This window comes from Durio zibethinus, chromosome 28, assembly GCF_047325235.1.
Source record: "Durio zibethinus cultivar Kanyao isolate XHJ-2024 chromosome 28, ASM4732523v1, whole genome shotgun sequence".
Lineage (NCBI taxonomy): Eukaryota > Viridiplantae > Streptophyta > Magnoliopsida > Malvales > Malvaceae > Durio > Durio zibethinus.
In genome coordinates, this window is record NC_143189.1 from 11,667,120 (window position 1) to 11,730,595 (window position 63,476).

Consider the following 63,476-nt stretch of genomic DNA (forward strand, 5'->3'; position numbering starts at 1 on the left):
TGTTGCAAACCAATAAATTACAAAAGAAACTTAATAGAAAATAAAAATTGATATAATTTTGGACAAACACTGAAGCCAAGTATTGTTTAGAGAATTTACATAAATATAAAATGATTATCTTGATATATTTACACCATAAAAAATATTAATTACTACAAAAAAAATTTTATAGCATTGATGTTAATTCACCAAAGGAAATGAAATTCACATGTTTATAAAATGATGAATTAGACAAAAGGATGTGTATGGAATAACCTTTTTCAAGAGAAGATTATAAAAGCATGTAAATTAATTAAGTTCTTAATTAAACTTAATAAACTCCTAAAAAAATTAAAATTTGATGAGAATTTTGACTTATAATATCATGTAATGAATTATACAATTAAATATATTTATAATAAGTTCAAAAAATTATCATCATTTGACTATATAAAAGATTATATGTTTAGTATGGATCAAGCATAAGTTAAAAATATAAAATTCTTGTGAAGCTGAAGGGTACTTACGAATCTGAACCTTTGATTTTCTAACTCAAATTATGAATATTTGAGTTTCCATTACAAATTTCATCAAATCTGATCTATGACTCTTCTAGACGTGATTGTCAATGAGTGTTTTGTTAGGAAAACGGGGTCCAGCCCCATGTAAGTGGTTTTGGACCAAGTAAAGGCCATAGGCCTTGATCTTTCATTTTACACAGAGCCCTAACTATTTAATAAAAAAGAGGTGGGGTTGTTTTAAGAGAGTGTCGAAAACCAAGTAGAAAAAGAAGAAAAGCCAGAAAAAGCAGAAAGATAAAGGAGAAGGGAGAGTTAGTTGAACGGAAGTCAATTCGTGGTCCGACTGAGTTGAAACCTTGTCAGGAGGCTTATGATTAAGAGTTCTACATTTTGAACAGTGAAGATTGGGTTTGAAGCTCTCTAGGAACAAATCCATAGTGTATTTGTTGAGTCACTTATTTGGTGAGATTTTTTCAATTGTTTTCTAGTTGTTGTTTAGCTCTAGTTTTAGCTAGAGAAGAACTTTGTATACCTATTATTTGATAGTGAAGAATTTTCTGGTGATCTGTGATTTTTTTCCTCTACACTAGAGGGTTTTCCATGTAAATCTTGGTGTGCTTTATTTTTTTTATGTTTTTTTATTATTGATTGTTGTCTATTGTTTCTGTATTGTTGTGATTATTACTTCAGGCGCAACAAGTGGTATCAGAGCGAGGGTTATTTTAAGACATCGATACAGAAGCAACCCAGGATATAAGTAAATTCTGTTTAAGATCATAAAGGGTGATACAGGTTCCATGATAAAATTGACAGCATTGAATTATTCAATTTGGACACCTATGATGGAAGATTATCTATACTGCAAAGATTTGTATAAGCCAGTATTGGGTGATTCGACTAAACCAGTAGATATGAAAGATGAAAGCTGAAATAAGCTAGGTAGAAAAACGCTGGCTACAATAAAAAATGGGTTGATATCAGCGTGTTCCATCATGTAGCACAGGAGTCAGATACTCACATTGTTTGAGAAAAATTGACAGCATTGTATGAGAGAAAAACAGGTATGAATAAAGTTATGCTTGTTAAAAAGCTTGTAACTTTACAGTACAGGGATGGACGATCTGTTACAGAGCATTTGAGTGATTTTCAAGATATATTTAATCAGATGACTACTATGGAGCTTAAGATGGATGATGAAATGAAGGCGTTTTGTTTTTTTGGTTCATAACCAAACAGCTGGAATACTCTAATTATGACTGTTCTTAATTCAGCTCTTGATTATAAAGTGACATTGGAGATGGTAAAGGACAGTATGCTTAATGAAGAAGCAAGGCAAAAAGATGTAGACCTTGGGAATCAAGCTCTGGTCACAGAGAACAGAGGTAGAAACATCGACAGAGGTTAGGACTCAAAATGTTTTGGTAAGTCTAAACATAGATCCAAGTCTAGAGGTATAGTGAAGCATTTCTATTGTGGTAAGGCAGGTCATATAAAATGAAACTGTAAAATCTTGATGTCATAACGTCTAGATTCAAGGATCTATCGCTAGACATTGACTTTTAGGAGTCGCCACCAATCATTTTTATCTAGGTGTGATTGGCCACCTAAAGAATCTGTCTTTTCAGGGAACACCTATGTTCAAGGATCCCTAAAAGAATAAGTTCAGGTCTACTAACTAGAACAGGGTTCGGGAGTTCGGTTACGTATGAGGAAGGTTATAGCACCCTCACCACACCCATCAAAAGATGGTACCAACTTAAATTTGTGTTATCCAAAAGCCTTAAAATTTTACCAAGTAATTAATTATTGGAATTATTCTCAATTGACTCTAATACTTTTAGCAGAAAATTGAGAAAATTCTCTCACCTCAAGAGTATACAAGAAAAACTACTGTTTCACTTGCAGAGGCTCCGTCGTCAGATTAATTAAAGAAAAATCAAAATCAAAATCAAAATAGAAGGGAAAGAAGGGATGATTGTTCTTGTGTAGGGAAAATTGATACTTTCAACTTTTCCTTAAAAATATTTTTTTGAAAACTTTGATTTTCAAGGAAAATTGATACTTTCAACTTTTTCTCAAAATATTTTTTTTGAAATTTTGTTTTTAAGGAAAATTGACACTTTCAACTTTTCCCTAAAAATATTTTTTGGAAATTTTGATTTTTAAAGAAAATTGATACTTTCAACTTTTCCTCAAAAATATTTTTTTGTAATTTTATTTTTAAAGGAAAAAAATAAAACAAAATAAAAGTGAAAAGAAAAAAAAATAAAATAAAGGAAAGTAAAAATAAAAATAAAATAAAAATAAAAAAATATTAAATAAACCTAATCTAATAAATAAAAAACAAATAAAATAAATAAATAAATTCAAAAAAAAAACTGGAGCGGCTCGGCTCGACTTAAGGAAGGAAAAACGGCTCGAAAAAACGGCTTTGGAGCTCGGCTCGGCTCGAAGGGGGGGCAGACACGTGCGGGTCAGATAGCGGGTCGATGCTCGAGTCGGGTCGAATCTCGATAAAACGCACGGATCCTCTAGGTCATTTAAGGTCAAAACGACATCATTTTGGGAGGGTATATAAGGTCATTCCCTCTATTTTTTGACAGAAAGCTCTTCCCTTCTCTCTCTCTTTTTCCTTTTTCTCTCGCCTCTCTCTAAACTGCTGAAGAACTCCGATTGAATATTCATCGAATTCTAGGTTTTTTGCCAAAAGTTAGTCAATTTCTGAGATTCTTCACCGGAAACTGGGCAGCTCATCAAAAACTTCAAATTTGGTCGAAATCTTCGTCGAAAAATTCAAACTTCGTCGGAAAATTCAATTGAAATCTAAAATTTTCCAAAAATTCTCAGAAAAAAAAATCGCCAAAAATCTTCAAAAAATTTCTGCTAACTCCCAAAACACTCCTAAACCTTTTCTTAGCTTCATATACGTCTCCTTTTCTCTCAAATCAGTAGCTTTGCTCACTATTTTTTCTGTCTTTTGCATCTGTTCCAGGAGGTCCCTTTTATAGGGATTGATCAGGAGTTTCTGATCAATCCCAATTCTTCTTTGGACGGGGATTCAATCTTTGAATCCAATATGGACTCTTCTGATTGAATCCCCATTCACAGTAGGATTCTTCAGCCTTCAATCTCAACCTTCCAAAATAAAAATCAAAAATAAAAAAATAATAGATAATTAGAAAAGATAAATCAAAAAAATATTATAGGATAAATAAATAAAATAATAATAATAATAATAATAACAGATAAATAAATATATAATTAGATAGATAAATACATATAAAATAAAATAAATAAAATAAAAATATATATTAATAAATAGTAATAGTAAATAATAAATACATAGAATATAAAGGAAAATATATACATAAAATATAAAATAAAAATAACAAAAATAAAATTGGACTTACCCATTTGGACTAGGCCCAATTGATCCGGGCCTGGACCAAATTGGGTGTTTACAGCTGCCCCTCTTTGCACATTTTTCGTGGAACAGAAATTACGCAAAGACGTAGACACCCAATCAAGACTCAACTCAACATTGTCATTTTTTTTTTGTGTTTTTTTTTTTTACCAAAGCTCCTCTAAACAGAGGCTCAACGACTTTGAGAAACATAAATTGCTCCTCTAAACAGAGGCACCACGACTTTGAAAGGTAAATTGCTCCTCTAAACAGAGGCACCATGACTTTGGAAAGTAAATTGCTCCTCTAAACAAAGGCACCACGACTTTGGAAAGTAAATTGCTCCTCTAAACAGAGGCAACGGACTTTGAAATTAAATTGCTCCTCGACAATCATGTCCAAAGGAGTTGAAAGTTGTGTTTGAAGAAATTTCAGGAGATTATGCCCAAAGGTCTTATAAATCAATCCTGATACCAAAAGACATCCTATTTCAAGGATTAGGAACTTACCTAACAAGTTTTTTCTCAAACTTGCAAAATATCTTCATATTTGTCTTCTCTATGTGGGATATTGGAACACCCCTGCTTCTTGAATTTATACACTATACTTTCTTGAAAGTAGTGTATGCTATGCAAATGCATATGAATTTCAATGCATGCTATGCAAATGTTGGCCAAATAATTCCTGTTCAATGTATGGTACTTAAGTTCCTTAAGCTTTTTCTTGGGCATCAAGCCTTTTGGTTCTTAGAGATCCAATTACACTGCTCTTTTAAGATCGAGCCAGTGCAGCTCTTAATTGTCTCTTCCACTCACATTCTTCCTGTAACAAAAAAATCTCTTCCCAGATTCAATGTCCTAATCAGGAACTGAACATCCCTATTCTGCCTTCATCACTCTTGATTTATTCAATGTAATGTAAAGATCTTTTTATATTGTTATTCATTCATCAATCATTATTTCAAACTCAAAAAGTAAGAATGCATTTGCACATTTCTTCCATGATGGGGTATTGAGAAGAAAAGAATATGAATGGTTGGGAAACAGTCATCAGAAAAAGGCACAAAGAATGAAATAAAACGTTTCTTATTAGCAAAATGTTGGCAAACTTTGGCCAAGAGAGAATTACAAGGATAGGTATGGGGACAAAGCCCAAAATGAACAATCAGATAATCATGATAACACATCTCAAAGTTTTTTCTGAAAACTCAACCCTCTGATGTATTTAACAACTTAGAACTCTTCCGAATTTGCTAGCCTCCATATCAGCGGACTTTTAAATTCGATGTTGTATTCTCCTTATCTAAGTCACCTTTTCAGGTTTTCAACTTAGACAAACCCTCTATGACTCAAACCACCCTTTTAGGGTTTTCGTTTTGAGTCCTCCTTTTTCACTTTTTCTTTTTTCATTTTTTCTATTTTTTCATTTTTCCATTTTTTTCATTTTTCTTTTTTTTCCATTTTTTCATGCATAGTACTTCTTCACAACATCAGAATTTATAAGATGGGATAAATCATTTCCATCCATCTCAGTTAGTATCAGTGCTCCACTCAAAAAAGCTCGTTTCACCACATACGACCCTTCCCAATTCAAAGTCCATTTTTCTCTACTATCGTGTTGGATTGGGAAAATTCTTTTCAAGACCAACTCTCATTCTCGAAAGCAACGAGGCTGAATTTTTTTATCATTAGCTCTTATCATTCTTCCTTGATATAGTTGACCATGGCACAGTGCAGTCAATCTGTTTTTTTCTATGAAATTTAACTGCTCATAACGTTCTCGAATCCATTCAGCTTCTTCCAACTCAACTTCTTTTAAGACCCTCAAAAAGGGGATCTCTACTTTCACTGGTAGTACAGCTTCCATCCCATAAACCAAAGAAAATAGGGTTGCCCCAGTAGAGGTACGAACTGATGTTCGATATGCATGCAATGCGAATGGTAACTTTTCATGCCAATCTTTGTAAGTATTGGTCATTTTCTCTAAAATCCTCTTTATGTTCTTATTGGTCGCCTCAACTGCCCCATTCATTTTTAGACGGTATGGTGTCGAGTTATGATGCTTGATCTTGTATTGAACACATATTTCTTGCATCATTTACTATTTAGATTCTTGGCATTATCTGAAATGATTCTCTCCGAAAGTCCATATCTACAGATGATCTCTTTCTTTATGAACTTGCAAACCACGAAGCGTGTCACATTTGCATACGATGCTACCTCTACCCATTTTGTGAAGTAATCTATCATCACAAAAATGAATCTGTGCCTGTTAGAAGCCTTTGGGGTGATTAGACCAATGACATCCATGCCCCACATTGAAAATGGCCATGGTGGTGCCATAACATGTAAAACAGATGGCGAAACATGAATCTTATCAGCATATATCTGACATTTATGGCATTTACGAGCATACTCAATGCAATCATTCTCCATCATCAACCAGTAATATCCCACTCTCATGATCTGTCTTGCCATCATATGTCCACTAGTAAGTGCCCCACATATTCCATCATGCACCTCTTTAATGATTTTCTTCACTTTAGTCTCATTTACGCACCTCAATAATACTTGATCTTTGCTTCTTTTGTACAGGACATCTCCATCCAGAAAAAAGCTCATAGCCAATCTTCAGATGACCCTTTTATCATTTTTTGTTGCTTGAACTGGATACTGCTGATCCTTGACATACTGTAAGATGTCATAATACCAGGGCTTTCCATCTTCTTCTCTCACTACATTAGAACAATAAGCTGGTATATCTTTAACATCTAACTTGATGGGTTGAATGTCAGTATTATCCTTAATTCGAATCATTGTAGCCAGAGTAGCCAATGCATCGATAATCAAATTCTTTTTTTGAGGTAAGTGATCAAATTGGATATCTTCAAATTATTTCATCAGCTCTAGAATATACTTATGATATGGAACGAGTTTTAAGTCTCTCCTTTCCCATTCTCCTTTCAACTGATATATAACTAGAGCTGAGTCTCCAAACACTTTTAATACCTTCACTCCTCTATCTATAGCAGCTTGTAAGCCCATAACACATGCCTCATATTCAGCGATGTTATTTGTACAATTAAATTTTAACCTCGCTGTTACAGGACAATATCGTTCTTCTAGAGAAATTAAAATTACCTCAATTCCATGTCCTAAGGCATTAGCAGCCCCATCAAAGTACATTCTCCAATATTTTTCTACATGCTCCCCTTCCTTCAATTGGGAAATAGTCATTAAGTCTTCATCAAGAAATTTCAGCTTCATCAGCTCATCTCTTTAGTAGCACGATCTGTAAGAAATTCTGTTATAGCACCTTCTTTTATTGTTTTTTGGCTCACGTATACAATATCGTATTCTGAGAACATTACTTGCCATCTAGCAATTCTCTCAGACAAAGAAGGCTTCTCGAAGATATACTTAATGGGATCCAGTTTTGCTATGAGCCATTTAGTGTGATAGAGCATATACTGTCTGAGTCTTTTGGCAGTCCACGCTAATGCACAACACATTTTCTCCAGTGAAGAATATTTGGATTCATATTCTGTGAACTTTTTACTCAGATAGTAAATAGCCCTCTTTTTTCGGCTAACCTTGTCTTGCTACCCCAGCACATATCCTATTGAATTTTCACATACAGTTAGGTATAAGATTAAGGGTTTCCTTGGAACAGGTGGCACCAATACTGGAGGATTCGATAAATATTGCTTAATTTTATCAAACGCCTCTTGACATTCTTCATTCTATTTCCTAGGATTATCTTTACGAAGAAGCTTAAAGATAGGATCACATTTGTAAGTAAACTGAGAGATGAACCGAGAAATATAGTTCAATCTTGCCAGAAAACCTCGAACTTCTTTTGGTGTGCTGGGAGGTGACAAATTCTAGATGGCCCATATCTTATCGGGATCGACTTCAATTCCTCTTTCACAACCACAAAGCCTAGCAACTTTCCTGACTTTACCCCAAAAGTGCACTTGGCTGGGTTTAATTTTAGCTAAAATTTTTTCAACCTCTCAAATAATTTTCTGAGGCTAGTGATATGATCTTCATCCCCACAAGACTTTGCAATCATATCATCTACATACACTTCAATCTCTTTGTGCATCATGTCATGGAGAGTGTTGCCATGGCCCTTTGATATGTTGCCCCAGCATTTTTTAACCCAAAAGGCATGACTTTGTAGCAGAAAATTCTCCACATGGTCACAAAAGTAGTCTTCTTCATATCATCTGCAGCCATTTTTATCTAATTATATCCCGAGAAACCATCCATAAAGGAGAAAATTGAATGCTTAGCCGTGTTATCTACCAGTGTGTCAATATGGGGTAAAGGAAAGTTATCCTTTGGGCTAGCCTTATTCAAGTCCTGATAGTCCACACACATTCATACTTTTCCATCTTTCTTAGGAACTGGGACTATATTGGCTACCCATTCTGGATACTTAGCCACTTGTAGGAAACCTGCATCAAATTGTTTTTTCACCTCTTCTTTAATCTTTAGCAGCATTTCGGGCTTCATCCGTCTCAGTTTCTGCTGAACTAGCTTACATTCTGGCTTTAGGGGTAATCTGTGCTCTACTATCTCTGTGCTCAGCCCTGGCATATCCTGATAAGATCAAGCAAATATATCTACAAATTCTCAAAGTAGGTCTGCCAATCGTTGCCTATCTCCCAATGAAAGTGAAGTGCCCATTCTGACCTCTTTCTTATTCTCTTCATCTTCCAGATTCACTAAGTCCACTACCTCTTGATGAGGTTCAATTGGCTTATTTTCTTGTTCAACCATCCTCATTAGGTCCGGAGGCATAACATATTCTTCAGAATTCTCTTCATTGTCAAGTTCATCAGTGTTAATTGAATTCTCAAAGCTAACCTCTTGATTGTTATCATGATTATCTTCATGTTCATTTAAAGACTTGAAAATTGAATGAAATGAGATATGTTGGCAAGATGTGCTTGGAAAGATGAAAATAATGAAGACACAAGAAAAATGAATAAAAATACATCCTTTCTATTTTTTATTAAAAATAATAAATGATGAATGGCCCAAACAAAAAAGATCACCCCATAGCCTTGGGCAAAAGCTATTGAGATGTTACAATTACATTGTATCAAAATCAAAAGTCAAAGGCATTTCGATGGCACTTCAATTGTTCAGCTCATAATCTGGTGGACAAAGACAAACCCACTCATCTCTATTAAGCCTCACTTCATCTTCAATAGAATTAATGGCTAACTGAGTAAAAGCGTCTTCTACACTTTTCCTTGCATCTGGGTACATGAATCCTCCAGGTCTGAAGGTTTCATACAAGTGTGGGATAAACATGAGTCTGGCTATCTTTCTTGATGGCCTTCTTTTGATTTTCCACTCTGTCATCTCATAGCCTAGGCCTACCCTATCGCCATTATCCGTTATTATCGGAGGCTCTTTAATTCCCTGTAAGTTTTTTCCTAGCCCAAGTCCTGGATGCCAGCCCTTATTGATGACTTGGCTCACCACTATCTTTGAAAAAGGCTGATTTTGAAATCCTTCGCCTACAGAATTGATCAATTCAAAAGATCTATAAGAGCATTCCAACGCTTCTTCGACAGCCTCTACGTATGGAGTGTTCAATGGTTGGGTCACTAACATGTCTTCCTCTCCAACTACCACTACTAATTGACCTTCCACATTGAACTTGATCTTTTGATGCAAAGTAGAAGGCATAGCTCCTGCCATGTGAATCTATGGCCTTCCTAAAAGATAGCTATAGGATGGAGAGATATCCATCACTTGAAATTTTATATTGAAAGTGTATGGCCCAATTTGTAAAGGCATCTCAATATCTCCCAGGACTTTTTTTTTGGTCCCATCAAAGGCTCTCACAATCATCTGACTATCTTTCATATGAGAATAATCAATGGGTAACCTTACCAAAGTTGACATAGGCATGACATTGATGGTAGAACCATTATCGATAAGGATCTTAGCTATGATATGTCTCTTGCACTTGACTGTGATATGCAGAGCCTTGGCATTTCTTTTTCCCTCTATAGGAATCTCATCATCGTTGAATGAAATGTGATTTGGCATAACTAGATTTCCAGCCAGATGGTTCACATATTCAATAGATACGTTATGCGCCATATATGCCTATTTCAACACTTTTAGCAAGACGTTTCGGTGTGGCTCTGAGTTTAGCAATAGTGATAATAATGAGATTTGAGCTGGCATTTTATTCAACTATTCCATAACAAAATACTCACTATGTTTTACCAGCTTCAGGAATTCATAAAATTTTCTTTCTGATACTGGCTTCGACTGATCTTCTTCAAGTTCTATCTCAGGATTATTTTGCCTTTCTCCTTCTTTAACTTTCTCTTTTCTAGCCTTCTCTAGCATTTCTGAAGTGTAACATCTCCCACTTCGAGTAATGCCTCCTACACCAGTAATATTGGAAGCATCAACTTTGAAGACCTCTTCTTTCTGTCCCTGAACTACAGTGTCACAGCCATATCTCCAGGGTACAACTTTATCATCTTTGTATGGGAAAGAAGTTGGGACTTTAAAAGTTATCGGCCTGGGAAGGAGTTTGTCTATGACTGACTTTGATTTGTTCCCACACTGAATTGTCACTGGTTTTGGGAACAACTTTACAGGTTTATCAGTCATGTGCACCTCAGTATTCTTCAGGTCTTTTTTTTCTTCATAGACCTCCATTTGATGTGAATCCAAGAGTCTTTGCACCTCCTGGTGAAACTGCTCACAAGTCTCAATGGAATGACCCATTGCCCCACTATGATACTTACAACTAGTACTAGTTATATATGCTCCATGATAGATGTGTGGACTTACTAGTTGTATCATGTCTGTTTTTCGTAGAACATCGAACAATTGGCCAAGAGGTGTCTTAATATCTGTCACTTTTTTCTTCACATGGCGTTCCTGTTCTTCACCTATAGCATTCATATTATGATTCGGCAAAGGATTGCCACTAACATTCGACGCAGTCATCCCTTCAATATCAAAACAAATCATCCCATCCTTGATTAACCTTTGCATTTTATGTTTCAGGGTAGTGCAATTTTTGGTGGAGTGACCGGCGATCCTATAGTGGTAGTCACAGTGGGTTGTGGGATCATACCACTTGAGGTAAGGTGGCTTGAGGGGTTCCAATTTACTTGGAGCAATCAAGTGACTGTTGTAGAGCTCCTTATATAATTCTGTATAAGTCATTAGAATTGGGTCAAAAATAGGTTTCTCACGAGTGGTTCGTTGCTCCCGTGAGCCATCAATGGGGTTAGTTGGGCGATTTTGAGGTTTTAGGGTAGGTTGAATGTTAGGACTGTACATGGTATTTTGGGGTCTATGAGGGGTTTGATATGTTTGGGGGTATGGTGGTTGTGTAAATGGTTGGTATGGGTGAAAAGAAGTGTTATTTATAGTGGGGTGATATGGCAGATATTCTGATGATGGGTAGGGTGAATAACCTCTAAGTTGCTATCTATCAAAGCTCACAGCCTGAGCTTCAGTTTCTTTTTTCTTCGAGATTCTTTTGCTAGATGCTTCATTTCCTTCTAACTTGCCATTCTTGATGGCGCTCTCAATGATTTCTCTCGAGATTACCATATCAACAAAATTTTTTATTGCATTCCCTATCATTTTTTCATAATTGAGAGGTTTTAAAGTACTAACAAACAGCACTGTAGTTTCTTTCTCGGTCAGAGGAGGTTGTACCTGAGAAGCAACATCTCTCCACCTTTGGGCATACTCTTTAAAAGACTCGTTTATCTTTTTCTCCAGATTCTGTAAAGACAAACGATCAGGAGCCAAATCGATGATGTGTCGATATTGACCAATAAAGTCATGTGCCATATCGCTCCAAGAGCGAATGTGAGTTTTGTCCAGCTGAACATAACATATGGCCGCAGAGCCAGTAAGACTATCATGAAAAACATGCATCAAAAGCTTTTCATCATGAGCATGAGCTGCCATCTTCCTGCAATACATTGTGATATGAGTTTTGGGGCACTTTGTACCATCATATTTTTCAAATTTCAGTACTTTAAACTTATGAGGGATAACCCCATCAGGAACTAGGCAGAGCCCAGCAGCATCAACTGACCCATAAAAGCTAAATCCTTCCACAGCCCTTAGCCTTTGCTCTAGCATGCTAATCTTGGAACTTTCCTGAACTTCCACTTTCATCTTTTCTTTCTCCTTCTCTTTTAAATCATATAGATCAGGAATTGGTTCTGCTGCTTTTTTAGTGAAGACAGGATTTGTATAGCTATTATACTACCCTGGGTTGAAAGTTGATGGCATTTTAGGATATGTTGGATATACGAAGTATTGTGGCGGGACCTCTTGAGTAGACTAGGCTTGAGGTGGGCCAAAACTTGAAGGGTACAAAAGGTCAGCCACTTCTTGCTGGCTTGTATTTTCTTCAACTCTTTTTTCTTTATTCATGTTATTAAGAGCTTTCAGAATCTTGCTTAGCTTACTTTCAATCTTTTCCTGTGCTTTTTCTATCTTTTCAAATCTATGGGAATTTTCTGCTCCATTTGCCTTGCTCTGGATCTTGTGTTGAATCGATGGGCAGGGTTTTCGCTAGATGGAGCTATCCTGGAACCTTGAGTATCATATCTTAGAATTAGTAAATTTGCATGATCATCACATGGTTATTTTGTTAAGTGTAATGAATGAGAATGCAATGAATGAAAAATGCATGCATGCAAAGAACATTTGCCTTAAAATGGTATTCAAATAAAAATTTCATTTATTCCAAAAAAACTTTGATCTACATTGAGTTTATCATCCTAGAATTATAGCCATAAAATTGTTTGATCTGTTCATACTAGGCCTTGGCTTTTTCTATGAAGTTCAAGAGATGTTGTCCATGTTCTCCTACTGGGGCCACCATTTATCTTAATGCCTTTGCCTCTTCCACCATCTCTCTTGCCTTACACACCCCTTTATGAATTTGGGTTGTTAAGTGCTCAATGTATTTCTGCCTTCTTAGGTTCTCTCTTTTACCACACCAGACTTGGCATGATAATTCTCTATGTTCTCTAACCAATGCAGTGATATGATCTCTTTGTTCATCCAACTTTTGACTTAGCCTGCTCAAATAACTGTTTAGCATATTAATTTTTGCCTGTGCTTCAGTACTTTCTTCTTCCAACTCGGCATACTCTTGTTTCAATCTTGTATTTTCCTTAGTCAGCTCGGCAATGGTTATCCCTTTGGCTCTTTCTCTCACATATAGCCTCTTATGCTCCTGGTGTAACTTTGCTAGATCTTCAGTAGCTGTATCACATTCTCTAGCAATCTTATGAACTTTAACTTCATAATTTTTGGCTTTCCCTTTCCACTGGGCTTTTTCTTCTTGAAGTTTCTGAATCTCTTACTTTAGCTTGCTCTTTTCAAACTCAAATTCTTTTGTTGTCAGCTCTAATTTCGATGGTGTCTCTTCAAGTTTTTCTTCTGTTGGTGGTTGAGAGATTTCATAAGTGAATACCATTTCTCGTCTTCTTTTTGCTCTCCAAACCAAATAACCTGGGGTGACTTTTTCAGTGAATGGCCCAGGACTCACTCTTTGGGGATTTTTCCATGCTTTAATCATCTTATTCATCTTTTGAAATGCTTTAGGCTCATTGTAAGAGAAATTTAACTGATGGAGCCCATAAGTCATAGGAATAAACTATTTTCCCCCTAATTGCCTTCTCACTAAGAGCGGTGCATAATTCGTCACTCCTCATAAACCCAGAAGTGAAACCACTGTACTATCCCCACATTGGTATAACATAGGCTCACGATTCATCCATAGGGCTAACCATCTCACCCTGGCACTTTCTAATTTTTGTAAGAAGGTTATCCATTCTTGTTTAGACCTTCGTTTTGACCACCCATTTTCGTAGAATTCTTTGATCGAAAAATGATTACGGATATAAAGCTTCGAGAAAGCACCATTTCCTTGTTCAAAATGGCTTTTTATCCATAAGTACAATAACTATATGCATCCTATGAAGCGCCCTCTATTCTGACGACAATAACTCAAAGATCTTATAGTCTCTGCTAATATTACCATTAAAGGATTACAGTTATTGATCACACTCTCAAAGAAATCAACCACCGCTATCTCAATATACCCCAAAACCTTTGGAAATATCACCAGTCCGTATATAGCCAAAGCAAATATGTCTAACCCCCTTTCTTCATTGGTATGTTGCATCAGAAACTCATGAAAAAACTTCCAAGGTAGGCAGACCTGTTCTTGTTTCTTCTTCGTATGAGAATCCATAATTTCTTTGTTTATCCCCATGAGTTGAGCAAGACTTTTACAAAATTCTGACTTATGTTTTTTGACATATATCTTGTCAGGAGTCTTGAGATGCAAACCTAACAAGATCGAATATTCTTCGATGGTGGGAGTCATATCAGCTTCATTAAAGATGAAATACTTGTACGCAGGATCCCAGAATTATGTTGCAGCTCTGATTAGCTAATCATCAATAGCCACTGCTAGAAGGTGTGCTATATGCCCATGTTTCTGACAAAACTGCTCTTGTCTTGACGAACTCATCTTCTTCCAGATGTCAACCAAATCTTCTAAATTATTCTGTTTGAGAAGGATAGATGTTTCTTGAGATAGAGTAAAATCATACCCAATTGGCAAGCAATCTCCCATCTTCAGTTGAGTCTTTTCTGACTGGGCCCTTACTTCATTAGGTGTCCTACAGGGTGCTAATACTGATGAAGAACACACTAAGCGTTCATTGACGTCCATGAAAAAAATTTGTTGAAGACCATTTTTCAAGCAAATGTTCTTTATGCAACTTTATGATATGCATATGAACCAATGCAAAAGAATAAGAAAACGGTTAGTATACCTAGAAAAAGAATAAATAACTAAGTAAATTTAAACATCACACAAAGTAAAAAGGATGAATCATATGCTTTTGGTCAATTCTAAAAGGGAAGAATGATGGCTCTATCTATAGGTTAGGCACTCTTAAGGTTCACTATATACGGTTTTGAGGTCAAAGTCTAAAGATCCTCAAATTGTTCCTTACATCCTTGTCCATCACAGACTAGTACGGCACCCTAATCCTCACCTATTACAGGCTACAAACAAAAAAGGTTCAATTTGAGTGGGAGTATTTCGCTAGCCACTGCAGAGGCATTAGACCTCACAAAAGCAATAGGTACTTTACTCCCTCGTAGAGGGACGGAGCTCAAGTATAAAGCTCATGTTATGCACATGCATATGAATGACATAATTAACAATGTAAATAAACATGAATGAATAATAACACATATATACAAACAGGTTCAATTTTATTAAGCTTTTGGATAACATAAATTATTTGCTGGCTTGACTCTCAAAGTCCCCAGCGGAGTCGCCAAGCTGTCATAACGTCTAGATGTAGGGATCTATCGCTAGACATTAACTTTTAGGAGTCGCCACCAATCTTTTTTATCTAGGTACGATTGGCCACCTAAAGAATCTATCCTTTCAAGGAACACCTATGTTCAAGGGTCCCTAAAAGAATAGGTTCAAGTCTACTAACCAGAACAGGGTTCGGGAGTTCAGTTACGTGTGAGGAAGGTTATAGCACCCTCACCACGCCTATCAAAAGATGGTATCAGCTTAAATTTGTGTTATCCAAAAGCCTTAAAATTTTATCAAGTAATTAATTATTGGAAATTATTCTCAATTGACTCTAATACTTTTAATAGAAAATTGAGAAAATTCCCTCACCTCAAGAGTATGCAAGAAAAACTACTGTTTCACTTGCAGAGGCTCCGTCGTCGGATTAATTAAAGAAAAATCAAAATCAAAATCAAAATAGAAGGGAAAAAAGGGATGATTGTTCTTGTGTTGAAAAAATTGATACTTTCAGCTTTTCCTCAAAAATATTTTTTGAAAATTTACTTTTAAGGAAAATTGATACTTTCAACTTTTCCTCAAAAATATTTTTTTGAAAACTTTGATTTTCAAGCAAAATTGATACTTTCAACTTTTCCTCAAAAACCCCTTTTTTTTTTAAATTTTATTTTTAAGGAAAATTGATACTTTCAACTTTTCCTCAAAATATATTTTTTGAAATTTTATTTTTAAGAAAAATTGATACTTTCAACTTTTCCCTAAAAATATTTTTTGAAAATTTTGATTTTTAAGGAAAATTGATACTTTCAACTTTTCCCCAAAAATATTTTTTTTGAAAATTTATTTTTAAGAAAAATTGATACTTTCAACTTTTCCTCAAAAATATTTTTTTGCAATTTTATTTTTAAAGGAAAAAAATAAAACAAAATAAAAGTGAAAAGAAAAAAAATAAAATAAAATAAAAAATAAAGGAAAGTAAAAATAAATATAAAATAAATATAAAAAAATATTAAATAAACCTAATCTAATAAATAAAAAACAAATAAAATAAATAAACAAATAAATAAATAAATTCAAAAAAAAAAACCCTGGAGCGGCTCTGCTATCGGCTCGGTTCAAGAAAGGAAAAACGGCTCGGAGAAGCAGCTTTGGAGCTCGGCTCGGCTCGGAGGGGGGGAAGACATGCATGGGTCAGATAGCGAGTCGACGCTCGGGTCGGGTCGAATCTCGACAAAACGCACGGATCCTTTGGGTCACTTAAAGCCAAAACGATATCGTTTTGGAAGGGTATATAAGGTCCTTCCCTCTGTTTTTTGGCAGAAAGCTCCTCCCCTCTCTCTCTCTTCTTTTTTTTTCTCTCGCCTCTCTCTAAACTGCTGAAGAACTCTGATTGAATATTCACCGGATTCTGGGATTTGTCGTCAGAATCTGGGTTTTTCGTCGAAAGTTGGTCGAAAGTTGATCGATTTCTGGGATTCTTCGTCGGAAACTGGGCAACTCACCGAAAACTTCAAATTTGGTCGGAATCTTCGTCGAAAAATTCAACCGAAATCCAGAATTTTCCAGAAATTCCCAGAAAAAAAAATCACCAAAAATCTTCAAAAAATTTTTGCTAACTCCCAGAACACTCCTAAACCTTTTCTTAGCTTCCTATACGTCTCCTTTTCTCTCAAATCAGTAGCTTTGCTCACTATTTTTTTATCTTTTGCATCTGTTCCAGGAGGTCCCTTTTATAAGGATTAATTAGGAGTTTCTGATCAATCCTAATTCTTCTTTGGACGGGGATTCAATCTTTGAATCCAATCTGGACTCTTCTGATTGAATCCCCATTCACAATAGGATTCTTCAGCCTTCAATCTCAACCTTCCAAAATAAAAATCAAAAATAAAAAAAATAGATAATTAGAAAAGATAAATCAAAAAATATTATAGGATAAATAAATAAAATAATAATAATAATAATAATAACAAATAAATAAATATATAATTAGATAGATAAATACATATAAAATAAAATAAACAAAATAAAATAAAATAAAAATATATATTAATAAATAGTGATAGTAAATAATAAATACATAAAATATAAAGGAAAATATATACATAAAATATAAAATAAAAATAAAATAAAAAATAACAAAAATAAAACTGGACTTACCCATTTGGACCAGGCCCAATTGATCCGGGCCTGGACCAAATTGGGTGTCTACACTTGAAGCAAGAGCGAAAAGATGAGAAAGACAAGAGTTCAGATGATGGCAATGCTGCAACAGTAAATTCAAATAGTGATTCAGTTACTTTGATTTGCACACATGGTGAATGTAATCATGTTAATGATCCCGACATTGAGTGGATAGTTAACACAAGAGCGACATATCATTATGTTCTTAAGAGAAAGTTGTTTACAACTTACAAAACAGGAGACTTTGGTTGTACCAAGATGGAAAACAAGAGTATTTTGTAGATTGTTGAGATTGGTGATATTATTATACAAACTAGTACAGGCTGCATGTTGACTTTGAAGGATGTCAGGCACATTTCAGATATGAGAAAGAACTTACTTCTATTATTGTCCTTGATAAGGAAGGATATGAAAGTCAACAAAAGAATGGACAGTGAAAGCTTATCAAAGGATCTATGGTAGTTACAAGGGGACAACTATGTTGTACAATGTATAAGACATTGATGCAATTAAACGGTAACCAAGTAAATGCCGTTGAAAATGATGCTTCAGCAAACTTGTGACACAGGAGGCTGACATACATGAGTGAAAAGGGGTTACAGGTTTTGGCAAGGCAGTCTCTTATTCCCTTGACCAAACGTATGTCTCTCAATTCATGTGATTATTATTTGTTTGGTAAGCATCATAGAGTTTTTTTTTTGTAAAAGTTTTCAGAGAAAAGAAAATAAATTGGAATTAATTTATTCTTACGTATGTGATCCTATTGAGGTTAAGTCATTAGGTGGTAGTAGATATTTTATTACTTTTATTGATGATGCTTCACGTAAGACTTAGGTGTATATGTTGAAATACAAAAGTCAAGTACTGCAATATTTTTAAAAATTTCATGCCATAGTTAAAAGGATGACAAAGTTACCCTTGAAATGTATTCGAACTGATAATAGTGGGGAATACACATCTAAAGGCTTTAAAGAGTATTGTTTAAAGCATAGGATCAGGCATGAGATGAGAGAACCTGGAACATCGCAGCATAATGGTATAGCTGAAAGAATGAATCGCACTATTATGAAAAAAGTTAGATGTATGCCAAAACCATTCTGGGGTGAAGCAGTCAACACAGCTTGTTACTTACTTAACAGGTCACTATCAATTTCTTTGGGCTTTGACATTCCAGAAAGAGTGTGAACAAGGAAAGATACTTCATACTCTCACTTGAAAGTTTTTGGGTGTAAAGCATTCATGTATGTGTCAAAAGAGCAGAGATCAAAGCTTGACAGTAAAGCCATACAGTGTGTGTTTGTAGGATATGGTGATGAAGAATTTGGTTATAGGGTATAAGATCCAGTAAAGAAAAAGACAGTCAGAAGTAGAGATGTGGTCTTTCATGAAAAAAAAACTATAGCAGACCTTGAGAAAAATAAGAAGACTACACGAGTTACTGTTGAGTGTGATGTTTTAACACCGACAGACATTCTACAGGAAAAAGCCACAGATGGTGGAAATGAACAAGAAACAAAACTTGGGGATATGAATGAGCTAACCATGTTAGTGATGAGCCAGATGCAATTAGTTTTGAGTAGGGAGAGCAATCTTCTCTACTTGAAAGTGTTGAGTAGAAGAAGCTACCTTCGACATCAAGTGATGTAGAGTCTCAGCCCAGGAGATCTACTAGAGAGCGCAGGCCATTTATCAGGTATCCAAGTTTAAATTTTATTTTAGTTACCAATGAAGGAGAGCCAAAAAGCTTCTAAGATGTGTAGGCTACTCCGGATAGAGAACACTGGTTAAAAGCAATGAAAGAAAAGATAGAGTCATTACGAAAGAATGGTACTTATGATCTTGTTAAACTTTCAAAAGGGAAGAAGCCATTCAAGAATAAATAAATGTTCAAGTTGAAAAAAGATGGTGATAAACTAGTAAGGTACAAAGTTCAATTGGTAGTCAAAGATTTTTCTCAGAAACTAGGCATCGATTTTGATGAGATCTTTGCTCTAGTTGTAAAGTTGAGTTCTATTCGAGTGGTACTGGGATTAGCAGCTAGTTTGAATCTTGAGCTTGAGCAAATTGATGTTAAAATTGCATTTTTGCATGGTGATTTACAAGAGAACATTTATATGAATCAGCTTGAGGGTTTTGAAGTGAAAGGGAAAGAGCACTTAGTTTGCAAATTGAAGAAAAGCTTGTATGGCTTGAAACAAGCTTCGCGACAGTGGTATAAAAAATTTGATTCTTTTATGGTGAGTCATAGCTATAAAAGAATAGCAACAGATTCTTGTATGTATGTTAAACAATTCCCTAATGATAACTTCATTATCCTATTATTATATGTTTATGATATGTTGATTGTAAGACAAAATGCTAGTATGGTTTGCAGGTTGAAAGAACAATTGTCTAAGTCATTTGATATGAAAGATTTAGGTCCAGCAAAGCATATTCTTGGTATGGACATTATCCGGGATAGGAGAGCTGAAAAGCTATGGTTGTCACAAGAAAAGTATGTTGAATGAGTCCTTGGTAGATTCAACATGCAACAGGCTAAATCAATTAGCAGTCCACTTATCAACCATTTTCATCTAAGTAAGAAATCTTATCTAGTGTCTAAGGAAGAGCAACTACCTATGTCTAGTACTCTTTATTCTTGTGCAGTTGGCTCTTTAATGTATCTTATGATTTGTACAAGGCTTGACATTGCTCATGCAGTTGGTGTAGTAAGCAGATTTGTTTCTAATTAGGGGAAGATTCACTGGAAAGCAGTGAAATAGATTTTTAGATATTTGAGGGTACCTAAAAAATGTGCTTGACTTATGGAGTTTCACAACCAATTCTAGAAGGGTTTACTGATGCTGACATAACAAGTGATCTTAATGGTAGAAAATCTACTTCAGGGTATTTGTTCACTTTTATAGAAGAAGCTGTGTCTTGGCAATCTAAGTTGCAGAGTGTGTTGCTTTGTCAACTACAGACGCTGAGTATATTGCAACAACCGAAGCATGTAAAGAAATGCTTTGGATGAAATGTTTTCTTTTTGAATTGGGGTTGAATCAAAAAGAGTATATAGTATTTTATGATAGCCAAAGTGCTTTAGATTTGAGTAAGAATGCCATGTACCATGCTAGAATAAAGCACATTGATGTTAGATATCATTGGTTACATTCAGTGATTGAAGAACATCAGATGCTATTGAAGAAAGTCCATACTGATAAGAATGTAGCAGCTATGTTGACTATGATACTTTTCAGAGAAAAGCTTGAGCTCTACAGTAACTTGGTCGGAATGAGTTCCCTAGCCAAGGTAAGTTCCAAATGAAACTACTATAGTGATGACTCTCCTCCAATAGGGCTGGAAGGGGAGATTGTTAGGAAAATAGGGTCCAGTCCCATGTAAGTGATTTTAGACCAAGTAAAGGCCATGGGCCTTGATCTTTCATTTTATACAAAGCCTTAGCTACTTAATAAAAAAGGTGGGGTTGTTTTAAGGGAATGTCGAAAACCAAGTAGAAAAAGAAAAAAAGCCAGAAAAAGCAGAGAGAAAAAGGAGAAGGGAGAGTTAGTTGAACGAAAGTCAATTCGTGGTCTGATTGAGTTGGAACCTTGTCATGAGGTTTATGACTCAGAGTTTTACATTCTGAACAATGAAGAGTGGGTTTGAAGCTCTCTAAGAACAAATCCAGGGTGTATTTGTTGAGTCATTTATTTGGTGAGATTTTTCAATTGTTTTCTAGTTGTTGTTTAGCTCTAGTTTTAGCTAGAGAAGAACTTTGTATACCTATTATTTGATAGTGAAGATTTTTCTGGTGGTCCATGATTTTTTTCCTCTACATTGGGGAGGGTTTTCCACGTAAATCTTGGTGAGCTTTATTTTTCCTGCGTTTTACATTCTGAACAATGAAGAGTGGGTTTGAAGCTCTCTAAGAACAAATCCAGGGTGTATTTGTTGAGTCATTTATTTGGTGAGATTTTTCAATTGTTTTCTAGTTGTTGTTTAGCTCTAGTTTTAGCTAGAGAAGAACTTTGTATACCTATTATTTGATAGTGAAGATTTTTCTGGTGGTCCATGATTTTTTTCCTCTACATTGGGGAGGGTTTTCCACGTAAATCTTGGTGAGCTTTATTTTTCCTGCGTTTTTTTATTATTAATTGTTATCTATTGCTTCTGTATTGTTGTGATTATTGCTTCAGGCGCAACATGTTTTACTTTTTAGAGAAATTACACAAATATAGAATGATTATTTTGATATATATACACAGTAAAAAGGTTTAATTATTACAAAAAATACTTATTGCACTGATGTTAATTCACTAAAAAAAATGAAATTCACATATTTCTAAAATGATGAATTAGACAAAAGGATGTGTACGAAATAACTTTTTTCAAGACAAGATTATAAAAGAACATGAATTAGTTAAGTTCTTAATTAAATTTAATAAATTCTTAAAAAAAGACATTAAAATTTGATGAGTTAATTTTGACTTCTAATATCATATAATAAAATATACAATTAAATGCATTTACAATAAGTTAAAAAAATTGTCATCATTTGACTATACCAAGATGATATGTTTGGTATGGATTAAGAATAAATAAAAAATATAGAATTCTTGTTTAGTCATTTTTTGCTATGAAAAATAAAGTATTGTAAAAGTAATTCAAAAAATTAAAGTATTTAAAAATGACAAGTAAATTATTTCAATTTTACTTTATTAGCAAAATTCTACAAGAAATATATAATTATACAATGGTACAACATTATCTGATAAATTAATATTGATTGTACAATAAAATATATAAAAATAAATGAATGTGTGATGTATATTAAGACATACATAAAATGAAACACTATTTTTGTGATAAACAAAAGTTAGTAGATATATGAAACAAAATAAATTACTGAGATATGTTATACACAACTGGTAATTGTACACATTGCAAAACACATTAGACAATTACATGTGATCACAAAATTATATTTTCTTTTAAAATATTGTAGGATCAAATAATAACCAAGTCAAAGTTACTATGCTGTCACAATCGTGCATGAATTTTTGTGGGCAAAAGCTGCTCTTGGCCTGGGGGCTGTGGTAGTAAAAAGGAAGGTGCATAGTAAAGCAATGCATTATACCTTCACTGTCACATTTTGGGCATCAATTGGTCAATAACGAGCTTTAAAATAATTAATTTTGTGGGGTCAGGTTTTCTGTCGTGTGGAAGAAGTGCAAAATTGGTCCAATTTGGTGGTCACTTCTAGACGTCAATTGCAATATTTCATGTAGAAAAATGGTCAGCCAATCTCCAGCCGATCGAACCTTATCGCCTTTAAAATCTTTAAGTTTCAAATGTTATGCTTGTTGAATTTGAATTTATTTATTTAATTAATGTGTATTAACTTTTTTCATAAATTTATGTATGCAATAGTGATATATAAGTGTTTGATTATAATAATAATTTTTAATTTTAATAACAACCAATAAAAAAATAGTTTCTCCAATTACAAAATCCATCGATCACATAAAAAGTTTGTTTTGATCAACTTTTTTTTTAAATAAAAGATATTAAAAACAGAAACAATAAATTTAAGCAAAGGTATTTGATTGTTTACATACCTTCACTTTTGAGGAAAAAATTATGCTGAAAGATATATAGTCAAAAGTCTTATGCTAATGGGCACTAATTGTTGAACTAATCTATGCTCACCAAGACATTAATTTAAGCTAAAACAGACAATTAAACACTAACCTTTAAGTGGGTAGAGTTGAAGCAAAATGAACTAAAGGTGCCCAAGCCGCTGCTGAAGGGAGGTGACTTCATTGATGCCGCTTGACTCACTGGTGGTTGCAGGCTTCATGATGGTCAACGTTGCATGCCAGTAGGGAGTTGTCTTTTCTGGTTGTTGGAGAGAATGCTTCTGCTCTCTTTCTTTCCTTGAACTGAAATTAGTTTCCTTAATAGGCCATGTAACTATTTGTACAAGGATAAGAGCAGGGAGCCTCTTGCTAGCAAATATCACGTTATCCAATTATGAGTATAACCATTATGAGTATATACAAAAATAACATAGGTCACAATTTAATCAAAATCATACTAATGTGATTGGATATGTCATGATTTGGTTAGTCCATCAACATGAGATTACTACAACACCAACTTGACATAGCTTTGTCCCCATGTTAATGAGTTTTGGCACATTATTAATGCTTAATATAGTTGCTGGTAGCTTTAGTAAAATATCAAGAAAGAAAAGCCGATCATTTAGCTTGTTGTAAAAGCCAGACTTTTTAGTCAATTGTTCTAAAATTTTTATGTGGCTTATTGGTTGGATATGATCAGTTCATTGTACAAAATGCCACCCAAAATTTGTCTTTGAAGCACCTTGCGAGTTCAACTTTCATTTATCTGCATCTTCTGTTTGATGACATAAAGCAAATTAGCAAGTTTAGAGCTTACATTAATCACAAAAAGTAGTTTGGACTGAATAACCGCCTATAGTAAATGCTTTATGCGTCTTCTACTAATCACCTAGGATGTGTAGTATGCTCTATTAAACCCAGACCTAAAAGTTGGCTAAAGAATTGGCGGCTAGGTTTTGAAATATGATAACAAATTTCTACTTAGCTTGACAAGTAAACTAACTGATATGTCAGAATTTAAGTATCTGAGCCTGGTCGGTTGACTCTATTAGATAGAGTTATGCATTAATTTGAAAAGGGATCTTCACGTGAACATGGGGTATTAGTGGTTGCCCTTTAATTGATAAATGAATTTAGCTTGGATGAGATGGTATTAGGTTCATAATTTGTTGAATGAAAAGGAGATTGTGGTTTGAACAAAAAAAAATTGTACAACATCAAAGATAGACAATGTTGGTTGGTTTATAACACATTGATTAAGCCTGTTGTCTTTATTTGTTTGGTTATTGCATTATAGAAGCTTCCTAGTAAGAGTGCCTGTTGCATTTTTTAAACAAGCATGCAGATAATAATTTGTATTGTTTCTCCTAACATGGAATGTAGAATTTATGATGTGTTCAAGACTTTAAGTATGTTTTAACAAGTCACACTTCAGTGTCATGGTGTGGACAATCATAACACAGCACAGGTATATATTTTTCACTTTAATATTTGTATGTGCATGCCTTATACAAAAGAGATAGATATTAGTCCATGAAAGTTAAAAATTAGACCTTAATTATGAGTGTTTTTTTACTACTTTCTAAACTGTCTTAAAGATTAAATTTCAAGCCTTGCATGACCTGATGATGAATAAAGTTGCATGAGCATAGAAAATCTCCAATCATATGGTTTATTACAGCACAAATTCAAGTTCTGTGAGTTCATCAAAGGTATAATTCTCTTAGCAAAAGAAGAAAAATGAGAATGATGCCATAAACATGTAGATTTTTCATTATCAAGAAAAAGTAATCCATGATGAAGAGAAGCAATCATCTGCAAGTCAAAGCTGTTCTTGATAATGCAGTTTTTTGCACTTGTAAGTCACTGTGGGGAGATGTTCAGGGGCCTAGATTTGAAACAGGGAGCAAAAGAATTCCTAGTTGTCTCATAATCCCATCATACTTCTTTCCACCAAAATTCCCATCCATGAATGGCAATGCCATGTCCTTCAGCATTCTTTGCATTGACCGAAAGCTTCTTCAGTTTTGGACACCCAAATATGGAGATTTTCTTAAGACTTAAAAATGGAAGGGGTAAATGCATTTTAGTTTTGGTAGGTAAGACAAATGGAGAACTTCAAGCTGTTCAAATGGCTTAATACTTCCTACTTTCTCTGGAAGTGATGCACATTTGGCTGTGCTAATTATTTCTTTGATTTGGGAGCATCTTGATATGCAAAGACTAGCAAGGTTTGGGGCAAGCATAAGCCATGTCAAATCCCCCAATTGCTTATAGTTGTCTACACTTACTCTTTGAAGGCCATTGAACCACCTGTCCTTTCAGGATCATAAGCTGTGGAAATCGACAGATATTAGTTTTCTTCTTGGTTCCTGTAACCAATCACGCTTCAGCTCTTCTAAACTCTTACAGTCTGAGATATCTAGCATATTGAGCTGGTTCATATCTGTTAAACATGAAATATTTAGAATATTTGAACCACTTAAAAACTGAAGGCATAGGTCTTTAGCGCAACTCATGAACTTTTGGGAGCTTAAAAGTCCTCCAAGTGCTAAAGCACTCCTTACTGTGAGACTCAACATACTCATTTGTTTCAAACATTGCAATTCCTTGACCTATCACTCATTTCCCCCAGACAGAATATTTCCTTGCACAATCAGATCAGAAGAAATGCAATTAAGCATTCTCAACACCTGTAAAAATGGAAAGCTGGATATCAGTTGGCCTGGAATTGTTTTAAATGCAATTGTATCCTTCAAGTTCAAATATTTCAGCCTTTGCAGGGACTTGAGCTCAGCTGGCAACTGTCTTATACTTGTCTTGGATAGATTAAGATATTGCAGGGAAACAAGTTTTGAGATTCCCTGGGCCAATTCAGTTATGCCACTGTTGCAGGACAGGTCTAACACTCTTGGATTAGGCATAGATTGGAAGAAGTCATTACTGATTGTCTTCAATGTGTTTTCAATGAGAAACGAGGTTAGCAGGTTGGGACATGCAGGTGTTTCGATTAGACTCTCAAGGCAATTTGCCATCAGTGATATCCTTCTGACTGCTTGCCATTTTTTGATCTCTGGTGCTTCAATTAATCAAACACCTGCTTGCACTAAAATACCTTCCTCAAAAATATTGCACCGATTGGCTATCCACAGAGCCCTATCACAAATATCATTGTGCAATTTCACATAATGACCTTCTTTTTCCTACAAACGTGTATATACAAGGGTCCCAAAAAGTCATACCCTTGGTTTTGAGCTCCATGTCTACCATTACATTCATATAAAATTCCCTCACAAATCCAATTAAATCAGTTTTGCGAATGACAAAGTCTTCTGGAAATAAAGTACAATATAAGAAGCAAGATCTCAATATAAGAAGCAAGATCTGATTTTCTCCTTAGGTAAATGACCAAAGAACTTCATAAGAGGAAAGACCTTATCCCCCATACCTGGAAATTCTGAGGTACATTTTCTTAAAACCTCAATTGCATGAATCCATACTTGTGGTGTCGTCTTGCAGGCCACGGCTCGACCAATGGTGATAAGTGTTAGTGGCAAACCGGTGCACTCTTTGGCCACAATTTTCAACAGCATCGGAATATCTGGATGTAGGTTGAGAGTATCATTTCCAATCTTCTTATGAAACAAATGCCAATCAAAAGGTGATGGCAAACACTCTACTTTGAAACTTTTATAGGCTTCCATCAGATTACACACCTCTTTGGAACGTGTAGTGAAGACTACCTTGGAGTTATTTTGTTGGTCTGTATAAGAACTCCAATTTTTGTTAGATTAATTCGGTCCCATAAATCATCCAACAGCAAAACAAATTTCCTAGTACTTAGGACTTTGTATATGGCTATAGCCTTTTGCTCAATACTTTTATTTCTCCACCTATTGTCAGAATATCCTATCTTTTCCCCAATCTCTTCTTGAATCTTTTCTAGCTTTAGGTCTTTAGAAGCCACTGCCCAGATCAAAAAATCAACATTGCTAGGATGGCTAAGGAGCATGTTGTTGATTTGAGTCATGAGAGTAGTTTTGCCAATGCCTCCCATTCTATAAAAGCCAACGATTCTTGCTTGATCTTCACAGAGGCAGTTCCAAACAGTAGTAAACATGGACTCCATGCCCACAATTTGTTCACAAGGCTTTATATCCCCTGGTACTGGAGTTAGTGTTTCAGCCACCTTTTCAAATTGGCCTTTCTTTATGTGTCTTCTCACCTTTTTTAACGTCTTGGCAGCATTTTTTCCTAGCTTGTAACTGGACCAGCAATTCTTAGGGCAGCAACATCCATCACATTTTTTTTCATGATCAATTTTCTCTATCAGATCATCAACTTCTTCCAAAACTTCAACCCTTGAAAGCCACCATTCAACTTGGTTAAGCCGCTTCATATGCTGCCTTTCAGCAATCTGAACTCTTCTCTTCACGTCATTTCTTAATGCTTTTAGTTCTTCCATTTTGGTTTCAAGAACACCCATATGTTTCCTTGCCTGCAGGCATAACTCGTGTGCGTTGCTGTGTGATTGCAGCAAAAGGAGATGGTATTCTCAATCGAAATCAAGACAGAGCACAACCTTCCCACAGTACACGAATAAATTGTTTAAGGGGTGAAAGGAATAGATTTACCTTTCAGCTCGTGTTGGAAAGAGAATAAGCGTACAGAAAGGATTGAAGTTTGAAAATGCTATGATTAAATTTATTTATAATAAGTTAAAAAAATTTTCCTCACTTGACTATACAAAAATTATATGTTTGGTACAGAACAAGAATAAATTAAAAATATAGAGTTCTTGTTTAATAATTTTTTTCTATGAAAAATAAAGTATTATAAAAGTAATTCTGAAATTTAAAGCTAATATAAAACGAGAAGTAATTTTTTTCAATTTTACTTTTTTAGAAAAATTTTAAAAGAAAAATATAATTGTACAACGGTACAACATTATCTAGTAAAGAAATATTGATTGCATAATCAAATATGTAAAAGCAAATGAATGTGCGATATATATTAAGACATACGTCATGCACAAAAATTTATTTAATTAATGTTTATTAATTTTTTCATAAATGTATTTATGTAATATGTGATATATAAAATTATTTGATTTAATAATAATTTTTAATTTTAATTACAACCAATAAAGAAATAGTTTCTCCAACTAAAAAATTCGTCGATCACATGAAAATTTTGCTTTGATCGAGCTTTTATTTTTATTTTTTAAATAAATCCTCGTACCACTGGAGGAATGCTAGAGCTAGCTAGAGTCATGTGGTATTCATTCTATTAAAAGCTTACATCTGTGATAAACTATTAAGCACCATGATTGGATAGCAATCAAATTAACTAAATTATCTACTGAAGCTTCTTTATCCCCGGAAAAGAAGGGAGTAGTGCGAAAAGAGCATCACCATATCCTACGGGATCTGTCATGTAAGCATAACAAGTAAGAATAGATGACGAGGTGAGACTGAAATGTACTGAAAAGTGACAACACATACCACCATCCTCTCTTATAATTTTTATGACCTCCCCGGACACATTCGACTGGTGAAAGAATGATCAGAATTAGAAACAAAACCCAGATTCATTGATCATATAAACAGAAGCATGCATGAAAAGTAAGTAGCAAGACACGTAGGGTGAAATCAACCCCTCATTTCCATCAGTCAACATACAAAAGTAAACACATGGTAATTCCCATCAAGTCAAGATTTATACCTCCGTTGGAATTTCACCACCTAGTTGTTCAATGTAGCAAAGAACCTGGCCCTCCTTCACTATTTGCCCCTGTCGCAAAAACAAGCTCAGAATTTCTCAACAGAACCTCTAACATATGGAAACGAAAGCAACACTTGAGAGTACAAGGGAACCAATGATGGCTTCCAAATCAATGGTTTCATTTATGTTTTGTCTCTTGGAGACAACACATTGGAAAATAAAAGGATGAAAAACAGAAACCATTTTGGATGCTATGGCTAAATGAGAAAAAACATTATCTCTTTCTGCTAATGTGATCAAAGCAATCTATTATTTGGGCCCCTGATATAAACAAATACTCTTACCAAAATCCATTGAAGTATTACCTCATTACACGATGGTGGAGCACGCTTCCCCTTTATGGTTCGTGATCTCCTGAAGAAACCTACCTGCATAATTTATCATCTTACATCTATGAGTTCAAAGCAACAGAAGAATTTAAATTTCATATTCTCACCTTCGGAGACTGAAGCATCACCAAGCCTTCATTTGCAGCTTTATCAAGTAAGGATTGGATTCTCCCTGAAGAAGATAGTGGTTTGGTGACAGCTAAAGAAGGTGAAGAAACAGCCCCATTTGAGTCAGTTGCTTCAACAGTTCTATTGGTGCTGACACTGACAGGAGGAGGACTTGGGATCGCAGGTGGATGTTCACTTTTTCCCGCCAAGTCCCTCACTATGTATAGCCGAAATCCACCAAGCTAGCAAATGAAGACAGAACAGAAAGACTCTCAAAACCACAACATCTGTAATTGCTTCGGATACGAAACAGAAACAATTCAAGTAGAAAAGCCATTAACATTATCAAGCTATTTGCGGCACAAGAAATTAAAACCTGCTTACTTTTAATTCAAACTCTGCAATTGAAGTTGTATTGCATATATCTCTGACCAAAGATTCCACCTGCAGTTAGAAATTGTAAGCTACAAACTTCCAAAATATAAGCTGAAGGTAAGATTTTTCATTCATTTTTGAAAGAAGTCCCTAAGCAGGCAATTTTCACATATTTATTCCCAATTTCTAACGTTTGAGTACATTAAAAAAAAAAAAAAAAGAGAAATCAATTACTTCATTTTCTCCAAATCCCATATATTGTTTCTTCACAGCGGCTTAAAACATAGTTGAAACTTGAAACAGCTATGCAAGCACAGTTCACTAATTACCCAGTTAACTTCAAAGGTCTACTAGATAAAGTATTTTTAATTTAAAGATGAAAAAAAGAATGGCAATACTGATGTGGCATAACATACATGCTTGCATTAATGATTTACAAAAGAAACAATTATGAACTCACCCCAGATGAATTTGGAATAAGCTGGCTAGTCAAAACAGACATTTTAGTCTCTTCAGAATCATCTGCTAAATTTGTAGTAGCTGCAAGTCAGCAACCAAAATGATGTGGACATTACAACAAATCATGTAGTTTAGAAAACTTAAAAAGCAAAAAACAGAGATGATGGCAAAACTTCAAAATATTCAAATTTACACACTTTAATCAGTGGGGTACTTCATTTCCATGTTTGACAGTGGTTACTCTGAGATAAGACAGCAAATAAAATGACAAATGACCAGAAACAATCGGGAACAAGATTTTTTTTCCCAATGAGTAGCATGTACATGAACCTTAAATGCAATAGGATCGAGCAGTTGAGACACAAGTATCTGGATATTTCACAAACAAGATATTTCATGAAATTATTACAGATCCAAACAAGCTTCAATAGTTACAGCAGTTCTTTTCTTTCCCTCCTTCCCCACATTGTAATTTTTTTCCTACTTTTTTTTTTTCTCTCAAAGCCTTACAGGATAGAGACTGATTAGAGATTTTTATAACCTCTATAACGAAGTGAGAATGACTTTAAATTACAGCAACATTATAGACTATCCCTATTTCGACAAATTTGAATGGACATTAGAACCAGAAAGACAGATGAATTGAATATTACCAACTTGCACCATAGACACTGTTATTCAATCACATTATTCACCTCCAAAACAAATAAACTAAAAACTACTTCTATATTTATGTACTAATAAATTATGCATGTGCATATGTTGCGTGTGTATGTATCTTTCATTTGTTATACACTCGCACAACTACCATGCGTAAATAGATGTATATAGGAGTTATGTGCCAAAAAAATTACCAAAGACTTTAAGGAAATATTAGTCTGCAAAGCAATTCATGGGTAAATTTTTACTAAATCTGAAACAAGCAGAAGAACATAGAATATATGTCCTCATGAGACTGCAACAATGTGAAATGTATTTCTTCAAGAATCAGAAAAACTACTATTGAGAGCACCAAAGTTCATTGTGTCAATTCTTTATATCGCCATACCTTACAGCACAATGCATTAAAGTAGATCAAGCAGATATAATTGCATTTATCCCTCGACAAAAATATATAATAAGAGAGTTTGGCTATGAAAGATTACTGGAACTAAAAAAATTAAGAGTGAGAGTTATAACCACAAAAAGTACTCACCCTGGGATTCCAAAGCTTGACCACTACCAATGCTGAATACCTTCTTTGAGCATCTTACCTGGGCGGTATATTGCAGTTGTCTTTGCCTCATCCATATTCTTACATTATTCATTTTTAAATTATCAACTCTTGCTTTTCCAAAACTCAACTTTGGAATTTTGATATTTGGAGCTCCTATGCTACCTGAAATAAGAGCAAGTGATCCATGACCAAAGCGCACATACACAAATACAAAAATTCCTTAATGATAAAATGATTAATTGCTAAAAATCTTTATTGATTCTGTGGCAAGGCAATCAGAGCAGTTGTGTCAGATTAGTAATGTCCAAAACAAAGTTCTGGAATTTAAGAATATGAAGGCAGACTTTAAAATCAATATTCAACAACTAGAAAAAGAAAAAAAGAAGTACAAGGAAAAGAAACATCATAATAATTTTTCAAATTCTCACCTACAATAATCAATATGCTCGCATTTCATTTTTTCCAAAGTGAGAAAGACATATACCACGACGATGAATAAACTATGAAGCATCTATTATCTACAAGCCATTTCTACGGTCTAACTTGTGGCTTACATCTCATACAAAGAATGGAAGGCATCAGTCCTAAAGATGATATTACACACAACACATGTGGCAGCACTGCAAGGCTTGCATTGTGTTATGTAAGTATAGATGCATTACAGTACTACAAGCAATTTGACAACTTTATCAGTCAATATCTGGTGGCAGAAACAGAAACTATTAACATGTTAGGTTCACTCTGCGTAGAGTGTGTATGTTAGATAAAAGTACCAAAAAAATACAGATTTCTGCTCCCAGCATAACAGTATAAATCAACTGTTATTGCCTGCAAAGGATGGAAGATGCTGACTCAAGTATTACAACAGTGCATGCATCACAAGATGCATGTGAATCAAAGGCCCCCAAGGAGACATGAAAGGTTAGAAAATTAAAAGCTTTACACTTATCCCAAAAGTTCAGACAACAGAACATGTTAGATGAACTCACATTTTATAAATGTCTAACATACTGCATTAGAACATAATAATCGGATTGACCTTCTTAGCTACAATAAAAAGGTTATTTAACATTTTGATTTTATAACAAAAGGAAAAAGAAAAAACTAGTGGAAACACAAATTTCACAATAAAACTTAGACATGGGTCGTAAATTTGATAAAATTGTCAACAAAGATTATAGTAAATGTTATCTCATTGATATTACAAGAATGCAGCAGCAACACCATTAGTTACATACCAGACATAACCACAAGTGAAATTATAACTTATAAAAAAGTTTAAGACAAAATCACAAGGGGGCAAACACTTTTCCATCCAGAAAATCGTGTATGAACACCAATTTGTAAGAACAATCTTAGTGAATCGGAGCCAAAGTGAACAATTTCGAAAAAAGCTAAGCATCCTAGAATCACAAAACCAAATCCAGATGACAATAAATATTGAATTTTGACAATATTACGAATCAACAGGGAAAGCACAACACACTCAAAGATGACAACTTTACCACAATGTTTTTGCATTCAAGGAAAAAAAATCAATTCAACAACATCCCAGTCTCTCAACAAAACAAAAACAAAAATTAACAGATACCCATTCCCCTATGTGCAAAAGCTAATTCAAGAACCAAGCCACAAAAAGAATAAGTAAAATAAAAAATCTTTACCCATTAAAACTTCAAGATAACCAAAACCCAATAAAACTCTCAATCTACTTAACCTAAAAAAATACATAGAAAGAGAAAGTGAGATACTCACATGAAGCCATGGAAAAGCAATGAATTTCTTTTCTTTTCTTTTTTTTCCAAGGGACCAAATAGAAGTACTTTGAAGAATATGAAAAATAGCAAGGAAAGAGTGAAAGGGAAAGCACTGAGAAAACGTGTGGGTGAATGAGAATGTGTTGTCAAACCTTAAACCCCATGAAGGAAATTCCAGCTGCACGTTTTCTGTGAAACAAAAACAGAACAGCAGAGACCACTAGAACCAGCGCAACTCGACTTGGCCAAATGAAAGTGAATAAAGCCAAAAACACAATTGACACAATTGTGCTGCTGGAATCTCCTTTCCTTTTTTTTTTTCCTTAATTGATTAAAAAGGCTTTTTTTAAATAAAAATAATTCTTATACTATACACTTTTTAGTGTCTTAAAAGAATAAAATTTTGGTTAAATATTGAACTTTAACTATACAATTTCTGCTAATATGTTATCAAAAGAGACAAAATTATCAGATTAGTATGAAATTTTTCATTTCATTATTACGTTAGTAACTCAGACTTATGCCATTGGTTAATTTTATTGACGTAATATAAATATTTAATAAAATATTGATACATGTAAAAAAAATTAATCAACATCACTCATCAATGCTACGTCAATATAAAAAAATTTAAAAGAATTTTAAATATTCTAAAATATTTTAAAAACTCTAACAATTGTAAAAGTCTAAAAATTTTTTAAACTTTTTAAATTTCAAAAAAATTTAAAAATTCAAAAAATTTTCTTTAAAATACTAAATTTTTTTTAATTCTATAAAATTTTAACATTTCTAAAAAATTTTAAATTTCTAAAAACTTTTAAATTTAAAAAAAATATTCAAAACATTTTTAAAAAATATTAATAGTTTTAGAAAGTTTCTAAAAAATATTTAAAATTTTTCAAATTTTATAAAAAAAAAAATTTTTAATTCAAAAAAATCTCGTACAAATACTAAAAATTTTTTAAATATTCAAAAAAGTTTTTAAAATTTTTTCAAAAGTCAAATATTTTCAAAAATCTTTAAAAATTTTCAGAAAATTTGAAATTTATTAAAAAATTAAAAAATAAGACACATTTTTAAAAATTATAAAAACTATGATAATTTAAAAAATCAAAATTTAAATAAAAATTCAAAAAATTTGAAAATATTAATAAAAATTAAATTTTCTTAAAGTTTAAAAAATTACAAAAATTAAAAACTAAAAATTAAAAAAAATTATAAGTTTTGAAAATTTTTCAAAATTTAAAAAATTATAAATTTTTAAAAAATTCAAAAAATTTTTGAAAAATCAAATATCTTAGAACATTCATAAAAATTAAAAAATGTTCAAAAATTAAAAATAAAAAATAAATTGAAAATTTAATAAGAATCCAAAGAATTAAAAAAAAAAAAGGGCGTTTGAAAATTCAAAAAATATATAAAAATTAAAACTGTACCTATTCAAAAAAAACTATGAAAATTTTTAGAATATTTTTTAGAAATTTTTTATAATTTTTTACGGTTTTTATTTTTTTCAAAAAAAAAAGATTTTTTTTATTTTAATTATCTTTAACTTTTTGTGAAATTTTTTTAAATTTATGAAATTCTTATTTTTATTAAAATTTTCCTTTTATGAATTTTTTAGTTTTTTTTTATTTTGAGATTTTGTGAAATCTTTTTAAATATCCTTATTTTTTTAATTATTTTAAAGTTTTTTAGAATTTTTTTAATTTTTAAAGTTTTTTTTTAATTTTTATAAATTTTAAAAAATTTTTAACAAAATTTTAAGAATGTTTTAGAATTTTTTAAACTTTTTTTGAAATTTTCTTTTAATGATGATGTAGCATTAATAAAGTGGCACTGATTAAATTTTTTAACATGTATCAGCATTTTATTACATGTTTATGTCACATCAATAAAATTAATTAATGGCGTTAGTTCGAGAAACCAAAGTGATAATGTAATGAAAATTCAAATGTCAATCTTGTAATTTTATTTCTTTAGTTATCAAACTGACAATATTATATAGTTTAAAGGCCATTTTTATATTTAACCTTAAAATTATCAGTTTGATATTTCAACTTTCTTTCATTTACCTAAAACTAGCATCGTCAATCAATTTGCTGACGTAAAATGAACATCTAATAACATATTGACATATGTCAAAAAAATTTAGTAAACGCCACATCATAAATCACCACTTTAACATTCAAAGAAAAATTCAAACAATCTAAAAAATTCTAACTACAATTTTAAAAAATTTTTAAAAATATGAAAATTATAAAAAAAATTATTAAAAAAAAGGAATCTTTGAAAATTTTGAAAAGCTATGATAACTTAAGAAATTCAAAAAAATCACAAAATTTTAATAAAAATCCAAAAAATTAAAAATTTTAACAAAAATAAAAATTTCATAAAATTTAAAAAAAGTTCACAAAAACTTAAAATTTTGAAAATAAAAAAACTGAAATTGTTTGAAAAAATCTAAAATTTTTAAAACTGTATAAAAATAAAAAGTTTTCATTTTTTTTAATCTTTAAATTTTAAATTTTTATATATTTTTGAATTTTTCATAAATTTTTAAAATTTTTATTAAATTTTTAATTGTTTTTTTAATTTTTTTAATTTTTGTAAATTTTTTAGAATGTTTCAAAATTTTTTAATTTTTTAGAATTTTTTGAGAAAATTTTATATTTTTATTAATTTTCAAATTTTATTAAAAAATTTTGATTTTTTTAGTTTTAGTTTTTTAAAGTTTTTGTGAATCTTTTTTGAATTTTAAGAAAATTTTATTTTTATTATACTTTTCATTTTTTTTAACTTTCAGAAATTTTAATTTTTTTTGGATTTTTTATTAAATTATTAAGATTTTTTTGAATTTTCAAAATTTTCAAAATTTTTAAAATTTTAGAATTTTAAAATTCTTTTGAAAATTTCATTCAATATTAATATGATAATTGATAATATGACATTGACTAAATTTTTTGGTATGTATTAGCATCTTGTTCAGTTTTCATTCCAAGTCAGCAAGTTCACTAATAAGTTAATTCAAGGTGCTAATGTAGATAACGGAAATGAAAACTTTGGTACCAAACTAATATAAAATATATAGTATATGTGCCATTTTATATTTAGCCATTTTCTTGGAAAATTATGGTACTCCCTATAGAATTAACATTTCTTTTATCAACCAAAAGAAGTAACAGGAAATACAAATTCTTATTTTATATATTGAGTGAAAATTTTAAATTTTACATTTAATGTATTATTTATAGATTTGACAATTCGTATATTTGTATTGTGTAAAATACTAATAATTTATATATTCATATTGTGTTTTATATAAAAATTACATATTACAATTCGTGTCAACACTAAAATATAAAATATATTTTTTGTTTTGTTAGACTCATATATAGTTTTTACTAAAAACTTTAAAGTGTATTGCTTTTGTGTCTATTTTCTATATTGTTTTCGTATCATGTTATAGTATCATATTTTAAATTGTCAAAAAAAAATTTTCAATGATACAACAATAACAAACTAAGTATTATATCACATAACTCTTGAGTCGATAATATGAAAGACAAAAAAAAAAAAATTATGTTACGTCATAGTTTTGAATTTTCTTATACTATTCATTTTTATTAAAAATATTTTCATCTACTTCTGTAATCTTTATATCATATTCTTATTACTTGCATCCATATCTTTCATGGTCTTCTTTTAGAAGTTTTGGTCTTTTTCAAATCTGAAAACTTATTTCTCCTAATTGGTGCATAAATAGGCCTATGTTTCACATATCCAAACCATTTCAACAGTTTTTTCTTATCTTTTTCTCAATTCAAATTATCCCTAATTTTTCTCAAACTCTTTATTTCTAATTTTATCTCTTCTTGTCTTACTATACATCAATTTCAGCATCATCATCTCAACTATACTAATTTTTTTCACATGTTATTTCTTAACAATCCAACATTTGGTCACATATAAGAATACAGGCCTTACAATTGTTTTATATAATTTTGCTTTTAACTTTAAAGGTATATTTCGATCACACAACACATTTGATTCATTTTGCTATCTCATTTATCCTACTTGAATATTATGATTTACATCCTATTCTATCTTAACGTTACTCTAAATAATTGATCCCAAATATAAAAAATGACCACTTCTTGGTATTATCTTACCATCCAATTTAATCACACTAGTACTTACTTTCCTATGACTATTTAACTTACATTTCATATATTCAATTTTAGATCTACTCAATCTAAAACCTTGAGGCTTTAGCGTATTTCTCCATAATTTTAATTTTGCATTAAGATCATTACTAGTTTCAGCAACTAAGACTATATCATCAGCAAATAACATAAACCATGGGACCTTATCTTAGATATATCCAGTGAGCTTGTTCACAACTAATGCAAAATGAAATAGTGCTGAGCCTTGATGTAATCTTGAAGTAATGGGAAAACTATCGGTAAAGCTCTTAAACATCCTCACATTCGTTATAATTTCTTCACATATATCTTTAACTATGTTAATATACTTTAAAAAGAACTCTTTTTTTCATTAAATATTATTAAAACATCTATCAAGAAACTCTATTATTTGTTTTCTCCAAGTTGATTAATATCATATATATATATATATATATATATTTCTTGCCCGAAAACCCTATAACAAAGTCTTAATAGGTAAACTGCCTCTATTGTGGAGTATCTTAGCATAAACCCAAATTGATTTTCGAAAATAGTGACCTCATTCGCATCTTACATTTAGTTATTCTTTTCTAAAATTTCATAATATAATTCATACGTTTTATTGCTTGATAATTTAAACAATTTTGCTTATCACGTTTATTCTTGTATCCCAAATTTTATTAAAAATATCCGTCAACCATCATATCCATAATATCAATTATATAAATAAAAATAGTTTTTTAAATTGATAAAATATTTTTTAATATATAAAAATATAAATATTAGTTTATATTAAATATATATTTGATGTATCCTCTTTTTTTTATGAATTATGACCCATAAATTTCATTTTAAATAATAAAATCTTATTTCCTTGTAGTCTATATATTAGAAATAAATAAGGGTTAAATATAAAAATAACTTTTATACTATATATATTTTTTATCAATTTAATACTTAAAGAAAAAAATTTCAGTTTGGTATCACAATTTTCATTATGTCATCTACTTTCGTACTTGATGTGAATGCCTAAATTCAACTTAATAACGTACCATAAACATCCAATAAAATATTGAAACATGTTAAAAAAATTTAATCAATGCTGCATTAGCAATTGTCACGACAATATTAAAATATAAATTTTATAACTTTTATAAAATTTTAAAAATTATGAAATATTTTTAAAAAATTATAAAAAATTTTTAAAAAACAAAATATTTTACAAAACTAAAAAAATTATGAACACATAAAAAATTCATAAATCTCAAAATTTTAATAAAAATATATAAAAAAATAAAAAATTATGAGAAATTCAAAAAATGAAAAATTTTAATAAAATAAAATTTTCTTTAAATTAAAAAATTATTAAAATCCTAAAATATAACATTTTTTGAAAAAATTAAAAAATTTCTAAAAATTTCTAAAAATTTTTCATTTTTTGAATCTTACGATTTTAACTTTTTATATATTTTATTTAATTTTTTTTTGGAATTTTTATTAAATTTTTAATTTTTATTTTTTAGAAAATTTTTTTAATTTTTTATAATTATTTTAGAATTTTTATTGTTCAAAAATTTTTAAATTTTTTTCAGAATTTTTTTAATTTTTTTAATTTTTTTCAAAAAATTCTAAAATTTTTGTAATTTTGACTTTTTTTATGTTTTTGTGATTTTTTTTAATTTTAAGAAAATTTTATTTTTATTAAATTTTGATTTTTATGAATTTTTTGAAATATATTAAAATATTTAAATTTTCTTGAATTTTTAAAATTTTTATAATTTTAAAAATATTTCAATATTGTTATTTTTTATAATTTTTGAAAATATTTCAAATATTTTAAAATTTAAAAAAGTTTTTTCTTTTTGTGCTGGCGTAGAAATTGATAAGGTGGTATTGATTGAATTTTTTTTTACAAATATCAACGTCTTATTAAATGCTCTTGATATGTTAGCAAATTGACTACTGCAGTTTGAGATATCAAAATAAATAATGAAATAAAAGTTAAAATATTAAATTGATAATTTTATTTTATTTAGATATTGAATTAACAAATACTATATAGTATTGAGGTATTTTTAAGTTTAACCTAATAAAGAATAACATTTAGATGGATTTTCACAACCGAAAAAGATATTGCAATCAATTCGACAATGATTAAGTGACAGGTTGTATCAATTTGATAATGATTGAGTAATGTTGCCTTTGGTAGTAATGTTATTTATAATAACAATTGAATTTTCATCAATAAAAAACTTTTTTAATTTAATGTTTTAGAACAGATCTCTTAAATTTTTTTTTAATTTATCCTTATATTTTACTTTTTTCAAAGTTAATTTATTTCTATTTTAATTGAATACAAAAAAAAAAAAAAAAAAACACTGCTAAGTTAAAATTTTCTTTATTTGTTAGAGATTCAAGATCACGTAGATGGGATGAAATTTAGAATTTACCTGACAAAAAAATAAAAAAATAAAGATAAAAATTTTGTTAATCTAATAATTAAAAATTATAATAATTTTTTATTTTAATTATTAAATTAATAAAAATTTCCTTTTTTTTTTTTTACTTAATTCATCTTAGAAAAAATTAAACATATGAATCCTCAAATATATAATTTTCAAACGTCACATTATATGTTGTATTCAATAGTTGATCCAGAAATATTTTAGGAGCGTCCATTTCTAATACAAATAAAGAAAAAAAACTATCAATAAATTTATTAATTTTATTGATAAAAAGATATAAAAAAATTTAGAAGCGTCCAAAAAAAATTTTTTTTTCAAAATATTTTTATTTTTTATTTTTAAAAATGTTTATACATAATTTTTTGGTTTAAATCCATCACTAATCATACTATCTGAACGAATACTCAAGTCAATAACATTATTTCTTAAGTCGCTTCAGAAATTGAGAGTTGAGGAGAACCCTCGACCCTTCATAGTTTGGAATCGGACTGTTGCTTTAATTAAATCATGGGCCTTCTATGGTAGTTTTTGGATAATAACATTTGTTGTTTAGTACTTGTGTTGGCAAGGCCTAAATGAGGTCAAAGTAACTGCCGAGCCCTTCGAACTTGATCCAGCATTAAACGAACAAGCGGAGAAAGATAGTAGAGCATCATCATACTTCTTAATACCCGTTGAGTACACTAGAAAATGTTAAAAATTTAATTTTACTGATTAACATTTAATTTTAATAATTTTAAATATAAAAAAATTATTGATGGTCAATGGCCTGATACTTAACAGTGGAGTTTATAAGCTGTGTTATATGAACACTTAATAATTTATTTTATTTTTTAAATTAGAATTTAATGCATATATATGTGATAATTTTATTTTTTTAAACAAATATAAATTTTGTTCATGCTCTCACAATCCTTTTCAACTACAGCACTGATGCAATCTGGGTAATCCTCCACTCAACACTTGGTTTCATGTGTTCTTACTGCTAGTTTTGCTAAAGTGTGGGCTGTTTCATTTGCTTCTCTTCTGACGTGGGAACAATATGAATATGCCATTTGCCGCAGCTTGAACTGTGCCTCTTTCATGATGTTTCCAATAGAAGACAGATCCAGTCCCTCATGCTTCAGTAGCTTGATAATGCTCAGGGCATCACCCTCCGCTCCTATTCTGTTAATTCCCATTTCAACAACAAAGTCGATAGCCTGGATTGTTGCTAATCCTTTTATATGCATGGCACTGTCTACGCTTGTAACCAATTTGGACATTGCACCTAGGACATCCCCTTTGTGATCCATGATTATCACTCCAATGCTACCTTCCTTCGTTGTAGCTCTAAATCATCATCAATGTTGACTTTGTAATGGTTATCCCTTGGTTTCTCACTTCCTGGTTTGCATATCTGTCGTTCTTGAGCCTCATGGTAATTTACCGTGAATTTTACAGCAAAGGATACTGTGGAGCGTTGAGGTCTGTTTATGTTGTTTTTGACCTCATCATTTATGCTCTTCCAGTTTGCCCAGCAGAGGGTGAGCCAAAGATCAAATTTACGGTTGTCTAAAGATCTTGCCATATGGGATGTCCATTCCATGGTGTTCTGATAGTTTTCTCTCAACCACTCACAGTCCAGATTAGTAAGCTTCCAAGTATCCTCTGTTTTTGTGCACTTCTTAGTTGCATGCAGAGCCGTCTTTTCACAACTATGACATCTTGGGCATTTTGCATTATTCATGATTCGTCTCCTCTTCAGAATTCCAAAAACTGGTCGCAGCTTACGATCCAATCTCCATCTAAATATTTTTATTTTATTTGGTAGTCAAGCCCGCCATAACTTATTCCACACATCCTGATTCCTCCTCGTTTCGGCCTCGCTTGTTGTTCTTTGATCATTTCTACTGCTCCATCCTTGCATACCCAGAAGATGGCACCCGCTCCTAACAATGTACCGTCCATCTTTTGTGTAGTTCCATATTTGTACATATGGGCAGTCAACCGAGCTGATTAGAATCACATTAATTTCATTTCCTGGTTCTGTAGAAAACAGGTCCACCAGTATTCCTTCCTTTCATTGGTGTACATCCTAGTCTATGAGTTCATGAACCATCATGTAATCTCCACTAGCTCTATTCCGGGGTGTTGGTTTGAAGCTATGAATATTCCGTACCCATTTGTCAACCCATATCTGGATTTGTTGGCCATTCCTAACCCTTCACCTCATACCCAGTTGCAGAACATCTCTCCCCATGCATGTACTTCACAATGAGAAAGATGGTTGCCGCCCCACCTCTGTCTCTATTATTGTTGTCCCTGCAAAATATTTTGCTTTTAAAACCTTCTAAACCAGAAAAGACTTGTTGTGCAATAGTCTCCATCCCTGCTTTGCGATCAACGCCTTATTGAAACATTCGAAATCTCTGAATCCAGTCCACCTTCCAGCTTGCTTTAGACACATGTGCTTCGAGCGCACCCAGTGTATTCCATTGCTTCCCACATTTTGTTTCCACCAGTCGTTACAAAGTACTCTATTTAGATCACTGTACAGATTTTGTACGAACAAAAAACCATTACATTACATAGGTTGGTAGAGCTTATAGGATTGACTTTATGAATACCGACATCCACTGGTTACTCCAACAATGGATTCTTTTCTCCATTTTCTCCACAATCTCTCGAAAAGCTTTTTTCTTATTTCTCCCTACCATCATACGCAACCCTAAGTACTTTTCAGGATTGCTTGTAATTCTGATCCCAAATAGCTTCTTTGTCATCTCCACTTTGTCATTACTAGTGTTGCGGCTAAAAAGCAAACTTGACTTATCATAGTTTATTTTCTGCCCTGACCTTTTCTCATAAATTTTTAGCAAGTGTTGCACTCTCTCACATTCTTTCTGGTTTGCCTTCATGAATAGCAAACTGTCTTCCGTGAAAAAGAGATAAGTGATCCTTGGGCCTTTCACACTAGCTCTGACTCCTTTCACTCTGCCTTCTAATTGGTTTTTTAAAAGAAATGCTGATAATCCTTCTGTGCAAAGAATGAATATATAGGGTGATAGGGGATCACCTTACCTAAGTCCACTTTCTTGATAAATAGAATCAGTTAAAGTGCCATTTACAATCACATTGTAAGAGGCAGAAGAAATACAATGCATAAGAGTAGACATCCACTTCTCGTTAAGGCCCAACCTCTTCATAATGGCTTCTAAGAAACCCCAATCCACCTGATCGTATGCGTTGCTTATATCTAATTTAACAGCACTCCACCCCTCATTTCCCTTTTGTTTAAGTTTCAATGTATGCAGGATTTCATAGGCAATAAGAACATTATCAATTATCAATCTTTCTAGTATAAAGACACTCTGGTTTTCACTTATACAAGAAGGTAGGATCTGTTTTAGCTTATTAGCAAGAACCTTAGTAATAATTTTATAAAGAACATTGCATAGACTAATTGGGCGAAACTGGGTCATTTTTTTTAGGTCTTTAATTTTAGGGATAAGTACTATATTAGTGTCATTAATCTTCTCTAATCTCCGTCCATTTAAACTATCAAGACAGAATCTAATAATCTCTGTGACCTAGAACATGCCAATATTTTTGGAAAAAAAGAGCGGGCATACCATCAGTTCCAAGAGTTTTTGTGGGATGAAATTGTTTAATTGCCCGGTAAACCTCCTCAAGACTGAACTCTGTAAGTAGATATATGTTCATCTCGTCCGTTACTCGAAGATTTACTGCCCTCAAAATTTCCTCATAATTAGATGGTCTCTGGGATTTAAATAGATCCTTAAAGTATCCCTCAGCCTGCTTGCTCACTTCCAATTCATCATCATGCCATAACCCATTCTCATCCTCTAGCCCTCTGATAAAATTCTTCTTTTAGCGATGTGAGGCCTGATCATGGAAAAAGGTCGTGTTCCTATCTCCCTCTCACAGCCAATTAATATTTAATCTCTACAACCAGTACACTTCCTCCCTTTCCATTAATTCATTCATTTTGTGCTTTGTTTATGTCTCATGGCAAAAATTCATACAGTCCCCTCCTTGTTCTTTGAGTTGTTGTAGTTCTTTGATTAAAACATCCAATTCCACATGGACCTTAGTAAAAATACTCTTGCTCCAACCATTTAGCTTGTTCATTACATTACCCATTTTTGTTCGTGTGCCAGACTCCTTGTCAGTGTTCCAAGCCTCTTTTATTATCCTCTCACATTCGGCCTCTTGTGACCACATAGCTTCAAAAATCCTTTCCCGTCTTTTTCCGCCACCACCTCTCATCACCTTTTTCACATACGTGTCCAAAAAAATGGGTTTGTGATCAGAAATCGGAGCTACCAGATGACGAGCCACTTGGTTTAGGAAAGGCTCCACCATGCCATGTTTGCCAGCCACATGTCCAACCTCTCCTTTATTCTTGCCTTGGCTTTCCTGCCTCTCTCCCAAGTGAATTTTGGTCCCTGAAAACCCAAATCTAGCAAGCTTGCATCTTCCAAGGCTTCCCTAAAATTTTCATTTGCCATTCCAGTCTTAGGCTCCCACCTTCCTTTTCATCTTCCCACAAAATTTTATTGAAATCACAAATGCATACCCATAATCTTTGGTGCTTGTTGCCAATTTTCTGAGCATAGCTGATGTATAATGCCTGGAATTTGTGTCTGGCTCTCCATAGAAACCAGATAACCTCCATTGTTGGCCGTTTTCATCTACAATCTCTGTGTCATTGTGATGTCTTAAGAAGCTCATTAAACTTAGAGTTACCACTTCCTTCCAAAATAGAGCCAAACCTCCACTATGGCCTCTTGCATCTACCCCATGCACTCCATCCATCTTGCACTTCCTTTTTATTCCGTCCAAATCCTGTTTTTTTAAGATGGTTCCACATAGAAAAACCACCTTGGGCTCTTTTTTCTTCGGTATCCTCTGAAGAGCTCGAACTGCACGTAGGTTCCCAAGCCCATGGCAGTTTCAAGCTAAGCACTTCATTGAGCTTAGCAGGACTGGGATCCAGTCTCCGCTGTGTGGTAGTTATAATCCTCAGGTTTCCTCCCTTCTTCATTCCTTGTTTTTTCAGGAGAGCTGTCGATCTCTATGTCAATTACCACATCGTTAGCTAGTTTTCTTTTTCCCAGTTCAATTTCTGAGCAAACCTTTTTATCCCTGTGCGCATGAGCCATCTCTTTCCATTTTGATTTAAGGTGTGTTTGTTTCTATCCACTTTCAGAATCTCCTGGTTGGTCATTATTTTCGTTTGCTCCTTGTGTGTCTTCATTACCATTGTGGTCTTAATCCACTTATTTTAATCCCACTTTGCATGGGAACATTGTCAGATTATCGAGAGATATGTCTCCACCAAACCTTTTCATGCACGCCCCACTTTCCATGTCTTTATTATCAACATCACTTCCATGCTTTAAATCACTTGGTAGCTCATGTACCAAGTTACCAACCTTACTACCACGTGATTCCATTGCATGTTTAATATTTTGCAGGCACAATCCACGTGAGGGGTCTTTGACCATCTCCCAGCTATGGGCCCATCTCATTCACTCTATCCGGCTGTCCTTGATTTTCCATTGTTGTGAAGGACTCTTCTACGTTAAAAACCCCGCCAATTCTACTTTTTTTTTTGTCTGGACCTTGGTTTTCCGTAGTAACGTTAGGTTTCGATTATTTGAAATCAAACGGATTAAATCTTATAAAAGAAGTAAGTTCTTCCTACATTTATTTTTTTATTTATAATATTTAAAATCGAAATTTTACTTAAAAAGAATTGAATTCTTTATCACTTAGACCAACAGTTGTTGGTCTCGATTTTAATTTTGTAATTTGAAATCTCGGGTATTTCGGGATCTTGCTATAATTCGCTCTTATCCTCCCGCTGATTTCCATCTGTATGGCCTTCAATCACATGCAACTTCCGAGCCAGTCCACCACTTTGGGTTGCTGTTTCCACCACCCTATCCTTGCTTCTCATTTCTACATTTGGTTTCCAACCTTGGTCATTTGTTGTTCGAGCTCCATTGCCTCCTTTTCGCCATTCAAATCTTTTTTGTTTTAGAGGCGATGCTCGCATCCAATCACTGTATTGTCGCACTCCCTGGCTGTTCTCCGCCAAATCTTTATTTTGATCACATTCCTCCTCTGTATGTCCTAACAAAACATACATAGTAGAAAGTGGGGAGTCTTTCATAACTTAGTTTGCCCCATATTTCCTTGCCGGGATATCCTGCACGTAATAACACCAATCTTCGTAGAGGTTTCCTGACCTTTATCTCCACACTTATTCTAAAAATCTTGGCCATTTTCCTTTTTCTCTAGTTGTATCCATTGCCTTTAGGATTCCTATCTTCTCTTCTATTCGTTGGCCATTCTCCTGGTTCCTTATCCCTAGCAGTACTCATATACTTGAACCCAGAACAAGGCAGTATTAAAATGGTATTCATCTGGCCTCAATTCACCGTTATATTCCTGGAATAGAATTATTTGTTTGTCGAAGGACCATGAAGATCCTTTCATCACTCTTCCTTTATCAGCCATTGTAGCGAATTTAGATAAAAAGAGATTATTCTCCAAATCTATAATCTCCACTTATTTCGCCAATTGCCAAACCAAGTTGTTGTCCCTTTCAACGTTTCCTTATTGAAGGAACTTTGTGTTACAACTTTCCAACCAGCCAATTTTTGCCAATTTCATTTTTCTTTTCACTCCTAACCGCTTGCATCACTATACAAACCTTTTGTTCATCCGTTAATCTCAGTCGTTTTCACCTCTCATTCAACTGGTCCTCCATTGTCACCTTTTCTTTCTCCACTATGAAACTTAAAAACTGCTTTACTCACTAAATTCTCAAAAACCACCGAAATCTAAATAATCCTGAAGTAGTACTCACTTGCATTGGAAGAAAACTTCGTTTCTCCTACACAGCGCTATTCCCTGAGAAGACTAGTTATATATGTGATAATTTTATAAACCTCTGTCTATATATAATTCAAGATAGGAAAGCAAAATGACCATTTTTTTTTTAGCCTTGTTTGAGGGATCCAATTATGGCACATATCTTACTCTTGTTCCATAATAATTTCTGCAAATCGATTTAATATTTGTTTCTTAAGGGGGTTTGAAAATTAAGGGGGCTACTTTGCTTTTTTATTTTGGAACTAATATTGTTTGTACAAGAATGTCATTCATTGTTTTAGAAAGCTGTAGACACTAAATCAAGATTTGAATCTAGAATTCTTAACTTGAAAGTTTCAAACTTAGCTATTGAGTATTTTTCTTGAAGGCATCATCACTCGTGTATAATTTGGCACCCTTTGTTAGCACTTAGCATAAATAATTAAATAATTTTCGCATATAATATTAATCTATTATTATTATTAATTATGTAACATAATTATTGTACATAATGGTATGATTTTATATATTATTCATGGTCATATCTTATATTATATGCTTTTTCATAGAATAATGTAATATTAAAAGGGTGCATAGTACACCTGAGTGCTTGCAAATAGGAGAACGTGTTGGGCCCAAAATTAGAGACGCCATCGGATCAAGCTAGGTGTCACGGGTCGAGACTTAAGCTTCGAACTCGTGTGGCTTCGGGATCCGGACATTCACCCTTTCGACGTTTCAGATCAGCCTACCTGTCACGGTTTACACCCTTGTGAGGTATTATCTGCTCTGGCCTCCCTGACCTTATGGTTTTGTCTTACAAAATACACCTCATAAGGCAGAGGTAGTGTGAACCTTTTTATACTCCAGTGACCTTCCTATTATGTTCGATGTGAGATTCAGAACTTTTCTTTAGGTCTGTGACACTAGGTCTTGTCAATTTTCTTAAGGTTCTTCTTAAGTTTCGATTCAATATTTAAAATGATCGAAAATTTTTTAAAATATATTAAAATATAAAAAATATTAAATAATAGTATATATATAAATATATATTTAAATTAAATTTAAATTTAAAAATTTTTTTATTAACAATTTAATATCTAAGCTTCAAATCTAAAATTTTTATAGAAGATTTAAACCATGGATAAATTTACTTAAAATAATTAACATCTGTTGATTCTAATAATAAAGAATTTGATTTCTTTTAAATAATTTCAAATATTGTAAATAAAAAAAATAAGTATTAAGAGAGGTTGCTTCTTTTATTAGATCCAACCTAACTCAATTCCGAATTATTCGAGATTCAAAATTGTTACAACGAATCTCGTATTAAAAAAAATCTTTTAAAAAATTCCTTGTTAACTAGCCAAAATAAGACAGGACATTTCTTTAAATCAATAAAGATAAATTAAACATAAAATGAGGTAACATAAAGCTAGCTGGAAAGAAAGACAAGAATCTTTGGTTAAAGCATAAAATTAACAAGTAAAGTTGGTAGCGGAAAATCGTTGCTTTTTTGAATCCACAACATGTAAACTTTCTGAGATACAATACAAATAAGGTCAAAAAGGGAATCCAATGTGATATTTATGTTTTAAATGTACTTAGCTTTTTGCCTGATAACAACTTGTCTAAATTGGTTACTCTTTTTTTTTTTTTTCAATTTACTTGTCTAAATTAGACACCAAGAAGTATGTTCTTTTTTAATCCCAATTGACATTAATCTGTCGCACCAATTCACTGTGGTCTGATTCCACCCATAAATTACTCCATCCCCTTCGAATAGCAAGATGACAAGCCAGTGTAATAGACAGAGCAGAAACCCCTCTTTGTCAACAATCCTTATTTATTTATCTTTTAATAGAATATTAAATTTTTAATTTTAATAATCAATTTTCAAATAAAAAAAATTATCTTCCACACCATTCTTCCCAAAACAGTAATTAAATGATAAAATATATAAAAAGAAATAATTTGTACAATCAACTATGTACTTTTAAAGCTATGCAATCTAGTTGTTGCTCATAATTAGCTTTTTTTTAAAAAAAAAAAAAAAATTATAATGGGATCACTAGATATTGTCCCTCAGCCTTTTGAAAAGCAAAATTTACTTATAAATAATATATATATATATATAGAGAGAGAGAGAGAGAGAGAGAGATTCTTGTTTTTTTTTTTTTAAAATATTTCTCTGGAGTTTATGCAAAATCATAATTTCTGCTAATGAGAAAAGAGAAGAGAATCATCTTCTTTTAAGAAAGCCAAGCACCATTACAATATAAATAAACTCTCTAAAATAAAAGCAAAAAGGAAAAACAGTAAACGATAGATTGAAAGCATCATCACCAAAAAAGTCCTACATTGATATAATTCTTATAGGAAAAACATGACAAAATGCTGAAGGACAAATTGCTTCTGGTGGTGTTCAACAAAGGGCTTTTACACCCCTTTTTTTTTCCTTCATCCTTAAATTTCTAGCACAACCCAAATGAATACAATCATGAAAAAGCAGTAATATTCTCTCATTTTAGTCTCTCTTAGTTGGTTGCAACACCTAAAAAGTCGAGCCACATATGTATTGATTAGAATTGTAGTCAAAATGAATGAGAAACTAAAAGTTAAAAAAAAAATAAAGAAAGAACCATTGAAGAATAAGGTCAAGAAAATGTACCCAAAGATGGATAGCATGGTTTTAGTATGAAGTTCTATTGTTAAAGTCCCTTGGGGCACTGCATTTGAAACATTCCATCCGGCTAGCAAAATTGTGCTCATTGCATCCTGACCTGCGATCCATCAAATATTCAAGTTGCATTGAAATTTCCATAAGAATAAGTACATACAGAGTTTTTTCTTTTCTTTTCAGTTTTCTACTCAAACACTGAGTGGAGAAAGAAATATTCTCAAATACTTCCTAGCTTCCAAAAGCAGTCAAAAGAAAATATATCATGGAAAAGAAAGATATATGCAGTGACAACAAAAGCCTTCAAAGAACAGAATCCGGCTGTAGAAAAACCAAAAGCAAAGTTGTGTAAGGAAAAAGCAGGCCATTGTAACATAGAGAATAGAACATGCCACTTTATTTATCTAAGCCAGCTAGCAGCTTCTCTAAGTTAATTATGATTGAAAACTTCTTTTGGTAAAAAAAAAAAAAGCAGTTTTGGGATAAAAAGAAATGATTACAGCTGATAGGATTTGAATTCTAGACGATGAATCAACGATGCTAAACTTTTGAGTTCAATTATAATTGAAATTTACAAATATGTTTACGGCTTGGAACAATGATTTAAAAAAAAAAAGTTAATAGCTTAGAGGGTTCAAGTTCAAAGCTCGTAAAAATGCCGTAGTCAAATATTTGAAACAAAGATGTAACATGAATTTCACCTGGTACAAATCCAGTCGCCAGATTTCCATGAGGATCGATTACCCCCAAATCCTTTTGAACGTGGGATGTCACAGTCAAAACCTCCAGTAGAGTCATCCTTGAATGCACCACATTTGAAGCAGCTGGAACGGCTAGCAAAATTGTGGGTGCCACAGTTTCCAGCAGTACAGTACCAGTCGCCAGGTCGAACATCCGAGCCGGTGGTGAACCCAAACGAGGAGCCACCCCTCCCACCGTAGCCACCAAAGTCACCTGACCGAGATTCCCCACAACGTTGGCAGGAGTCCCTCCTTTGGAAGTTGAGGTGCTGGCATGACCTGCAGTTCCAATCTCCTGGCCTGCTCATGTTTACTACTACTCTGGAAAAAAAATTTTTAATTCAACAGGTGACAACAATACAATGTCTCAAAAAAAATTAAGATTTGAAGTGACAAGATTATAAGGAGATAGAAAGAAAATCAACCTTAATTAGAATAATGGAAAGATGATGACTTGAATGATCTAATCAAGAGGGTGAAGTCGAAGGAATCCTTGAAGGAATGACTCAAGGAGGAGCTCTTTATATACAAATACTTAGACCACTTAAAAAGGAAAAAATGGAGGGCTTTGTATGTCCTTTTTCGTATTCTTCTCATTTAGCCTTGACAAATGAAATAATTATATAACAATAAAATCTAAAGGAAGAAAAGAGATAAAGGAAAATTCCGGCTGTGATTCCAAAGACAGGAAATTTTGAAATTTTGGGTAACTGCTTCGGCTTCCTTTTTAGGGTATTGGAGATACCATTATAATTTAGTAGCTTAGTGCATGTGTCACACGAAGTGCTCCAAAAGAGAGTAAGCAGGATACTCAAATCCTACATCACACATGAAATAAGAGTTACTAGGCTATAAGAACATTAGTGCTGCATACTCTGATAAGTCGGTTTTGTGGGGAAAAGGGTTATAGTCACATGACAAGTGGTTTTAGAATAAGTTTTAAACCGTTCGACCCATGCCAAGTGCCTTGAGGGAGATAAGCAAAGTGGTCAGTCTCCGAGACATGGGCATTATGAGATTATGTGAGGGAGAATGTCATACCAAGCCTTTCAAAGAGAGTAGACAAGGTACTCCAATTCTACATCAAATATAAAAAAGGAGGTCATTGGGTTATAAAAATATTGGTGCTGCACACCTTGATAAGCCTCTTTTATAAGAATGTAATGGTCACGAGATACATGCACATATACATAGTTTATTGCAGACCTTATAACTTTAAACGTATCATAAAAATTATATAAAAAATAAACAAAAATGATATAATTAAAATTTCAATAAAAATTACATATGATTTTTGCAAAAAATTAAAAAATATATGTTTTGTGAAGTCAAGATGAATTTTACACTATAATTTTTCATGTTTTATATATATTTAACACAATTCAAACGTGATATAAATATATAAGTTATTAAATTTAAATTTTTTTGGTAAATTTAGAAGTAGAAATAATTTAGCTCATTTTTTATATTAATATTACATGATTTCGCAACCCAATGCATATTTCCTTGTGACATTAAAGTGGGGGATTATATACAATATTCCTGCTTAATGTCCTTGTGAACTTATTACGTGGTCTAAAGAATCAATAGCTCCAATTGAAGTATAGTTAGCATATTTATAATTTCAACAGAAAAAGATTTTTATTTTTCATTTTTAAGATAAGTAATGCATCAACATTCAATTCTCAGTCTAAATGTTGCTAAAACCAAACCAAACCAAACCAAACCAAAATGCCTACGGCATAGATGATGGTAACTCTTAAGTAAAACCAGTAACAACTCCCCAAACGGTTAAAGTACTGTAACAAATTTAGGGATTTAATTACCAAATCTCTAGGACTCTAATTCATTACTTTCTCTTCTACATATGATACTCTTGTTTCTAATACAAAATTTCAAGTCAAACTTTACTTTTTATTATTTTGAAAAAAAAAATCAAATTAACTCTTTGAACAGGCCAAAACTTTGCTTCTTAATTAAAAAGAAAAGAGATTTATATGCATGGACACTTATATAAAAGTGGAATTTAAAATTTTAATAAACTAATAATGACATGAGACGATGGTAAAGAAATTAAGCTATTGGATGGGTCGTGATCAACTTGGATCAGATCATTTTTTGTTGGATTGTTTTGGATTCAAATTATTTTGGTTTTAAATATTTTGATAGTTAGTTCATTTAAATTTGACACTTGAATGATATAGATTCGAATCATTTTAATTCAAGTTGCTAATTTTTTAAATAAAATTAATTTAAATTTTGATCATTTTGACTTAATCTTTTTAAATATTCGGATCTAAATTATTTTAAGTTCAAATTTTTTTAAATTTAAATTGAGCTAATTTAAATTGCTAATTTTTCATTATCAAATCAAATTGGATCGTTTTGGGTTTGGAGTGAATCAAGCGAATTTTTCGTATTCAAATCATTTTCAGATCTAGAGACGACAGTGTTAAAATAAAATTTCCATTCATTTTCAAAAGAACATTTTAAAGAATTGTGAAATTAAATACCATATCTATATACTTTCATTTTGCTTACATTTCAATCATAACGTACTATATTGTAGTCAAACACTCAAACACAGGTGGGATAGCGACCACATTGATTTAGGCATGTAGGCGTAGCCAGCAGCCCAACAAAATCGGGATCCCATATAAAGCAAACAAGAGATTCTGTTACCCTATAAGCACAACATAGCTAATCCCAAAATTCTGTTCAATCAAGTACTGAAACCATAAACCTTAGAAAAAGCCTCATTGACCATTGGCATCAGGGACCCTCTTCCTGTAGTGTGGCAATTGCAATCTCAATCTCAATCCCCTTAAGCAAAATGTGGCCAAAAAAAAAGAAATAAGCCTTAAATTTTTTTGTAATATGCATAATCAGGATATCCTTAAATTTTATTTGAATCTATTTTTCTTTTCTGATGATTTTAAGACATACTCTACTGCATTGATTTGATACATTTAAGATTGTACTTTCAAAGCATTTCACATAAAAATCGAATCTTAATTTATAAGAAAAGGAGCTACTCTCCTCACCAGTTGGATTAACCTTTTGTTAGTACCTACACAATAATTTGTGGTCAGTATTATAAATCTCATTGCATTGCATGCCAAATTCTAACATTTGAGTGTACAATCTATTTTGCTTTAGCATATAACTCAATGGAAAACTTAAGCAAATTATAAGTTATTGTTGCTGCATTATTAAAGGTCATTTTCTACGGATGTGGGCTTTTGGTTTTTTTGCTCTTAAGAGTATTAGAAATGAGGGGGCTCCTTTTTCCCATTTTTTTCAATGTTTTGGCTATATGGGGGTAGAGGGTTACTAGCTTTAGTCCTTTGGTGCAGGATAATAAAGAGTGTTGCTTTATTTATTTGCTGAAGATGCATGCATTAACCTTTGTATTTTGGGTTTTGGTCTTATGCATGGGCTGTCAAGCCCTCCCTTCGATTTAGAATATTACTAGAATTCAGTATTCTCAAGAAAAAAAAAAAAAGATTAGAAAAGGAAGCACCTAAATGGAATACAAATGGAATCATGCAATGCATATTTTTCATTATCTCTTGATATGATTTGGAGGGAGGGAACCAAAAAAAAAAAAAAAGAAGAGAGGAAAAGACAAACCAAAAAGAGAGAAAAAGGAAGAGCAAATGGTGAACTTCAATAAAGATGGGTTTGAAGGTGCTGATGAGGGAATAACAAGGCCTTCGAGGTTTTGATTTTGACCATCTTTTTCTTTTCCTCCTTTCTGCGGCCACTTTGTTTTCTTTCTCTCCAAACCCAAAAGAAAGAAAGAGAAAAAAAAAGAATTAATACATGAATGAAGGGATAATAAGTAAGATATCTGGCCTCCATTCTCTTGAAGAACGGTAAAGGAAGAAGAGAGCAAACTGTAAAGAAAGAGCACAGGGAAGTGGGCTGATCCGATTCGCCTTGGGAATCGTTTCCATGCATGGCCACGACCATCTTATATTCCTCCCTTTATTTCTCCCTCACCAATCTTATACTTTTTCCCTTTTTGTTTTGTCACTCACTGATGCACTCGCCATTAATTTGCTGTATGTTTTTCTGTAAAAGAGATTTTCTTTTCTTGTTCCTTTATTTCTTTTTGAACAAAAAATATTTATTATACATATATATATATATATATTAATAACGAGAAATGTGAATTTATATCTCTTTAAAGAAAAAAATTAGTTACTTAATCAAATGATGAACGTAATTTATTTTTAATGATTCAAACACTTTTGTTTCGGGAAAAATACAGTACATATTTTAACAATTCTTTTATTCTTTTGTTTTTTTAAATTTGCGCATTCTATCCTTTCATTTGTTTTAATGTTTATTCGTTTGTATTTTAAGTTGACTTATGTTAGAAGAAAGTAACTCCAAACCTAAGATCATAAGGATTCTAAGTATTAAGTCAGAATCCGTAATATATATATATATATATATATATATACATAATTGCAGACAATTTTTTAAGAAGGTTAGAGTCTTTTTCTTAAAAAAAAAAAAAAAAATTAACTACTTCCACTCCATAAGGTAAAGATTGTTATCATTGAGTCCATGACGATGACAATATTGTTAATTTCGATCAAAATGATTTCAAAGCTTTTTTTTTTTTTTTTTTGATAAATGAGTAGAAGAGCTTTTGTAGTTGAGAGCCGACATAGTTGACCTGTTAAGATCATGTATGCGACAAATATGTAAATCTGAAAAGGAATTTAAATGCACAACCTTAAGGTTTAGAGAAGGGGCCGTGGGGATCATACGACTATCAGATCAACAGTATGAAAAAGAGAACCATTTCAAGTATAATACGCCTCCATTTGGATACACGGTAAAATTAAAATAATAAAAAATTTATTATAATTATTATTAAAAAAAATTTTAATGAAAAATTTATGTTAAATTAATCTCATCAAAACTAATATTTAAATTCAAATAATGATGTAATGAATTCAATCGCACTGCATCAAAAATATAGTAAAATTTAAACAAATTTTAAGCCAAATAAACCTAAAGCTATAGGGGTCGGCTAACTTGGTGAGATTTTTTTTTTTCATCTGAGACATTACAAAAGATATATTAAAACTTAAACATTTTATTTATTAATTATAGGTATATGTACATCAACTATTAAGTTGTTAATATAATATTGATTTTTTAATTTAGTAATCAACACGTTGCATAATCCCAAAACCAAATCAAGTTTTATAATTTAATTAGCTTATAAATTATATAAATAAAAAAAGATTGAAAACAATAACATCCTTAATGAATGACATGCTTCGAAAAACGCGGTTGTCTTAATGTGTTAATTACAATACCTTTTTCATGTAAATGTTTTTTTTTATCGATTTGGTTGTGTATATTACAATCACCATAGTATAACTTTCAATATATTTCAATTAATGCAATCATAGAACAAATCAATGAACAAATTACTTGTAGTTTCAAATAACTAAAAGATATAATAGTCTTAATTTAATCACTAAGGATTTGTTTTTCATCTAAATTTTTTGTACATACATTATAGATAAATAATGAACATTATTTATGGAACAAGATTATGTACAATACCATTGAATCATTCTAGCTTCTCTTCAGGAATCTCCTTTTGGAAATAACACGAAGGTAGCAGTCGCTAACATGCTCTCTTTGCAATTCGGCCTCCAGAAATGTCTTGAACTGGGACGCCAACATCCAAGTTGGAGAAGTTCGGTAGATAAACCCAAAAATACATTCAACCTAAAGGAAACGGGCTCAAATGATGAGCAATAATCACCAGGAGGAGAAAACATATATAAATTTAGAGATTTAATTCAGAAATAAACTTCAATGTATGATCTATCTATGGATGGTAAACCAATTTCTTCGTTTTTGGTTTTATAAGAAACATGCTTTTCCGAAGAGAAATCATATCATTAGTGGTGTAGGCATACGCCGAAGCACACAAGCATGCATGTATATGTGTCTGAGTGCATATGCCAGCCAAATAATCTGAATCATTGCACAAATCCAAGAGCTGCAAGTGACAATTCCAAAATAAAAAAAAAAGTATCAAGAGATCAAGTACATACTCATGTATACCTCATGTCCAAATTTGACCGGTTCATGGCTTCTTGCATGCTTTCTGACGTATCCATGGGGTCAATATCAACAATAGCACTCTGTATATTATTGGTATTATGGTTTCCTCCACTTTGCTCTCACCCTAGATAACTGGCATCAGCATTAGTGAAGAAACCTCTCAAGTCTACAGATTGTGCCACACCCTATTCAAAATTCATATACACAAATTTGAAAAAGAACCAGGAAAAAGAAGCATAAACTATGATGCAGAGCATAAAAGCATGAAACAAATAAGTACATGAACAAACTTAAGAGTGGTCACCAGTATTTTGAAACACAAGGTTTTAGATACCCAGCCCATTTTAACCCCATTAGTAACAAATGAACAACAAAGGCCATCATATCTTATCTAGAACACATGCTCCAAAAGAGCGAAAACCTCAATTATAATTTAAAAGCTAAATCTATAGCATTGCATTCATCATGTTTTATTCTCCAGCAAACATACAGATAAGACATTACAATATGAATCCTTAGGCACCATTTATAATTTTCAAGCAAACAAATATACTTCTATTATCCCACATAGAAGATAGAAAAGCACTTTGGTTTTATTGACCTTATGGAGGATATGATAAGATATGAAATAGAGCACAACAGAGCAATAGATATATACAACTGATCTACATAGCGAGAAAAGGATCAGATTGTTGTTTTCTGTTCAAGCTTTTCCTTATGCAGACAACAACCGTAGGAATGGCCCAGGGTTTGCCTAGAAGTAAAAAGCTTTTTCATTTTTTCAAAGTAGAAAAATTCTTAGCAAGGAACTTAGAGAGACCGCTAAGAAAGAAAATGATATATGATATACTAGAGACAAATTAAGCAAAGTAATAACAAATTTAAACAAGAATCACCTCCTTTACTCCAACTAAAATCCAATGTAGCATAATATAGAAATAGGTTCCGTTCCATCACCTGAAACATTCCTTATTTCCCGCTAATTTTAGCTGGTTTAAGAGGCCTAAAATCATAACATAATATGACAAATTTTAACTTTTACAATCAGAAATTGTACCCTACTATATCCTTGAATCGATCTGGAATTAACAGTGTCTTGCACAGGACTATCTACTTTTGCAGATCCAGACGTCATCAATGCATTCTCAGAACTTAAAGATGACTCAAGATCAATAAGTGAACTTCTATTCGCAGGAGATAAAGCAACAGATCTTGAAACATGACTCTGCTTCCTATCTGATGACTGAAAAGCAATTACTTGGATTCGTCCAACCTGAAATTATCACAATTCCATTTTGGGCTTTCCAAGGTTAACAAACTTTTTTACAAGTTTTGATTTAGCAAGTATGAAGTACTAACCTTGGTTGTATCTTCACTAAAACAAGAAAATATTAACCCAATAAATCCAGATTCTAGAAGTTGATACATTGCCTGAGTCCGCACATCTGCAGAAGGTGTGGGGTGGATGATACTTTCAGTGTCCAGCAACAAATGATAAACATGCAGCTATCTATCTAACAAGAAATAACTAAAGGCAGTCTTCAGTCAAATAAAATGGCCAATAAGTTCGGTTCAATACTTCACAATCCAACAGTGCATACAGCAGAGATTGATAACATATGAAGAATCGTCTTCTTCACAGTCTTGTTTCACAATAAGCAAGCACTCTTAGCTCAGTTACACATTGTCACAGGTTCAAATTTTAAGGAGTGTGGTCCCACACTTCCAAGGCTGAAAATTACACCCAACTAAAAAAATCGAGCATCTTAATTTGGAAACCAATGGATTAAATTTAGAACGCAGCCAATGTAAAGGAAAGTGTGCTAGAAAATTGTATAACTTAGACAACCAAAATGGACTAAGTCCATTCAATGATTCATGATACAAGATATTAATAAATTTTCTGAAGCAAACAATGAACAAAACTTAGGATTTTGCAAAGATAATTGTATGTGAAGTGAAATTTTTCAGTTAAAACTGAAAGGAAACAGCAAACAAAGCTGAAGCATTATAATACATGTTGATTTCAGTTCACAAAGTATAAAAAAAATCACATCACTCTCCTAGCTTATTTTGCATAGAGCTTCAAACAGACTAATATATTTTTCTTAGCAAAAGGCAAGAGCAACATATTAAATTTTACATAAAGAAAACTAATTGTTCAAAACAAACCAACATGAGAAGGAAGAACTGTAATATGGGGATGTGAATGGTACCACCCAGTCACTCTTGTTGTTTTGCCAGTTGATGCAGTCATTCTGTGCCTTGAAGTTAACTTCACAACAAAGTAACAACCTTGAACATTGTACTATGCATCAGAACATGCAAATGATATTTATAATCAAAACTAGAGTAGCTCTATGTTTTTATGCCAGAAGGGCTTATAGTAAGCTGGGAAGAGGAAGACTTTAGGTTAGCACTTCAATGGCTAAGATTTTAGGTTAGCAGTTCAATGGCTTTTAGTGAAAGCAGGTAAGCAGAAAAAAATTATCATGCCACATTATACATGGTCCAAGCACATTTATACCAACTAAAGCTTCAGATCTTTAGGCAATAATATTTCATAATGCAGATAACAAATAAACTTATTTCTTTTTGACACATGTTAATAAATTACAAGATTTTAAGTCATCACTAAGGAATCACGACAAAGGAAAAAGCAAGGGTCTAGATAACTAATTTTTATAGTGTAATGAACACAAAAATTGAACACTGATTTATTTCCAAAACAAAGATGGAATAAATGCACAAAGATTAAGGATATATCAGCTTTAGCTGATGCAGCCACCAACTGTTCAGGATTTGTCTCGACTTGGTCCTTTCGCCAATCAGATCATGATTGTGGTTATGCTCCCTGTATCATTGCAATGAAATTTCCATCTTTTGAGCACTAAAATTTGCAACAAGAGATGAAAGTATCATAAACTGAGTCATATAACTCAAAAAAGAAAACGACTAAAGAGCAAAACCATCATATTAAAGCTCTTATACTCTTTGGTACGAAATGAAGGATTAAAAAGACCAGATCAATCATTAATTATTTCCTGTATACAGAGGTCCAAATGTTCCTGATACTCTTTGTATTTCAGTGAAAATGCTCCTCAGATGCAAAGATCCACAAAGTCAAAGTGAACAAAAGGTAGATACACTTCCAACATTGTTTTTGTGAATTACATCAAACATACATTTGCTAATGATGTTTAACAATAACCCGAAACTGCATTGTCCACATCAACATCAGAACAAAAAAAAAAAGGCATTTAAATAAGTTCAATAGAAAGAGTAAGGTGTGAACTTCTTTAGTTTATCTGCGCTAACCAAACTAAACTAGATTTTGTAAAAATCACAGTCCATTAATAAAAACCTAAGACGTAAACAACTTCTCAACATTTCCAACAAAGCCTTTGAGGCTCGAATAGAACAAGACTACATTGTTAATTTACAGATTCGTAAATTAAGTGGGATAAAAGAGGACATATATTTATCGACCTGAACTTTGTTCTTTTCAAAAAGAGAAGCAGAAGAAAATCAACACCAAAGGGCTAGGAAGAAGCACCTAAAACTTGAAAAACAAACTGAAGTTCAATCAAAGCAAGAATTTCGAAAACAGTAACTTTATATTTTTATTAAAGAGGAATGAAGTAATAACAACCAACACCGAAGTCTGCATGAAATCGGGGACAAGCATCAATCTAAGTACAAGCACAGAATTTTATAAGGAAAAAGATACAGATTAACTTTGAAATCAAATAAAGATGCAACATATAAATAAACAAATAAAAAGCATAGTATTTGCAATTTTAATTCTGCTCTCACTATAAGCAGACAAATGTGTAAAAACAAAGCAAAAGGATAAAGCTTGAATTCAAGTATAACCCACAGCATATAAATAAAAAAGAATACAATTTGGAAGAGTATGATTAAATTTTGAAAAAAAATCCAAGAACCCATTCCAGTTAACAATTCAAAAAATACAAAGAATCTCAACACTAATCCGCCAACCAACATCAGCACCATATACAAAGTACATTACAAAATAAACCCATAATTTAAAATAAATAAAAAAAGATCGGATTTTGTGCGGTGGGTTTTATGTAAAATATATATAAGAGAAAAAAAAAATGACAAACCTCAACATCCCCAAGAAGAAGACCCATAATCTCTTCAGTTTCAGTGGACAATGCATGCGTAAGACAAGTTAACCAAACATCCTCAGACATTTTCACACATGTTAAAGACATTCTCTTTATCAAGATAGTACAACCCAAAATAAATAAATAAATAAATTTTCATTTCTCAATAAAATATCTGTTTCTGTCTCTTTAAGAAAGATCTTTAGAAGATTTTCGCCTCTTTGAAACAGATTTTTTGTTCGGGGATGGTTGAAGTATAATAAATTGAGCTCGAGTTAAATATAATATTAAGTTTTAGTTTAAGTTTAATTTAAAATTTAAGATTCAAAATTTAGTTTGAATTTAATTTAATTTAATTATTTTAATTTGAGTTTAATTTAAATAAAAATTGAGTTATTCGGATTGTTTAATGAAATTTAATTAATAAATAAAAATAAATTTAATTTTTATATTTGATAAAAATTTAATTATTTGTATTTAAATTTGAGTTTTAAATATTTTATTAATTAAAATAATAAAAATATATTTAAATATAAAAATTTAATTAGATTTATAAATTATACCAATCAAATATAAAAATATTTGAATTTAACTTGAAAGATGAATTGAATTATTTAAATTTAAATTTAATTTAATAATAATTAAATTTTAATTTTATTTAAATTAAATTCAAATAATTTATAAGTATTAATATTTTATTTATACAGTTAGGAAGGTGATAGGATCTTGTGGGATAGGAAAGTATGAAAGGGTTAGACTACAGTCAGTTGTAATTTATTTTGCGTACAACCATAAAATCAAGACCGTTGGATTTCTTATTCAAGAAATCATTTCCTGCGATCCGTCAGTGTCTTTTAACTTTCTTTTTTTTTCTTTTTGATGATGGTCTTTACAAAACTAATTTTACAGCTCCTGCTGCTTAAAGTGTTTATAGTATTTCACTTGATTTTTTCTTTTCTCAAAAAGAAAAAGTATTTGACTAATAACAAAATTTTGGATAAATTACCTGTATGATCTCTAAATTTTAGAGTGAATATCATTTTGGTTTTTAAATTTTAAAAAAATAATATATTAATTTTATATTTTATGATTATAACGAAACAGTCATCCGATCAATTTAATCAACTTAAATAAAAAATAAAAAGAAAAATTACAATGTAAGAAATAGATCAATAATATTATAAATTTGAGATTAAGAGATAAAATAATTATAAAAGAAATTCAAATTTGATAAAATTCATTTTTTAATTTATTTTTATAGATATCAATTCTTATATATCTTTATTATTATTATTATTATTATTATTATTATTATTATTATTATTATTATTGTGATGCTAATTTTTATATCAATTAATATTTTTAAAATTTTTTGAAAAGATTTGTTAAGTTGCAATTAAACTTACTCATAAATTGAATTGTAAACCATATTCACAAGTTAAACTTAACTCAAATTGAATTTTAAACATAATTTTGAAAGTTTAGGCATTACTTTTTTAAATTATTTTATCAAGAAAATATTTATATTTTTATTTAATTTAAATTTTAAAATATATTTAAAATATTAATATAAAAATATTATTTTAAATTTTAATAGTAAAATGGGCCTACTCAAAAATTTAATTGATGAATCAAACTAGACCTTAAGTGAGATTTAAAAATGTCTTTCTAAGTTTGACTTGCTTCATGAAAATCTCTAGTTGTAATTTAAGTAATTAAATTTGTAATTTTTTTATTAATAAATGATAGTGTTAAATTTATAATATTTCATTAAAAATTATGTATTAATATTTTATAACTAGAAGAGCTTGATTTTTTAAGAATTATTATATGATGATAAAATATTGTAAAATAAATGACAAATACACAAAAAAGAATTATGATGATGTATAGTCTAATTTTATTTTTTAAAAATAATAAATAATTTTTTTAAAATAGGTATTTTTCATTTTTAAAATACAAACTTCTTTTTCATATCCTCAAATTAAACTAAAAAATATATTTACTAACAAAATTAAGGATAAAAATAATTTTATTTTATATAATTAACAAAATTACTAGTTTAAATAAAAAAATTTATCATTATTTTTTTTTGTAATTTTATCTTTGACTTAATAATAAGTTAAAAGCCGACATTTAATGGTTACATTAACGTTTTTATTAATAGAACCATAAAATTATAAGTATCAATAGTTTACTTTTTAATATTTAAGGATCAAAATGATATTTACTTTTAAATTTAGAGATTATGAAAATAATTTACTCTTAAATTTTCTAAAAACTAATTTAATTTTAGCATTTTTTGTTTTAAAAACTTTAAATTTCCTATAATACGTAAAACTATAATTATGAAAATTAATAGTACACAAAACAAAAACGTTATATTTATTTATAATATATACATATAAATACAAATATAAGTAGGGATGCGAAGAAATTTTTGTATTGATAAAAATGATTTTTATTGTTCACTATATTTTTAAATTATAATTATAAATATTTTTATTTTATTATAATTATATCCTTTAAATTTTTAAAAATAAATAATTATATCCCATTGCTAAAATTATTAAAATAATATTACTTAAGTATTCGTCATCCAGCTTACGAAATAAACTCAAATAAATATTTTTTATGAATTACTTCAACCAATAAAAAAATTAAATGAAATATGATATAATTTTTAATGTTAAGGTTATAATTATAATAAAAATTTATAATTTTAATTTTATGCAATAAAATGTTAAAAATTATAAAAAAGAGAAATTATAAAATAATGTATTAAATTAAATTTTACAAATGTAAATGATTAAATTATTATAAAGTTGTGTCAATAGTAAAAAGTTAACAATGGATATTAAAATATTAATAATTTTTTAAACATTGATGATCAAATTATTAAAATTTTAAAATTAATTACTTAAAATAAAAAGATATAAAAAGTGAAATAATCAAAATTTATCTTTTTTTATTTTTTAATTTATAATATTATATTGATAATATCACATAAAATATTAAATAACGTGATAATGCTACAACATATATGATAAATTACATGACAAGTTGGCAATGTCACGCCGAGATGCTCTTAATTTCTAACAATCGGATGAAAAACAATTTTATAAAAGCAAAATATACAAGGAAGTCCTAAAATTCTATTTTAAATGCA

At 31.6% G+C, this 63,476-nt stretch overlaps 4 protein-coding genes and 1 pseudogene across 14 annotated transcripts; all 5 read right to left on the bottom strand.

The window, feature by feature from the left end:
- Window positions 1–26,374: 26,374 nt before the first annotated feature.
- Window positions 26,375–27,639, bottom strand: LOC111280629 (putative disease resistance protein At1g15890 pseudogene; annotated as a pseudogene).
- Window positions 27,640–28,246: 607 nt separating this feature from the next.
- LOC111281101 (uncharacterized) lies at window positions 28,247–33,382 on the bottom strand. 6 transcript variants are annotated; one of them, XM_089756830.1, is made up of 9 exons: window positions 33,262–33,382; window positions 31,332–31,514; window positions 30,138–30,199; window positions 29,687–29,746; window positions 29,302–29,544; window positions 29,171–29,233; window positions 28,806–28,874; window positions 28,586–28,631; window positions 28,247–28,510 (listed from the first exon to the last, which is right to left on the bottom strand). In XM_089756830.1, the coding sequence occupies exons 2-9, from the start codon at window positions 31,441–31,443 to the stop codon at window positions 28,440–28,442; spliced, it is 726 nt and encodes a 241-aa protein (XP_089612956.1). In that variant the 5' UTR covers window positions 31,444–31,514; window positions 33,262–33,382; the 3' UTR covers window positions 28,247–28,439. The 6 variants fall into 6 exon arrangements, with proteins under 6 accessions (XP_089612956.1, XP_089612955.1, XP_022724449.2 ...); XM_089756829.1 differs by having other exon boundaries at window positions 30,138–30,202; XM_022868714.2 differs by having other exon boundaries at window positions 30,138–30,217.
- Window positions 33,383–41,574: 8,192 nt separating this feature from the next.
- On the bottom strand, window positions 41,575–44,582 carry LOC149510773 (uncharacterized). Its single transcript, XM_089757084.1, has 8 exons — window positions 44,334–44,582; window positions 43,790–44,255; window positions 43,428–43,570; window positions 42,825–43,333; window positions 42,375–42,737; window positions 42,188–42,292; window positions 41,972–42,065; window positions 41,575–41,820 (listed from the first exon to the last, which is right to left on the bottom strand). The coding sequence occupies exons 1-8, from the start codon at window positions 44,580–44,582 to the stop codon at window positions 41,575–41,577; spliced, it is 2,175 nt and encodes a 724-aa protein (XP_089613210.1).
- A 4,266-nt stretch (window positions 44,583–48,848) lies between these two features.
- Window positions 48,849–50,646, bottom strand: LOC111281248 (RNA-binding protein csdA-like). Of its 2 annotated transcripts, none has more exons than XM_089757142.1 (4): window positions 50,495–50,646; window positions 50,031–50,390; window positions 49,321–49,432; window positions 48,849–49,203 (listed from the first exon to the last, which is right to left on the bottom strand). In XM_089757142.1, the coding sequence occupies exons 2-3, from the start codon at window positions 50,375–50,377 to the stop codon at window positions 49,342–49,344; spliced, it is 438 nt and encodes a 145-aa protein (XP_089613268.1). In that variant the 5' UTR covers window positions 50,378–50,390; window positions 50,495–50,646; the 3' UTR covers window positions 48,849–49,203; window positions 49,321–49,341. The 2 variants fall into 2 exon arrangements, with proteins under 2 accessions (XP_089613268.1, XP_022724681.2); XM_022868946.2 differs by having other exon boundaries at window positions 50,031–50,385; window positions 50,495–50,589.
- Window positions 50,647–55,519: 4,873 nt separating this feature from the next.
- Window positions 55,520–60,539, bottom strand: LOC111280867 (uncharacterized). 5 transcript variants are annotated; one of them, XM_089757389.1, is made up of 8 exons: window positions 60,305–60,539; window positions 58,938–59,064; window positions 58,394–58,433; window positions 57,534–57,619; window positions 57,232–57,447; window positions 57,071–57,131; window positions 56,165–56,359; window positions 55,520–55,832 (listed from the first exon to the last, which is right to left on the bottom strand). In XM_089757389.1, the coding sequence occupies exons 4-7, from the start codon at window positions 57,600–57,602 to the stop codon at window positions 56,319–56,321; spliced, it is 387 nt and encodes a 128-aa protein (XP_089613515.1). In that variant the 5' UTR covers window positions 57,603–57,619; window positions 58,394–58,433; window positions 58,938–59,064; window positions 60,305–60,539; the 3' UTR covers window positions 55,520–55,832; window positions 56,165–56,318. The 5 variants fall into 5 exon arrangements, with proteins under 5 accessions (XP_089613515.1, XP_089613513.1, XP_089613514.1 ...); XM_089757387.1 differs by having other exon boundaries at window positions 58,391–58,433; XM_089757388.1 differs by having other exon boundaries at window positions 58,351–59,064.
- Between the last annotated feature and the right edge of the window lie 2,937 nt (window positions 60,540–63,476).

Coding starts and splice junctions, on each gene's coding strand:
- LOC111281248 (XM_089757142.1), bottom strand. CDS start 50,377: ATGAGCAGGCCAGGAGATTGGAACTGCAGGTCATGCCAGCACCTCAAC. Junction 49,433..50,030: donor GGCGACTGGATTTGTACCAG/GTGAAATTCATG, acceptor GATGGATCGCAG/GTCAGGATGCAATGAGCACA.
- LOC111281101 (XM_022868711.2), bottom strand. Junction 29,747..30,137: donor TTATTCCAAATTCATCTGGG/GTGAGTTCATAA, acceptor TTCTAACTGCAG/GTGGAATCTTTGGTCAGAGA. Junction 29,234..29,301: donor TGATGCTTCAGTCTCCGAAG/GTGAGAATATGA, acceptor TAAATTATGCAG/GTAGGTTTCTTCAGGAGATC.
- LOC111280867 (XM_089757385.1), bottom strand. CDS start 58,431: ATGACTGCATCAACTGGCAAAACAACAAGAGTGACTGGGTGGTACCAT. Junction 57,620..58,346: donor AGTTCTTCCTTCTCATGTTG/GTTTGTTTTGAA, acceptor CACCTTCTGCAG/ATGTGCGGACTCAGGCAATG. Junction 57,448..57,533: donor TTAGTGAAGATACAACCAAG/GTTAGTACTTCA, acceptor TGATAATTTCAG/GTTGGACGAATCCAAGTAAT.
- LOC149510773 (XM_089757084.1), bottom strand. CDS start 44,582: ATGGATGGAGTGCATGGGGTAGATGCAAGAGGCCATAGTGGAGGTTTG. Junction 43,334..43,427: donor CAGAGTTCAGTCTTGAGGAG/GTTTACCGGGCA, acceptor GGCATGTTCTAG/GTCACAGAGATTATTAGATT. Junction 42,066..42,187: donor TGTCTAAAGCAAGCTGGAAG/GTGGACTGGATT, acceptor AATATTTTGCAG/GGACAACAATAATAGAGACA.